At 42.7% G+C, this 56,039-nt stretch overlaps 1 protein-coding gene across 1 annotated transcript; it reads left to right on the plus strand.

Annotated features, from left to right (window-relative positions):
• The first annotated feature begins 5,043 nt into the window (after window positions 1–5,043).
• Window positions 5,044–37,184, plus strand: pprc1 (PPARG related coactivator 1). Its single transcript, XM_029641001.2, is given in 16 exon segments — window positions 5,044–5,124; window positions 9,555–9,692; window positions 9,901–10,053; window positions 13,479–13,559; window positions 13,803–14,535; window positions 14,538–14,812; window positions 14,815–15,880; window positions 16,029–16,082; window positions 21,051–21,111; window positions 21,379–21,446; window positions 21,763–22,480; window positions 28,726–28,920; window positions 29,692–29,770; window positions 30,082–30,203; window positions 33,220–33,371; window positions 35,074–37,184. Coding segments are annotated over 16 exon segments (4,080 nt in total). The 3' UTR covers window positions 35,178–37,184.
• The last annotated feature ends 18,855 nt before the right edge of the window (window positions 37,185–56,039 follow it).

Consider the following 56,039-nt stretch of genomic DNA (forward strand, 5'->3'; position numbering starts at 1 on the left):
TCCGGACCACTGGCAGTCTCTATGGGGGTGCCACAGGGTTCAATTCTCGGGCCGACTCTCTTCTCTGTACACATCAATGATGTTGCTCTCACTGCTGGTGATTCTTTGATCCACCTCTACGCAGACAACACCATTCTGTATACCTCTGGCCCTTCTTTGGACAATGTGTTAACAACCCTCCAGACGAGCTTCAATGCCATACAGCTCTCCTTCCGTGGCCTCCAACTGCTCTTAAATGCAAGTAAAACTAAATGCATGCTCTTCAATCGATCGCTGCTCGCACCTGCCCGCCCGTCCAGCATCACTTCTCTGAATGGTTCTGACTTAGAATATGTGGACAACTACAAATACCTAGGTGTCTGGTTAGACTGTAAACTCTCCTTCCAAACTCAGGTTAAACATCTCCAATCCAAAATTAAATCTAGAATCGGCTTCCTATTTAGCAACAAAACATCCTTCACTCATGCTGCCAAACATACCCTCGTAAAACTGACCATCCTACTGATCCTCGACTTCGGCAATGTCATTTACAAAATAGCCCATCCAACTACCTCATCTCCATACTGTATTTATTTATCTTGCTCCTTTGCACCCCATAATCTCTACTTGCACATTCATCTTCTGCACATATTACCATTCCAGTGTTTAATTGCTTTATTGTAATTACTTCACCACCATTTCCTATCTATTGCCTTACCTCTTATCCTACCTCATTTGCACATGCTGTATATAGATTTGTCTACTGTATTATTGATTGTTTGTTTATTCCATGTGTAACTCTGTGTTGTATGTGTCGAACTGCTTTGCTTAATCTTGGCCAGGTCGCAGTTGCAAATGAGAACTTGTTCTCAACTAGCCTACCTGGTTAAATAAAGGTGAAATGTATTTTTTTAATCAAATAAACTACAAAGACTTTAGATGCATGGTTTCCAGTTTCTTACCAATCAAACCATTTTGAATGACTACAATCAAGACAGGCCTTTAAAATACTATGATGATATATGTTACCTAATCCCTGGCCATTGTTACTCTTTTTTTATCCAGACACTTCAATCTGTCACATGCACCATTATATTCTGACATGTCAGAAAAGATTAAAGGACTTTGTGGCTGGGAACAACGAGCTTGGACCAGAGGCTGTTCGAGCACAATTTAGGACAATGGGAATCCGGGTGCAGAGACGCAGAGTGAGGGACAGCATGCTTCGTGTTAACCCAAGTGCGTCTGCCCTCAGCCATGTCGCAGAGGCTGCATAGAAGGTCATACCGTACATTGTAACATTGTACATTGTCACGTCTCAAATTGTTCATCATCAACTTGTTCATCAACAACTAACAGTTCAGTTTAGCAAGCAATGGCCCTTGATACCATATGTCACTCATGGATAATAATTGTTTTATTGTGGTTCTGCTACTTCTGTGATTGATAGAATATCTGCATCACATTGAGGACATACGGAGGTAAAAACAGTTGGAGAAAAGTATTTGTGCCTAATTGTGAACAACTGGAAAGTCTGTCCTTTTGACTCATCAAGATAAACATGGTTATTTTTCAAATTGAAGTAGATATTGTAATCACACACCTTTTTAATTTATTTTTTACTTTATTTAACTAGGCAAGTCAGTTAAGAACAAATTCTTATTTTCAATGACAGCCTAGGAACAGTGGGTTAACTGCCTGTTCAGGGGCAGAACGACAGATTTGTACCTTGTCAGCTCAGGGGTTTGAACTTGCAACCTTCCGTTTTACTAGTCCAACACTCTAACCACTAGGCTACCCTGCCACCCCATCTACCGCTGCAGGAAACAGTCTTGCACAAACACTTGTTGTAGCATTTAGAGGGCTAACAGAAGTACTTATAGTTGTGATCCGCGGTAGATTGTTCATTAACATTGTTCCACATTTTGGATGTTAATTTAATATTTGGTCTGCTGCTTTGTTATATACTGCAGGAACCTTTTGCAGCATCTAAGCGGTAAAGGAGGATGGTGATGTTTGTATATTTAATGTGTCTTTAATGTGTCTTTACCAGCTTTTGTATCAACCAGTGCTGTATTTTCTGATTTAGGTGGAGGATAGTCATACATGATGGCATTGATGGGTACAGCCGCCTCGTTGTGTTTCTCCGTGCTTCCAGCAACAAACACAGCAGTATTGTAATGGATTGCTTCATGAATGTTGTCTCTAGATATGGCATTCCCTCCAGAGTTAGGATGGACCATGGAGGTCATTAACAAGCAGACAACACTGTCTGCTTGTTCATGAATATTTTCAGAGGCTCTGGGAGAGGCAGTGCTCTGAGAGGAAGGAGCATGCACAATCACCAGATTGAGAGACTATGGGGTGACCTGTGGTTTGGTATGACCAATGTGTACCATGGCCTGTTCAATTTCTTTAAGTGCGAGTGCATTGAGGATGTGGACAATGAAATGCACCTCTGGGCTCTGTATTACGTGTGCCTGCCGAGAATCAATAGAGACTTAACAGAATTCTGCAACCAGTGGAACCATCATGGTTTAAGGACTGAGATGCACCAGTCCCCTCTGCAAATTTTTATTAGGGGTTGCCTTGCACAGCAAAGACTACCAAACACTGCAATGCATGACCTGTTTGCTGCCATACCCTCAGAAGTTGAAGGTTGGTAGATTGTTAATGAACAATCTACCAACACCAACAGGTGCTTCCGGGACAGGAGACGGCAGTGCTTCCGGGACAGGAGACGGCGGTGCTTCCGGGACAGGAGACGGCGGTGCTTCCGGGACAGGAGATTGCGGTGCTTCCGGGACAGGAGACGGCGGTGCTTCCGGGACAGGAGACGGCGGTGCTTCCGGGACAGGAGACGGCGGTGCTTCCGGGACAGGAGACGGCGGTGCTTCCCGGGACAGGAGATGGTGGTGCTTCCGGGACAGGAGACGGCGGTGCTTCTGGGGCAAGAGACCGTTCTACAGCAGAAGAGTCTGTTGTAGCCTGGCCAGAGAGAGTGATTTTACCTCAAAACCCGTTTGTTTAGGACAATGCTCACATGCAACTACTTGTCGAGCAAATTAATTTCCTCCAGAGGCTCTAGAGCAGGCCTAGGTATGGACATTCTTCAAGTCATATCTTTCCTTGGGTCCTCAAATGTTCAATAACTGTTGCGCATGTAAGATGTATTTTGCCTCTTGCTAATGCATACAAAATGCATGTTGAAAATGTCAACGTTGTTTTCTTTTTCCATAACTTTTTTTATGTTTTAATTCAGTCTATGCTCAGTGCAGAAAATGAGTTAGTAACAGTAAAGTGAGCAGTGAAGTCCTATCTAGTATAAAGTACACCCATTCCTTAAGCTAACATTGTATGACAATCATTAATAATCACATTTTCATGAATAGCTGTCTAATGCGGTCTGTATTATCTACGTAACTGAAGCTTTTTATTATTTCACTGAGTATCCGTGTATTCTACAGTCAAGTCTGGCCCCCCAATGGTGGAACAAACTCCCTCACGACGCCAGGACAGCGGAGTCAATCACCACCTTCCGGAGACACCTGAAACCCCACCTCTTTCAGGAATACCTAGGATAGGATAAAGTAATCCTTCTCACCCCCTTAAAAGATTTAGATGCACTATTGTAAAGTGGCTGTTCCACTGGATGTCTTAAGGTGAACGCACCAATTTGTAAGTCGCTCTGGATAAGAGCGTCTGCTAAATGACTTAAATGTAATGTTAAATGTAAAGTCAGATTGACATCTAGTGGACAAATTAATACCTAAACGTTTATTTTGTTTTTACCTTAATACAGATCCCTTCTATCCCACCCCCGCTCGAATCCTGTTAACGGGATTGATTTGACAACACCCAGTGAAATAGCAGCGCGCCAAATTCAAAAAACAGAAATACTCATAATAGTAATTCATAAATCATACAAGTGTTATACATGGGTTTAAAGATGAACTTCTTGTTAATCCAGCCACAGTGTCAGATTTCAAAAAGGCTTTACGGCGAAAGCAAACCATGCTATTATCTGAGGACAGCACCCCAGCAAACATACACATGAATATCATAATTCAACCCGCCAGGCACAACACAAAAGTCAGAAATAACATTTCATGCATGCCTTACCTTTGAAGATATTCTTCTGTTGGCACTCCAATATGTCCATTAAACATCACAAATCGTCCTTTTGTTCGATAAATTCTGTCGTTATATATCCAAAATGTCAATTTATTTGGCACGTATGATTCAGAAAATACACCGGTTCCAACTTGAGCAACATGACTACACATTATCTAATTAGTTACCTGTAAACTTGATCCAAACATTTCAAACAACTTTCCTAATCCAACTTTGGGTATTTGTAAACGTAAATATGTGTGCAGAAGGGCATGAGACAAAGGAATGTGTAGTATTGGGGAAAGTTGTGGAATGTGTTAATTGTAGGGGTGCCCATGGAGCTGGGGATCAGACATGTTCTGTGCGAGAGAGGCAGGTTGAGGTTTCCAGGGTTAGAGTAGTGCAGAAGTTGTCATATGCTGAGGCAGTGAAGAAAGTAGAGGAAGATGGGTTAAGGGGGAGGAGTGGTGAGAGTAGTAGAGATATACCAGTACAGAGGGATAGGCCAAAAAGTGATATAAATTTCAGTAAGATTGGATTTTTAGCATTTATAGCAATGGTTATCAACTGTACTGCAGAGATGGAATGGAAGTCACAGAAAATGTATGTTGTGGTGGCTGCTGCAGAGAGGTATTTGGGTGTACGAGACTTGACATCAGAAGAGTTACAGGGTGTGTTAAGTGGTGATATTCCATCCTTTCAGGTTGATGTCATGGAGGTAGGAATACATACATTGAATTAGTGGAGTAGGGTGGTGTTAATTTTATTTGATAAAATTTGGAAATGAGTGAGTGTAGTGTTAGATGGTAGGGTATTTATTAAGTACATTTGTATTTTTCAAGAAAAGTGCAAGGGAGTTGTAGGTGGCGGTAATGCAACAAATTGGATGCCAACCACGGTTAAACCTCATAGAAGAAGAATTTTCACAGCGCAAGAGTGTTGTAAACTAAAATGGCGGCGCGGTGAGGAGCAGGCGATGAGATTTTAGCTTCCTGCAGCATGGAATTTTTCTCTACAAATACACTAGACGAGGTAAAGTACATTGATACTGTTGTAGAGTTGGAATCATGCGTGTATTTGTGCTGTATGGGAATGTCTCGTGTGCTGGGAATGATGCGCTGGAAAAGTGACACGTGGATACAGCCACTGTCCAGAACAATCATGGCATGGTTGATTATTAGCAGTCGGTTGGAGAATACCGATTACATCTAATCCCTTGATAAGTAGATCGATATTTGTGTTTTCATGGGTGTTTGTTTTAACTGCTATAGTGACTCGGTAGCATCCAAACCGTATGTGAAGTTGCCGGCTGGCTAACTAATGCATTGCTAGCCCGGTTGTGTAGTTAGCTAACAGTTAGACGTGCTTTTTGGCTTTAAATGTGTTGAACTCAATCTTTTGGATTTCATTGTTTACCAACGGCCTCAGTCAAACGAAAGTGAATGATTTATATAGTGTAGTTAGTTATCCAATGGCCGTTCTTTACTGTACAAATATAGCAAACGTAAAACTACTTAGACGAGTAACGTTCGCTAGCTACTGTAACGTTAGCTTTAAGTTGGGAGATGTCCAGTTTGTTCGTCCGAGATGAGGCCATTGCCAGCTAGTTGGAAGTCTGTAAAACATCGTGAAAATCAATGTCTGGCAATGACATGATTGAACCAAATGTGCTGATTTGAATGAACCTTTAATATCTTTCTCTATGCCTCATGTTGGATGTTTTTTTAGCCTGTGCCTCTTCAAATTCAGTCTCGAGTCGGAGTCATTTACACGTGGTTCTAAATGCATGCTGTCGTAAAACGCTAAATTAGACTGCGTTCTCGTTATTAGAAGTATTGTTAATAGCTAGTTACAATATGTAATGTACAAAATTGTCACTACCGGTTACGTTATTTTACAGTTGGCTGCAGGTAACTCGAGCTTGACGTGTTGAAATGAACGAAATCCCCAGCTAACTTACACTGATTTGAAAACATGCAGGAATTTTTGTTTAAATAAATATGTTGGCACCACATTGGGTGATTGGCAACACATCTCTTCTTGCCTGAAGTTGTATATGATTATAATAGTTTGTAAAAAAAAAAATCCTCTGCCATGCTTATTTATGAGAAACACGTGGTGGGGAATGCATCACATGTTGACGGATTCAAACAGCTATACATTTACTTATTCAACTCAGAAACCCGCATACCAGTCATTGTGTACATTTCAGACCACAAAAATATATTTGCGGTATTATGAGCACAAGTGTGTTTACAATACTGCCTGTCTAGATTCCACGAGGTATCTTGCTTCTCCTGCGATAGCGGAGCCCGGTTTGTTGCAGTGCAAAACGTGATAATTAGGAAGGAGGATCTCTTGGCGTAAGGTGAGTGGTAGCAACATTTCCTTCTGGGCAGGGTCCAGTTCAATGGTGCACATAATGACACGTGGGTTACATAGATGTTGGATGCTTGTGTAACGGATGTGAAAAAGCTAGCTTAGTTAGCCGTGGTGCGCGCTAGATAGCGTTTCAATCGGTGACGTCACTTGCTCTGAGACCGGGCAGCGGCTTTTGTGGAGCGATGGGTAACGATGCTTCGAGGGGTGACTGTTGTTTTCAATCGGTGACGTCACTTGCTCTGAGACCGGGCAGCGGCTTTTGTGGAGCGATGGGTAACGATGCTTCGAGGGGTGACTGTTGTTGATGTGTGCAGAGGGTCCCTGGTTCGCGCCCGGTTATGGGCGAGGGGACGGTATAAAGTTATACTGTTACATTGATGCTGTTGACTATACTAAGCCTACTGTTAATTAATTATATTTATTATGCCACTCTAATTTGTTACCTGACCTGCTAACACTGACTGTTTACCCTTAGCTTCTTTGCTGGTTAGATGGCAGGCTAGCAAGATAAATTCATCTGGATCTACTTCGATTGTCTTAGAAATGTCGCGTGACTACTTCCAGCCTTTGCTTATCCCTGAACGATCTATGTATAAATTCATTGTTGTTGGCTTGCCCATATGTCATTTCAACAAGTTTATCACGAGTCAGAATGCGCATCGGCTGGTCATCTCATCCCGCGTGTTAGATATTATGCACTTGGATAGCTTGCTAGGCTATCAAACGTCCTTGCCATTTTATGTATCGTAGTAGCAGACTAACAGGAGGCAACAGCAATCTAACTGCTCAGACTGGAACATGAGAGAAAGTGATCAGGTGGAATTATAACGCGACAGGTGTGGATGGAGTAATACAGCTTTGCTCCATCCAAATCAGAGCAGCAGGATCAACGTACAGCGAGCGCACTTATCTTTACAGGCAGGCAAGCTATCTATTTAATTTATTTAGATCCCGTACCACATCGCACTTGATTAAAAGATGTGTGCGGGCACCTGAGAATTGTATTTTTTCCGATCGTGGATAATTACGATTAACATCAGAGTACTTTTTGTACCAGGAATATTGGCCATACCGGTTATGAAACTCGTTGTCCGACAACTCTGCGCGCGCACACAGATGTGGAAATCACCTGGCCTCATCAGAAGGTTGCAGGAAATACGAAACACTGATCCATTCTATTAATGTCGTATGATAAACTTGGGCTAATTATTTGTCAATACATTAAGTTGATTCCCTACGAAGTTAGCATATGGTTGTCTGGATTCCCCGTTAACGGCGGTGTTCTCCGCATCCCAGATTTTATAGCCGCCCCCTCGCACACCATCTGGATTTCGCTGTCATTATTTTGTGTACCTTTACTTCACGTTCTGTGGGCAGTTGGTAATTTGCGTCCGAATGCTCCTCTCATGGCTCATTTTCATATTTGTTGAGGGGTGGAGTTTGTTTGTCCTGGCCTGCACCCATCGATTCAGCCTAATTTTGGTAAATTTTGCTGCGGAAATTCTAAGGGGTCGACAAACAGTCACATTTTTGCCATATGGTAAAAAAAAAAAACGTGACCAACATAAAATACTGTGCAAGTAACTTATATTTTTCATTAAGAGCTTAATGAAAACAGGCTTGCTATTGTTGCATATTGTTGTACAGTCAAAAGGCTATAGCCCATTATTGGACATGCAACTGCTCTAATGAAGCAGCCTTTTCCAAAATGCTTTTCGCAGGAAAATACTTATAAACAACGCATCTAATGCCAGCGGTACATACATGTGACCGATATGAAGATCTCTTTTAAACATTTAGAGGGGGGAGTCTTGGTAGAAACAACAAGGATGTGTTGCTAATATGACAAGGATTGTGCCTTTGGGCTTCTGGACAAAGAAAGTTTATGAAAACCAATGCAACAGGAGAGAAATGCTGGTTATTCCTCGAGTCAATTTCCACTGCCCCACAATTTTAATTACTATAATAAAAAAAATCCTAATTAAAAAAAGTTGTTTTCATTATTTTTTTTATACATTGGTTGGGTCAGTCTGTCAATATTGGCCTTCTGCATCTGCAGTGAAAGGTGGCAGAGCAACAGCGGTCTTTCAGACCATGAGACATCCCTAAAATCTGTCTTCTCATGAAAATATCTAGCGTCTGAACTGTTTGTCCTACAAACTATTATGAAGGTGAGATTCAGAAACATGTACAGTAACAGTCAAGTTTGGATGTTTACTCAGTCCAGTTTTTTTTAATATTTACATTTTTACTAGATTCTACATTGTAGAATAATAAAGACATCATCAACACTATGAAATAACACATGGAATCATGTACTAACCAAAAAAGGGTTAAACAAATCAATATATTTTAGATTTTTCAAAGTAGCCACCATTTACCTTGACAGCTTTGCACACGCTTGGCATTCTCTCAACGAGCTTCATCTGTAATGCATTTCCAATTCCCTTGAAGGAGTTCCCACATATGCTGAGCACTTGTTGGCTGCTTTTCCTTCACTCTGCGTTTCTATGGTCTAATGGCAGTAACAGTAAGGCCCCTATTTTAATGTTTAATCAAATAATTATTTTACCATTACATTCCAGTATCAGCTTTTTGAGGAGCTGCTCTCACGCTGTCTGACAGGTGATGGGCCATTTTCTTCTGCAAACTAGGCTCTGTGTGCTATGCATGTGTGACAACTAACAAAAATACATGGGTCAATTTAAATTCCACAAAATTATGCAAATTGACCTATAGACTGATAAGAATGACCGGTAAAATGTATTTTCGGCAGCTAACCAATTTCAAAGGTTAACAGCTAACATCCCTATTTCAGCCCTAACTGACTTCATCATCTGCTGGTGTGTAGGTAGGCCCTCTCTCCATGTGTAGGTTTGAGAGGAATGGAGCATGGTTAAAGTAAAAACAGTGAAAAATAAATACCACCCAGCCTGTCAAATGGCAAGATGAAGCTATCAATAACTTCTGGATATACTTCAAATATGACTAAGACACGACTTGCTTGGGGGGCGATTTTTGGATTGTTTGACTGTCCCCGGGCTTACTGACCCAATCCCCCCCCCCCCCCCCCCAATCAGGTGGTGGATCTCCATGGGGGCCTGTCCAGTGAAAGCCTGGCCAGACTGGAGCTGGATACAGGAGAGGCCCTGGAGGCCCTCCACTGCTGTTTGGACCCCTCCATTCTGTCCATCTTTGAGGACACACCCTCAGGAGAGGTAAGGCCCCAAGGACAAAGGTCAAACCACGCCCTGTTTCCAATATAGTACACTACTTTACTTCAAACCAGAGACACATTTCTGTAGTAATTTTACTTTTTGGTAATTGTACAATAGTTCTAACTTTTAACAAACTTGTCTGCTACTTAGCTGAATTGTAATTGAAATGTACCCCCCCCCCCCCCCCCCAATTTGATTTTTCTCGCAGAATAAATTTGGACTTGATGAGGTGAACCAGGCTACGCTGCTCACAGCTTTGACGGAGATCCTGGATAACGTGGACAATGAGAACATATCACACTTTGACACACTGTCAGACTCCGACCTACTGTCTGGCCAGAAACATCGGGAAAACTCTCCGGTGAGTCCTAATGCACACCATACACATAGGAACTGTGACCGTATCCCTGTTTGACATACTGCCCGACTCTGAACTATTATCAGTTCAGGGAACACACCCCGTGAGTTCCCAGCTGGTCCTGGCCAACGTGCAAGCACAGCTTGCACTAGGCTTGGGCGGTGTACTGGGGTATATGGAAATAGCCCCATTATGGTTTTTCAATACGGTTGAAACTATTTCTTTGAACTTTTTCTATATTTTAATATTTGTAGCTACTTAATCTTTCTAGCGTAAGCGTTCCGCTAGCGGAACCCCTCGACAACATTCCGCTGAAAAGGCAGCGCGGGAAATTCAAAAATATCTTTTGAAATATGTAACTTTCACACATTAACATGTCCAATACAGAAAATGAAAGATAAACATCTCGTTAATCTCCCCATCATGTCCGATTTTTTTTTTTTTTATAAAAAAAATGCTTCACAGCGAAAGCACAACATATGAGTATGTTAGGTCATAGCCAAGTCAAAAAAACACACAGCTGTTTTTCCAGCCAAAGATAGGAGTCACAAAAAGCAGAAATATAGATAAAATTAATCACTAACCTTTGATCTTCATCAGATGACACTCATAGGACATCATGTTACACAATACGTGTATGTTTTGTTCGATAATGTGCACATTTATATCCAAATATCTCAGTTTACATTGGCGCGTTACGTGCAGTAATGTTTTGATTCCAAAACATCCGGTGATTTTGCAGAAATACTCATAAACATTGATAAAAGATACTAGTGTTATTCACAGAATTAAAGATGGACTTCTCCTTAATGCAACCGCTGTGTCAGATTTTTAAAAACTTGATGGAAAAAGCATTTTGGAGTCAACAGAATGTAGAAATAACACTATAAATATTCACTTACCTTTGATCTTCATCAGAAGACACTCCCAGGAATCCCAGTTCGACAATAAATGACTAATTTGTTCCATAAAGTACCATCATTTATGTCCAAATAGTTACTTGTTGTTAGCGTGTTCAGCCCAGTAATCCATCTTCATGAGGCGTGAGCACTTCGTCCTGACAAAAACTCAAAGTTCCGTTACAGGTCGTAGAAACAAGTCAAACGATGTATTGAATCAATCTTTAGGATGTTTTTAACATAAAACATCAATGTCCCAACTGGAGAATTCCTATGAAGAAAAGCACTGGAACGAGAGGTTACTCTGTCGGGGGCTCTCGTCACGAGCCTGAGACACTCTGCCAGACCACTGACTCAAACAGGCCTCATGAGCCCCTCCTTTATAGTAGAATCCTCATTCACGTTTCTAAAGACGGTTGACATCTAGTGGAAGCCGTAGGAAGTGCAACTTTATCCATATCCCATTGTGTATTCGGTAGGCCAAGCTTTGAAAAACTACAAACCTCCGATATCCCACTTCCTGGTTGGATTTTTCTCAGGTTTTCACCTGCCACATGAGTTCTGTTATTCTCACAGACATCATTCAAACAGTTTTATAAACTTCAGTGTTTTCTATCCAATACTACTAATACTAATATGCATATATTCGCATCTGGGACAGAGTAGGAGGCAGTTACCTCTGGACACGCTATTCATCCAAAAGTGAAAATGCTGCCCTCTTATCACAAAGGTTTTAACTTCTTGACGCTACCCAATTGTCATCAGCAACCGCTGAATAACATAGGGCCTCAGTCAAATAATATTACAAAATATTATATCATGAAATCACAAGTGCAATATTGCAAAACACAGTTTAGCCTTCTGTTAATCCACCTGTCGTCTCATATTTTGAAATTATGCTTTACAGCGAAAGCAATCCAAGCATTTGTAAGTTTATCGATCGCATGACAAAACATTAAGTACACTTAGCATCAGGTAGCCTCCTTTTGTTTGGCGCATTGTGTTCAGAAATCCACAGGAAAGAGTGGCAACGACAACGCAGACAAATTCCAAATAGTTTCCATAATGTCCACAGAAACATGTCAAACATTTTTTATAATCAATCCTCAGGTTGTTTCTGAAATATATAATTGCTAATATACCAACTGCAAATGTATTTCACAGTAGGAGAGGGAAAAGCAATACCTATCCAAACTCTTTTGCGTGAGCAAAACTCATGTGACCACTTGACGCAATGTTATCGTTCTGGCTCATTTTTCAAAACAATGGAATGGAAGGGAGGGATGCAATGGAATGCAATGGGAGGCTATGGAACATGGCCTCCCATTGTTTTCAAAATAGAAGCCACTTCCTGTTTTGATTTTCCTCTGGGTTTCGCCTCTAATTTCAGTTCTGTTATACTCACAGACAATATTTTGACAGATTAGAAAACACTAAAGTTTCCGATCCTAATCTGTCAATTATTTGCATATTTTAGCATCTGGTCCTGAGAAATAGGCCGTTTACTTTGGGAATGTTATTTTTCCAAACATAAAAATAGTGCCCCCTGGCTTCAAAACGTTAAGTAAATACCTGCAGTCAACTTGTGCAATATATTAGAAGATAACGCAGACTGTGATCTTCATTTAACCTGTCACATTATGAAGCTTTCCAATCTTCCCCTGTAACAGCTGAGACAGTACACGTGTTTTACACGCTTCAGCACTAGGCAGTCCCGTTCTGTGAGCTCGTGTGGCCTACCACTTTGCTGCGGAACCGTTGTTGCTCTTAGTTGTTCCACTTAACAATAACATTTACAGTTGACCAGGGCAGAAATTTGACTAAATTACTTGTTTGGACAGTAGCAAGGTACAGTGTTCAAAGTTACTTAGTTCTAAAGTACGGCCGTTCTACTGCCAATGCTTGTCTATGGAGATTGCATGGCTTTTTGCACCTGTCAGCAACGGGTGTGGCTGAAATAGCCAAATACACTAATTTGATGGCGTGTCCACATACTTTTGTGCATACATAGTGTATTTTTTATGCTTTTATCTTATTTTCCTGCGTGGAAAAATATGTTTAACTTGCTAGTTACCTAAGTGGCTGAATTAATAAGGTGATTGGGCATCCTATTGTGTTGGCTTTCTGCCATGTTTGAGAAGTCAAAGCCCATTCGATGAGTTATCTGTACAGCTACCACTGCTGTTTATTTATTTCTTTGCATTTTTTCTCCTGACATCTTTGCTGCAGTTCTCTTTTTCAAAACAAGATAATTAGCTCACTGAGGACTAGCATTTCTTTATGCTTTATAATTTGGATATGACATGTAGTAGTGCATATGTCTTAGTCACTTGGTTGCAGAAGATTGAATGGACACTGAGTATAATCTAGTGGAGGATAAGATGGACCCAGCTTTAAGAAGCAAGGCTGTCTAAACGAATAGGCAACTGTAATTAATGACAACGTTTTATGCTTCAACTGTGTTGTGTTGATTCACTGTTGAGGTTGTCCTATGTGTGATTGTAATGTTTGTTTCTTCTCATATTGCAGCTGAAGAGAATGCTGTGCTTGTCCTGCTCGCCCCCAGAGAGAGAGACACTTTGCAACACACGACAGTTCTCCACAGGAAAGGTAGTTCATCTGCTTTCATTACATCCCAGTTGTAAATGCATTAGACTGTATCACTTTAGTTACTTTGGTATTTTCATATTGACACATGCATATGAAGTTCATGCAAATCATAATTATTGCTAGACATAACAAATAGTGTAGCTGATGAGAAAGTCTGCATATACAGGTGGTCCAGGCATTTTAAACCTCCAAGCTGAACGGAGAAAGCCCCAGACGTTGACCTGATGTTTCCCCTCTATCTAGAGTCTCCCCAGGACACAGAAGTCTGTCCAGAGGAGTGACGGAGAGGAGGAAGAGGATGGAGAGCAAGAGTTCCTGAACTGGGATGGCCTGAACCTGCCTCTCCCACTGGCTCTGGAGCAGCACATGGAGGAAGAAGGCGAGGATGGAGAAAGCATGTCAGTGAGTCTAGGAGAGCTGGTCCGACATATGCACCCTTGCTGCATGGCTGTGTGCATGGAGAATGGAGAAGGGGAAGAACAGATGCTGGCAGAGAAAAGGATACTGCTGGACGTGGTGGACCAGGGAGCACATCGAGAATCTATATTTGCCCTCCCAGATATGGGCCTCTCCCTCTGTCATCCCTCTTTCTCCTTGTCTGGAGTAGAAGACTCGTCCGAAGCAGAGCAGAGGGTTCCAGATGAAGTTTTGGAGGCCGCCATTTTGGAGACGCCAGAGTCTGCGAATGATGATGTCGTAGTTGAGGATGACCCAGCAGAGGTGACCGGCCCTTCTGACCCCGCGGTGACCCTGAGGTCAGAGACAAGCGGTGAGAAGGTCATCAACAGGAGACCAAAGGAGGAGACTGCAGAGAGATGTCCGTCTCGTAGGAAAAGGAAACGGAAAAACAAAATGGAGAATTCACCTCCTGAAGTCACACCTGAACCTGACCAGGCAGAGGGGAGGGTCCTGAGGAGAGTAGCCCAGGAATCCTCGCCCCTCGAGCCTGTCAAGGAGACAACCAAACCAAAGAAAAGGACAAGAACATGTCATTAACTTCCTCCATTTCTACGGCCGCCCCCGAAGCCCCAAAACACAAGACGAGTGCGACACATGCCGCCGAAACACAACGGCAGAGCCATGTGGAAGTCACCACCCTAGTACCACCCACACAACTCAGCATTAAGGTCATCCCCGCCTCTGACCTGTTGCCAATGACTATGACCCCTGAGAAGGTCACCCAACCAACCACAGCCTGCAGGAAGCCTCAAGGCCCCCCAGCTTCTACAGCTAACCCAACTGCCCACCAGATGATGGAAGCCCCCAGGAAATGACAATTAAAGCTCCCAGTGCCAGCCCTGTATCAGTGGCCCCTCAGCCAATGATGCAGCTCAACGTTGCCCCTCTAGTGGCCCCCCAGGCAATCCCACAGCCCATTGAGGCCGCTCAGGCTATTGAACCCAAACCCAAGCCCCTGTCCCTCCAGCAGTACCGGCTGCTGCGCCAGCAGAAGAAACTTGCCCCCCTAGAGAGACTGGTGGACCAGAGCGTCAAGTGGCCCATCCTCCTTGAGTCCCCTACAGAGCTGCCCCCCATCCCCATCCCCTGCCTCCCCACCCCCTCCTCCAGAGGCCCCCACCCCTCCCTGGGGAAGAATGATATGGAGGAAGTGAAAGCAGCCTGGCAGCCCATGGGGCCAGGAGCACCTCCTACACCTGAAGCCCTGCTGGTGCATCCTACTTACATGCAGTCCCCCAAATCATATTCCTCTAGCAAAGTTGCTAGTGCAAACGCCACCCCTCCCCAGCAAGCGGCTGTTCCTACTCCACAGTCATCTAAAGCTAGCCAACTCCAGCCCCTAATCTCTGCTATGCCTGCATCCAGTACTGTGAAGGTGATACCACCCCAGACCCTTTCTGTGAAGTGTTGTATACCCCAGGCCCCCCAGCCTGCACTCTCAAACCCCCTGCTCCAGGCTCAGTTACCCTCCTTGAAGCCCGTGGCCCTTATTAAAGGAGCCTTTTCTAAAACCACTACAGATGCCCACAGGTCCACCTTAATTGCTCCTATACCCCAAAAACCCACCCCCGTCGCTACTACTGTACCCAAGAGAACTTTAAACCCCAATGCTGCTGCTGTTTGTGTACAGAAACCTACCCCTGCTGCTCCTCTGAAGGTGGCTACTAATCTCCAGAAGGGAGTAGTTGCTCTGCCCCAGCCTAGGGTGCCTGAGCTACCTACCATCACTCCTGTGTCTACCCCAGCCAAGCCCTTCAAAACTCCAGTCTTCAAACCTCCAGTGAGGTATTCTCCAGCCCAGGAGGCCCCCAAAGCCAAGAGTCCTACTCAGGAGCTGATGGAGGCCTTCACCATTGAAATCGGTGAGAGGATATACTGAATTTATTACTGAGCCTCTGGTTGCTTGGATGCCACATCCGTAGAGCAATTACAAGCATGTAAAGCGTTTTCTCCTGGCTGTAGTTGTTGTGGTTTATTGGTATAGTAGTGAGTGGTTGTTCTCTCTCACAGGTATTGAAGCTGCAGACCTCACCAGCCTGCTGGAGCAGTTTGAAGAGACACAAGGTGAGTGATATGGACTCTGAGCTATTGACACGAGTTCTCTCTGGCTGTAGGGGAAACCGTTAAAAACAATAACTGCCAAATTTATTCAGTAGTTGGCGTTTCTTTTACATTTTCATGTTTCTTTGGCATTGCTGATATTTCATATATGACAAAGTACTGAAAAATAGCATTTCTGTTAGAAAACAGCCAGGAATTCTGCTTAAAATGGCTGACTGTTTCCCACTGAAGTAAATTCCATGTAACCCTTCAATGGCATACTAGTGGCTTAATGGTCTTAGCGTTGGCTAACATCTGTGCCGATTTTTATTTTTTATATTTTTTTATGGAATAATGACAATTACAACAATACTGAATGAACACTTATTTTAACTTAATATAATACATCAATAAAATCAATTTAGCCTCAAAAAAATAATGAAACATGTTCAATGTGGTTTAAATAATGCAAAAACAAAGTTTTGGAGGAGAAAGTAAAAGTGCAATATGTGCTATGTAAGAAAGCAAACGTTTCACTTCCTTGCTCAGAACATGAGAACATATGAAAGCTGGTGGTTCCTTTTAACATGAGTCTTCAATATTCCCAGGTAAGAGGTTTTAGGTTGTAGTTATTATAGGACTATTTCCCTCTACCATTTGTATTTCATTAACATTTGACTATTGGATGTTCTTATAGGCACTTTAGTATTGCCAGTGTAACAGTATAGCTTCCGTCCCTCTCCTCACTCCTCCCTGGGCTTGAACCAGCAACACAACGATAACAGCCACCATCGAAGCAGCGTTACCCATGCAGAGCAAGGGAAACAACCACCCCAAGGCTCAGAGCAAGTGAAGTTTGAAACGCTATTAGCGCGCGCTAACTAGCTAGCCATTTCACTTCGGTTACACCAGCCCCATCACAGCTTGACGCACAACGAAGAGCTGCTGGCAAAATGCACGGAAGTGCTGTTTGAATGAATGTTTACGTGCCTGCTTCTGCCTACCACTGCTCAGTCAGATACTTAGATACTTGTATGCCTGTATGCTCAGTCACATTATATGCTAGATAATCTCTAGTAATATCATCAACCATGTGTAGTTAACTAGTGATTATGATTGATTGTTTTTTATAAGAAAAGTTTAATGCTAGCTAGCAACTTACCTTGGCTTACTGCATTCGCGTAACAGTCAGTGTGGAGTGCAACGAGAGAGAGGCAGGTTATTGCATTGGACTAGTAAACTGTAAGGTTGCAAGATTGGATCCCCCGAGCTGACAAGGTGAAAATCTGTCTTTCTGCCCCTGAACGAGGCAGTTAACTCACCGTTCCTAGGCCGTCATTGAAAATAAGAATGTGTTCTTAACTGACTTGCCTAGTTAAATAAAGGTATAATTATTTTTTTAAATCAGCAAATCGGTGCCCAAAAATACCAATTTCTGATTGTTATGAAAACGTGAAATCCGCCCTAATTAATCGACCATTCCGATTAACCGGTCGACCTCTAGTCTCCAGGATCACTTTCACTGGATTGTGTGATGGAAAAGCGGGGTGAAGGGTTGCAGGGCTACCTCTGGCCTTAATTGACTGATGAGGTGTTTGGAGGAATTTAGTGCCAAGACTCTTCTGGTCCTTAAGAATTTAACCCAAGCATTTGGCTTTGCAGGTCGATCTGGAACGTGATCATTGTCTTAGGTGTTTTGGTGTAGGTTAGGAGCTTGAGAAGCAGTGCTAGACGTTGTCTTTATTATTCATGGGTTATCTAGAGGGGCGTTCATACTTTGGTTTTGAGAACCACATTTTCCTTTGGTTAGTGAGGATGCTGGTTAAGTCTTGTCATGTAGAAACATCCCATTATCAACTGTTCACATGTAAGGAGCATTTTCAGTAGGTTATCAGTATGTCCTTCCTGGATGCCTTTCTGTGTTTTAGCCTGGTTTTTCCATTCCAGCACACTAAGGCAATTGAGTTCATTGTTGGTTACTTCATATACTGTTTTATGCTAGTGTATATTCTACACATGAACATGGTGGTGACATTATCTAATCTAGCTACGTGACACCTCTGGCATTTTAGAAAGCATTGGTTTTCAGGTCCAAACATTGAGGTGACAGTTGGAAACATGGGATATGGCTGTTTCAGGAGATGGATTTTGAGAACACTATGCTTTTTAGTAACCTGTTCCCATGTAATTATCCCCAAGGAGGAAATTGGTTTAACATTTTCTACCATTACTACTTTAATGTGTGAAGGTGCTGCGCAGTGAAATCAAATTGTATTCGTCAACAACAGGGTGTAGACTAACAGTGAAATGCTTATTTACGGGCCCTTCCCAACAATGCAGAGAATGAAAATAAAGAAATAATAGGGAAATTATAATGCGTAATAATAAATACACAATGAGTAAAAATAATGTGGCTATATACACAGAGTACCAGTACAGAGTCGATGTTCAGGGCTACAGGGTCATTTTGGTAGATACAGTTGAAGTCGGAAGTTTACATACTTTCGCCAAATACATTTACACTCAGTTTTTCACAATTCCTGACGATTAATCCTAGTAAAGATTCCCTGTCTTAGGTCAGTTAGGATCAACACTTTATTTTAAGAATGTGGAATGTGAGAATAATAGTAGAAGATTATTTATATCAGCTTTTATTTCTTTCATCACATTCCCAGTGGGTCAGAAGTTTACATGCACTCAATTAATATTTCAAAGCAAAGTATTCAGTGCACGCGACAAATAAACAACAGGTGAAATGCTTACTTACAGGCTCTAACCAATAGTGCAAAAAAGGTGTTAGGTGAATAATAGGTAGGTAAAGAAATTTAAACAACAGTAAAAAGACTATATACAGTAGCGAGGCAACATATATGATGAACAGAGAGTAGCAGTAGCGTAAAAGAGGGGGTGGTGGGTGGCAGGGCGCAATGCAGATAGCCCGGTTAGCCAATGTGCAGGAGCACTGGTTGGTCGGCCCAATTGAGGTAGTATGTACATGAATGTATAGTTAAAGTGGCTATGCAAATATGAGTAAGAGAGATTAGCAGCAGCTTAATAAGAGGGTTTGGGGGGGGCACACTGCAAATAGTCCGGGTAACCATTTGATTACCTGTTCAGGAGTCATATGGCTTGGGGGTAAAAGCTGTTGAAGCTTTTTTGTCCTAGACATGGCACTCCGGTACCGCTTGCCATGCGGTAGTAGAGAGAACAGTCTATGGCTGGGGTCTTTGACCATTTTTAGGGCCTTCCTCTGATACTGCCTGGTGTAGAGGTCCTGGATGGCAGGCGGCTTATCCCCAGTGATGTACTGGGCCGTACGCACTACCCTCTGTAGTGCCTTGAGATCAGATCCCAAGCAGTTGCCACACCAAGTCAGTCAAGATACTCTCAATTGTGCAGCTGTAGGACATTTTGAGGATCTGAGGGCCCATGCCAAGTCTTTTTAGCCTCTTGAGTGGATGAGGCATTGTCATTGCCACGATTGATCCTTCGTGATGTCGACACTGAGGTACTTGAAGCTCTCGACCTGCTCCACTACAGACCTGTAATGTGAATGGTGGCGTCCTCGGCCCCTCAATTCTTGTAGTCCACGATCAGCTCATTTTATCTTTCTGGCGTTAAGGGGGAGGTTGTTGTCTTGAGACCACACTGCCAGGTCTCTGACCAACTCCCTATTGGCTGTCTCATAGTTGTCGGTGATCAGGCCTTCCACCGTCGTGTCTTCAGCAAAGACATTGTGCTGCAATGCCGTCGTTGGTGAACTGGAAGTACAGGAGAGGACTAAGCATGCACCCCTGTAAGGCCCCTGTGTTGAGGGTCAGCGTGGCAGATCTGTTGTTGCCTACCCTCACCACCTGATGGTGGCCCGTCAGGAATTCCAGTATCCAGCTACAGAGGGAGGTGTCCCAGGGTCCTTAGCTTAGTGATGAGCTTGAAGGACACTATGGTGTTTAACGCTGAGCTGTAGTCAATTAACAGTTTCTCACTTAGGTGTTCCTCTTGTCCAGGTGGTAGTGCAATTAAGATTGCGTCATCTGTGGATCTGTTGGGGCAGTATACGAATTGGAGTGGATACAGGGTGTCTGGGATGATGGTGTTGTGAGTCATGACCAGAATTTTGCAGCATTTTATGGCTACAGGCAGTCATTTAGACAGGTTACCTTGGTGTTCTTTGGCACATGGACTATGGTGGTCTGCTTGAAACGGGGAGCGTTTAAAAATGTCAGTGAAGACAATTGCAAACTGGTCAGCTCATGGTAATCCATCTGGCCCTGTGAATGTTAACCAGTTTGCCTTGCTCGCATAGGCTATGGCGAGCGTGTTCACACAGGTGTCTGGAACAGCTGGTGCTTTCATGTGTGTTTGTCCTGTATTGAGGCTTTGCCTGTTTGATGGCTCGTCATGGTGGGATTTCTTATAAGCGTCTGGATTAGTGTCCTGCTCCTTGAAAGCGGCAGCTCTAGCCTTTAGCATAGTCCAAATGTTGCCTGTAATCCATTGCTTCTGGTACGTTCACTCTGTGGTCGACGCACTTATTAATGAAGCCGGTGACAGATCTGCTAAACACCTCAATGCAATTGGATGAATCCCGGAACATATTCCAGTCTGTGCTAGCAAAACAGTCCTGTTGCTTAGTCAGGGCAGCTGGTATGTGGTCATGTCGGCTGAGCTGCTGGAATTCTGCCCTGTCCACAATTCCATTTAACTGGCACACCGCTGCCTTTCTCTGGCTGGAAGTACAGGCCCCAGCTAGAACAAGGAGCCAGGTGTGTTTGTGTCAGCCCCTACATTGGCGCGTGTGTAATGACTCCACAACTGACTAGTCCAGGCCTAGCAAAATGGCTGAAACCTCCATGTAGATGTCCCGAAATCTAAATTATATAATGGAAACAAGTCCTTATGAATGTTTTGTCGGTGGAGAATGGTTACTGTGCTCCCCTATCCCCTTCCTCCATCCCTTGCTTTTATTCATGCTTTCTCTCCCCCCTCCAGCAAAAGAGGAGGACTGTGTTCCGGAGGTCTCTGGTAGAGCAGCCGCTGTAGGAAACTCTAGGTGAGTTACCCTACAGCCCCATGCTGCTCTGGGTATGTGTGTGTGTGTGTGTGTGTGTATGGAGAGCCTTCGCCAAGACCTACCGCAAACCGAAGACCTTGACTTCTGACCCCACAATGGGCTCAACCATTTTCTATTTGTTTCTGTTCAGCAGTTCGAAAATGTTCTACTGTCTTAGTCTGTGTGGTTTCTGGGCTAAGCCATAGGCTCCTCTTAGAATGTACATGTTCAATAAAGCACTGTGTTGAAGGTTTGTTTCTATCACAGTGTGGCGCCGCCATGTGATAGGACCCCTGTGGAGAGAGTCAGAGCGCACGACCTGACAGGCACTGCAGGTACGAACTATTGTACACACACTGGTCACCCTGTTAGCTGCTAATGGTAATTTTATAGTGCAAATGCTAATCACAAACCAATCACCCTGTACATTGTTAATAATACACTGCTAACAGACTAAAAAACAAGGAAGAAGTTTACACCACTAACCTAAATCGCACTGTCACTCAATGGAGTAAATTAAAAGTTACCTGTTTCTCTTGGTAAAATGCTTAATATCCATTTGTCTTATGAAATCTACCTTCAAATGGCTGCCAGAGGTATTCTGCTTCAGATGGAACAGTAGCTGACTACTCTGTTCCCATCTCTTACCAGGTCTGACTCCTCCAGCTACCCCTCCTCACCAGATGTGGATGCCCCTGGTCCCAGTTGCCCTCCTTGGTAAGAGTCGAGCCACTGAGGCCCCCAAATCATCGCCCTCCAAGGCAATCCAGATTGACGCATGGCCCCTGCCTTCCAACAAGCTTCAGAGCAAGCCCCCCAGCCCCTCTATAACTCCCACACCCAATCCAGTGTCTCTCACCCTGGCCTTCTCAGACCACGACTACTCCCTCCTTCAGAAGGAACCTATGGCTATTGCAAGAGAGCCAGGCAGGCGCTGGAATGTCAAACAGCAAGCAGCCATCACCATCGAGCCACTTGGCAGCAACACTACCTGGGTACCCCAGAGGATCCCTGCCCCCTCCCTCCAAACCCTCACAACTGCCCTAGGTATGAAGAACCATCAGGCTCCCCTAGGTCCCCAGCCCCTGGATGTAAAGACTGACAGGACTAGCTCTGTGCTGGAGACCCCCGATGCCTCTCCCACCAGGCTGATGGACCAGACTGGTCCCCTGGAGAGGAGTCCCAAGGCAGGGAGGTCTTACCGGGGCTACAATAATACCTTCTCCCCCAGGCCTAGCCCAAGCCCCAGGGAAGGAAAGCGAGGAAGGAGGAGGAAAAGGAGAAACCACCGTTCCTCCAGCCCTGGCTTTACTGACTCTGAGTCAGACTCCTCTTCTCAGTCTAGATCTCACTCTCTACCCAGGAAGAGGTGAGATGCTCATCCCCTCTTTTATTTCTGTCTTTATAGCTATTTGTCCCCCCTGTCACTGGGCAAGGCGGTGTCCTCTAATGGCACAGAGTCTTATATCTGGCTGGGGAAAAGAGAATGTCATTATTCATCCCAGTCATCTCTATTCAGTGAGGAAAAAGGCTGGTTCATGGGCACAGATTAGAGGTCAACCGATCATGAATTTTTAACGCCGATACCGATTATTGGTGGACCAAGAGAGCCGATACCGATTTAATCGGGCGTTTTTCAAAAATATATCTATCTGTAATAATGACAATTACAACAATACTGAATGAACAATGAACCCTTTTATTTTAACTTAATATAATACATAAATAACATCTATTTAGTCTCAAATAAATAATGAAACATGTTCAATTTGGTTTAAATAATGCAAAAACAGTGGTGGAGAAGGAAGTGCAATATGTGCTATGTAAAAAAAAAAAAAAAAAATTTTTTAAACTAACATTTAAGTTCCTTGCTCAGAACATTATAACATATGAATGCTGGTGGTTCAATATTCCCAGCTAAGAAGTTTTTGGTTGTAGTTACTATAGGAATTATGACACGTTGAATATTTCTATCTATATAATTTGTACGCTGCTCAAAAAAATAAAAGGAACACTTAAACAACACAATGTAACTCCAAATCAATCACACTTCTGTGAAATCAAACTGTCCACTTAGGAAGCAACACTGATTGACAATACATTTCACATGCTGTTGTGCAAATGGAATAGGCAACAGGTGGAAATTATAGGCATTAGCAAGACACCCACAATAAAGGAGTGGTTCTGCAGGTGGTGACCACAGACCACTTCTCAGTTCCTATGCTTCCTGGCTGATGTTTTGGTCACTTTTTTGAATGCTGGCGGTGCTTTCACTCTAGTGGTAGCATGAGACGGAGTCTCCAACCCACACAAGTGGCTCAGGTAGTGCAGCTCATCCAGGATGGTACATCAATGCGAGCTGTGGCAAGAAGGTTTGCTGTGTCTGTCAGCGTAGTGTCCAGAGCATGGAGGCGCTACAGGAGACAGGCCAGTACACCAGGAGACGTGGAGGAGGCCGTAGGAGGGCAACAACCCAGCAGCAGGACTGCTACCTCCGCCTTTGTGCAAGGAGGAGCAGTACGAGCACTGCCAGAGCCCTGTAAAATGATCTCCAGCAGGCCACAAATGTGCATGTGTCTGCTCAAACGGTCAGAAACAGACTTCAGGAGGGTGGTATGAGGGCCCGACGTCCACAGGTGGGGGTTGTGCTTACAGCCCAACACCGTGCAGGACGTTTGGCATTTGCCAGAGATCACCAAGATTGGCAAATTCGCCACTGGCGCCCTGTGCTCTTAACAGATGAAAGCAGGTTCACACTGAGCACATGTGACAGTCTGGAGACGCCGTGGAGAACGTTCTGCTGCCTGCAACATCCTCCAGCATGACCAGTTTGGTGGTGGGTCAGTCATGGTGTGGGGTGGCATTTCTTTGGGGGGCCGCACAGCCCTCCATGTGCTTGCCAGAGGTAGCCTGACTGCCATTAGGTACCGAGATGAGATCCTCAAACCCCTTGTGAGACCATATGCTGGTGCGGTTGGCCCTGGGTTCCTCCTAATGCTAGACCTCATGTGGCTGGAGTGTGTCAGCAGTTCCTGCGAGAGGAAGGCATTGATGCTATGGACTGGCCCGCCCGTTCCCCAGACCTGAATCCAATTGAGCACATCTGGGACATCATGTCTCGCTCCATCCACCAACGTGGCGTTGCACCACAGACTGTCCAGGAGTTGGCGAATGCTTTAGTCCAGGTCTGGGAGGAGATCCCTCAGGAGACCATCTGCCACCTCATCAGAAGCATGCCCAGGTGTTGTAGGGAGGTCAAACAGGCACGTGGAGGCCACACACACTACTGAGCCTCATTTTGACTTGTTTTAAAGACATTACATCAAAGTTGGATCAGCCTGTAGTGTGGTTTTCCACTTTAATTTTGAGTGTGACTCCAAATCCAGACCTCCATGGGTTGATACATTTGATTTCCATTGATAATTTGTATGATTTTGTTGTCAGCACATTCAACTATGTAAAGAAAAAAGTATTTAATAAGAATATTTAATTCATTCAGATCTAGGATGTTATTTTAGTGTTCCCTTTTATTTTTTTGAGCAGTGTATTTTATATACATTTGACTATTGGATGTTCTTATAGGCACTTTAGTATTGCCAGCCTAATCTCGGGAGTTGATAGGCTTGAAGTCATAAACAGCGCTGTGCTTCAAGGTTTGCTAAGCGCTGCTCGAATGAATGAATGCTTACGAGCCTGCTGCTGCCTACCACTGCTCAGACTGCTCTATCAAATATCAAATCATAGACTTAATTATAATAAACACACAGAAATACGAGCCTTTGGTCATTAATATGGTCAAATCCGGAAAATATCATTTAAAAAAACAAAACGATTATTCTTTCAGTGAAATACGGAACCGTTCCGTATTTTGAAGAACGGGTGGCAACCCTAAGTCTAAATATTGCTGTTACATTGCACAACCTTAAATTTTATGTAAAATTCTAGCAATTAATATGGTCTTTGTTAGGAAGAAACACAGTTCGCAATGAGCCAGGCAGCCCAAACTGTTGCATAAACCCTGACTCTGCTTGCACTGAACGCAAGAGAAGTGACACAATTTCACTAGTTAATATTGCCTGCTAACATGAATTCCTTAACCTTAGCGGAACCCCTCGACAACATTCCGCTGAAAAGGCAGCGCTCGAAATTCAAAAATATTTTTGTAACTTGTAACTTTCACACATTAACAAGTCCAATACAGAAAATGAAAGATAATCATCTTGTTAATCTGCCCATCGTGTCCTAATTAGCATAACGCAACGGACATAAACCTTCCTAGAAAATATTCCTATTCATGAAAATCACAATTGAAATATATTGGAACACAGCTTAGCCTTTTGTTAATCACCCTGTCATCTCAGATGTTCAAAATATGCTTTACAGCCAAAGCTAGACAAGCATTTGTGTAAGTTTATCGATAGCCTAGCATATCATTATGCCTTGCTAGCAGCAGGCAACCTTGTCACGAAAATCAGAAAAGCAATCAAATTAAATAGTTTACCTTTGAACTTCGGATGTTTTCACTCCCAGGTAGATAGCCAAAGTTCATTTTTTCCCCCAAAAGATTATTTTTGTAGGCGAAATAGCTCCGTTTGTTCTTCACGTTTGGCTGAGAAGTCGACCGGAAATTGCGGTCACGACAATACCGGAAAATATTCCAAATTAGCTCTATAATATCGACAGAAACATGGCAAACGTTGTTTAGAATCAATCCTCAAGGTGTTTTTCAAATTTCTATTCGATAATATATTCACCGGGACAATTGGTTTCTCAGTAGACGCGATTGGAATAATGGCTACCTCTGTACTTTACGTGAGATTTTCTCTCCGGGAGCATCATGTGACCACTTGCGCAATGTAGCCCCCTACGGGTATTCTTCAACATAAATGCGTAAAACTACGTCACAATGCTGTAGACACCTTGGGGAATACGTAGAAAGCGTAAGCTGGTTCATAGCACATTCACAGGTCAATGGGGACTCATTGGCATGCAGCGCTTTCAAAACCTGGGGCACTTCCGGATTGGATTTTTCTCAGGCTTTCGCCTGCAATATCAGTTCTGTTATACTCACAGACTATCTTTACAGTTTTGGAAACGTTAGTGTTTTCTATCCAAACCTGTCAATTATATGCATATTCTAGCATCTTGTCCTGACAAAATATCCCATTTAAAACGGGAACTTTTTTTTCCCAAAAATGAAAATACTGCCCCTAGAGTCTCAACAGGTTAATGAAACCGCTGTGTCAGATTTCAAAAAAACTTTATGGAAAAAGCATAATCTGAGAACGGTGCTCAGAACCCACAACACCCAGAGAAATATCTGCCATGTTGGAGTCAACAGAAGTTAGAAATTACACCATAAATATTCACTTACCTTTGATCTTCATCAGAAGGCACTCCCAGGAAACCCAGTTCGACATAAATGACTTTGTTCCATAAAGTTCCATCATTTATGTCCAAATAGCCACTTGTTGTTAGCGTATTCAGCCCAGTAATCCATCTTCATGAGGCGCAGGCACTTCATCCAGACAAAAACTCTAAAAGTTCCGTTAGTCCTTTTAGAAACATGTCAAACGATGTATGGAATCAATCTTTAGTATGTTATTAACATAAAACAGCAATAATGTTCCAACCGGAGAATTCCATTGTCTTCAGAAAAGCACTGGAACGAGAGGTAACTCTGTCGGGGGCTCTCGTCACGAGCCTGAGACACTCTGCCAGACCACTGACTCAAACAGGCCGGTTTAGACGGTTGACATCCAGTGGACGCTGTAGGAAGTGCAACATTATCCTTATCTCAATGTGTATTCGGTAGGCCAAGCTTTGAAAAACTACAAACCTCAGATGTCCCACTTCCTGGTTGGATTTTTCTCAGGTTTTCACCTGCCACATGAGTTCTGTTATACTCACAGACATCATTCTAACAGTTTTTTTCCCTATTTTTTTCCCCTATCCAATACTACTAATAATAATATGCATATATTAGCATCTGGGACAGAGTAGGAGACAGTTCACTCTGGGCACGCTATTCATCCAAAAGTGAAAATGCTGCCCCCCATCCCAAAAAGGTTAACTAAATATGCAGGTTTAAAAATATATATACTTCTGTGTATTGATTTTAAGAAAGGCATTGATGTTTATGGTTAGGTACATATGTGCAGCTAACATGCTTTTTTCACAAATGTGCTTCTGTTAAATCATCACCCGTTTGGCAAAGTTGAAGTAGGCTGTGATTTGATGATAAATTAACAGGCACCACGTTGATTATATGCAACGCAGGACAAGCTAGTTAACTGCAGATGGTTGATATTACTAGGTTATCTAGTGATTATGTGAAGATTGATTGTTTTTTAAGGTAAGTTTAATGTTAGCTAGCAAATGACCATGGCTCATTGCAGCCACAGGGTCCTTTTGACGCTGGACTCACGTGATAGGTGGTCAGCCTGCCACGCAGTTTCCTCATGGATTGTAATGTAATCTGTGTCCAAAAAGGCCGATAACCGATTGTTATGAAAACTTTAAATTGGCCCTAATTAATTGCCATGGCGACTAATCGGTCGACCTCTAGCACAGATGAATTTGTATCTGTTTTGAACAAATACAGTACCAGTCAGTCTTTAATTTTTACAATTTTCTACATTGTACAATAATAGTGAAGACATCAAAACTATGAAATAACACATATGGAATAATTTAGTAACCAAAAGTGTTTTAAAAATCTAAATATATTTGAGATTCTTCAAAGTAGCCACCCTTTGCCTTGATGACAGCTTTACAAACTCTTGGCATTCTCTCAATCAGCTCAATGAGGTAGTCACCTGGAATGCATTTCAATTAACAGGTGTGCATTGTTAAAAATTCATTTATGGAATTTATTTCCTCAATGCGTTTGAGCCAATCAGTTGTGTTGTGACAAGGTAGGGGTGGTATAGCCCAAGTATAAGACCAAGTCCATATTATGGCAAGAACAGCTCAAATAAGCAAAGCGAAATGACAGTCCATCATTACTTTAAGACAAGAAGGTCAGCCAATCTGGAAAATGTCAAGGACTTTAACATTTTCTTCAAGTGCAGTTGCAAAAACCATCAAGTGCTATGATGGAACTGGCTCTCATGAGGACCGCCACAGAAAAAGGAAGACCCAAAGTCCTCTGCAGCAGAGTTAACAAGTTAATTAGTTACCAGCCTCAAATAGCAGCCCAGATAAATGCTTCAGAGTTCAAGTAACAGACACATCTCAACATCAACAGAGGAGACTGTGTGAACTAAGCATTCATTGTCGAATTGCTGCAAAGAAACCACTAATAAAGCACACAATAAGAAGAGGAGACTTGCTTGGGGCAAGAAACACAATCAATGGACATTAGAGTGGTGGAAATCGGTCCTTTTGGTCTGAGTCCAAATTTGAGATTTTTGGTTACAAGCGCCGTGTCTTTATTTTAATTTGTTTAACAAATTAATTCTGTCCCCCCCTCCATCTGCTACCAATGTAGCAATCAAAAAGGTGATGTCATTGGCTTAAACCAATATGACTAATGGCGATATCCAGTCCATCCTAATCTGACATTACTGACAGATTCCCTTCTCCTTCCCGTTCATTTTATCTCTCCTCCAGGTACAGGCCCCGTCACTCTGATAGCAGCTTCAGTGCCTCATCTTGCTCCTCTTCTCGTTCCTCCTCTCCTTCCCTGGACTGCTTTCCAAGGCGGCGGCGATATTCCTACTCCTCTTCCCGATCAAGATCATGGAGTAGGTCCCGTTCCCGCTCTCCCCACAGACGGGCGTGGGGTAGATGCAGCAGACAACGCAGGTAATTTAAGCACTTTCCTCATAAACAACCATGAGGTTCATTTTTTTCTATGGTATTGGTCAGTTCAAATTAACCAAAAATGCATGCAGTGCAGTCAGATCAGTGTATGTTTTCCTGACTACTTGGGATAGGATAACATAATTTACAGTGCATTCGTAAAGTATTCAGAACACTTGACTTTTTCCACATTTTGTTACGTTACAGCCTTATTCTAAAATTGATCAAGTTGTTTTTCCCATACCCCATAATGACAAAGCAAAAACTGTTTTTTTAGAAATGTTTGCAAAATTATAAAAAATTAAATATAAAATGTACGTAAGTATTAAGACCTTTTACTCATTGTTTTGTAAAGCACCTTTGGCAGCGATTACAGCCTTGAGTCTTCTTGGGTATGAAGCTACAAGCTTGGGACACCTGTATTTGGGGAGTTTCTCCCAGTCTTCTCTGCAGATCCTCAAGGTCTGTCAGGTTGGATGGGGAGCGTCACTGCACAGCTATTTTCAGGTCTCTCCAGAGATGTTTGATTGGGTTCAAGTCCTGACTCTGGCTGGTGAACTCAGGGACATTCAGAGTCTTGTCCCGAAGCCACTCCTGCATTGTCTTGGCTGTGTGTTTAGGGTCATTGTCCTGTTGGAAGGTGAACCTTCGTCCCAGTCTGAAGTCCTGAGCATGTTTTCATGCTTTCGAATGCACTGTACCTAGCTTCATGGATACAGATTTTTTTCAATTGTATAACATTGACCACGTCTCATATTCCCTTTCTTTCCACAGCCCTTTTTTCAGACCAGGCTACCGGCCTGAATCTAGAGAAAACAGTGAGGTGGTGAAGAGACTCAAAGATAAAGCCATTGTGAGTACATACTTTTCTATTAAAGTGAAGTTGGCCAGTGATGATACGATGATAAGTCGGAACAGGACAGTCTGTCTCTGGAGGTCACTGAGTCAAGGTCACGTTCTGTCTCTGGGTTCAGAGACGTTCTGTCTCTGGGTTCAGTTCCCCAGAACAGCGTCTCCTTTTCAGTTGAAGACATAGGCATTTGTCTGAGAAGGGCCCCTTCTCAGACATTGAAGCCAATAGTGTCTTGTCTGATACAGTGTGTGTGTGTGTGTGGTGCAGAGAAATAATTGTCAGCTGACTAATGCCGTGCTCTCTCCCCTCAGGAGGAGCGTAGGGTTGTTTACGTAGGGCGAATCCGAGAGACAATGACTCATAAAGAGTTGAAGGAACGCTTCTCTCTGTACGGAGAGATTGAGGAGTGCACTTTACATTTAAGAGGCCATGGGTAAGTACTCTGAAACACCAATCATGTTTTGTTTCAATAACGAGTAATGCCTGGAACCTGGCTCATGTTCTGTCGGCACGATAATGAAAAGATTTTGAAACTAAAAACGAGTTCTATTGAACAGGTCTGAATCCTACCTAGGGCTGTTACGGTGATCATTTTACCTCCACACCGGCAGTCACGAGTCATGATTGCAGTCAAATTCCACGTGACCGTTGAGTCACGGTAACGAGGCTTCTCCAAAACTGCGCTCTGATGGCAATTAGTAGCCTACCAAACTTGCTAACGGCAAGTCGCTAATGGCCTGGTACTCAATTCTCTATTGTCCCTCTAATCACGTTGACATCAATGTAAATGCAATCGAAAATCAAACATTTCATGAGAGCCCTGGCATTGAGATTGAGTGGAATAGGATCACTTGTTGTGTAGCGAGAGCCAGCTCCTCATAGCTGGTTGATGCATGCAATTAAATAAGTGGTCCTATAAGCCCACGTTGTGCAACATTTCTATAGGCTATGCGGTTGTGTAAGAACAGTTTTTATGGCCTTCATCAGCTTTCTATAGACTAGGCCTATTTTATTTCTCAATTTTCCTAATGTTGATAATATTAAGCACAACTGGAGTAGCCTACCTAGCTGGAATGAAAATTAACCGCGGGAAAACGTCGTCCATTCGCTATTCAAATGTGAATTTGTGTATGTCTTTGTTATGCCCCTGTTCCGACAGGTGCATAATGGCCCATTTTCTAAATCAAATGTGATTTCACACATAATATTTAGTACATGTAAAGACCAGACTAAATTGAATCGTCCGGAGAGCCCCTAGCCTACAGAGCCTAGTGAAATGGGTTCTTATAAGGCTAGTCATTGCGCAATTGCATGTGAAGTGTTTTGACTGCTCACTATATGAGGGTCCCAGCTTTCTCGTCCTGCTATATTTATTGATAAATACCTTAAATTAAGCACATTCATTCACTTTACAACTGGTGAAGCCCACCTGGCATATTAAAAAAACTGCACATATTCGCTACTTGAGTGCAGGCAACAGGTTACTTTTTTTTGTGGCCCATTCTAAATAAGAAATAATTGCACCTGTGGCGATCAGTGCCATTTTAAGAGGACGCTTTGTTTCTCATGAGACTGGCCTTATTTCTATTAACAACCTATTGGGTGACTGTTACTCAAATTCCATTCACCAAGTTCAATGTAACAGCGATAGGTTTAGGGTACTCAAATTTTCCCTGTACCCATCAGGTTGCTACAACAAATTTGATGTGACCGACAGTAACACATGGACAGACGGTGTCATTCAATACCACCTTGCACACTCTTGCCTACATCTAGCTGATATAGGCTGTATTCATTAGTCCAACAGTTGCAAATGAGCGTTTCTGTTGGACAAATTCCGGTGTTTATCCCTGTTGTTCCGTTTGCTTCCGTTTAAGTAACATTTTAACAGAATCAGTGGAATGAATACACCCCTGATCACGTGAAAGCACAGTGAACTTTTATAGCAGCCACATAGTATTCCTTCTCGCATTTATGCACTTTACCTCTTCCCTTTGCTTGTGGACTTCAATACACAACACATCAGCTGTGTGTCACAAGCCAAACCGCTACACACAGCCTACATCATTGTCACCATATTTGCTAAAGTAACCACATAGCTAATAGAACTAATGCGTTACTAAACCCGCTACAATCATGCAGTAATGTTGGTAAGCAGTTACACCAGCTGGCCTCAGTGGCAATACATTTGTAAAACCAAAAGCTTACCTTGATATGGAAGAGTTCCAGTGTTGCGTTGGATAGTCATAGCCAGCAAGCTAACATAACAATCCCTCTGTTTCAGCAGGGTGTTTGAGTAGGTGACAATAGCTAGCTAAGTGAAACTGGGGAGGGGACACTTTCTCACTAATCCATTTTTGAATAAATTAATTTGTTCAAACTGTTCAACTATAATCTTTCTCTCAACTACTCACTACATTTTAATGCACCGTAGTTCTAGCTAGCTGTAGCTTATGCTTTCTATACTAGATTCATTCTCTGATTCTTTGGACAACATGTCAGTTCATGCTGCAAGAACTCTGATAGGTTGGAGGACCTCTCTGGAAGCTGTCATAATTACTATGTAATTCTATGGAAGGGGGTGAGAACCATGCGCCTCAATGTACCCAGAGGAGCCAAGTCAATGTACCCAGAGGAGGACGGAAGCTAGCTGTCCTCCGGCTGCACCATGGTGCTACCCTACAGTCCTGTTGAGGCTACTAGTAGACCTTCTTTGAATTTTTAATTTAAATTTTTAATTTGACCCCTTTTTTTCTCCCCAATTTCGTTGTATCCAATTGTTGCTACAACTCCTGTACGGGCTCGGGAGAGACAAAGGTTGAAAGTCATGCGTCCTCTGATACACAACCCAACCAGCCGTACTGCTTCTTAAGCTTCTTAACACAGCGCGCATCTAACCCGGAATCCAGCCGCACCAATGTGTCGGAGGGTACACCGTGCACCTGGCAACCTTGGTTAGCGCGCACTGCGCCCGGCCCGTCACAGGAGTCGCTGGTGCGCGATGAGACAAGGACATCCCTACCGACCAAGCCCTCCCTAACCCGGACGACGCTAGGCCAATTGTGCGTTACGACAGAGCCTGGGCGTGAACCCAGGGACTCTGATGGCACAGCTGGCGCTAAACATTTTGTGCTTGCTGAACACATCTTGAAGACTAATTTTTTTCCCAGAACACCAACCCTTGCTTGACCCTTTCCGTGGTCTCTCAGGCCAAACTACAGCTGCTACAGCAACAACCAGGCTAAACCACCAGTGGCTCTTAAGAACTCACACCTCAACACGATCTAGTAGTGTTCATGTCACCAAGCAGCAGAAAACCAACCAACAGGGAGGGACTACCCAACATTGTCCACTAATTAATGCAAATGTTTGTCTTTTTGAATTTTAAAATGTCTTCCAACCCTCTGTCTCCTGCATGTTTAATATTTGCTATTCAATCTCTGTGACAGGGATAACTATGGGTTTGTGACCTACTACGATACGAAGGATGCATTCACGGCCATCGAGAACGGCAGCAAGCTCCGTAAGCCTGACGAACTCCCCTTTGACCTTTGCTTCGGAGGAAGGAGACAGTTCTGCAAGACGAGCTATGCTGATCTAGGTAAAACATGGCTTATAGAAATAATTTGTGTAAATATGAATGCCATTTTTTTGGTTGTCAACACTGGTACTAGTTGTAAGTATTACGATAAAATTATCATATTGTACTGTCACCTTTCTTGGTATACACCTACATCTGATTGCAGTGATGCAAGGAGAGCTAGCAAAGATTGTTCCCTCAAAAATCCTGCAGGTGATGCTAATTAGGGTTGGACAGTATCCAGATTTCCATACCTACTGTTCCTGTACCATACCAGGGTATACGGTATTACCGGAAATGCACACACGGGGTGCTATTTCTTAACCAAAAAATGCAATCAAATGCTAACAAAGTACTAGCAAATTCCCATAGTGGATGCTAGCTAAATGCTAACAAGCAAATTCCATGGACAGACAACCATGCTCCTAGTTGTGTAACTATCTCATTTTGATGCTCTGCTCGAACCAAGATGCTTGATCTTGCAAGCTATATAGGTGGCTAGCTGGCACATTAACAAACCAAATGCATAGTTATTTACAAGCTTCCTCAGACCACTCATAGAACAGCTGCGTCATTTAGGTCTGTTTTTTTTGTTCATTACTTTATACATGTTTCCGCTAACGCAGAACTTTATTTTTGTATATATATTTTTTTTACCTTTATTTAACTAGGCAAGTCAGTTAAGAACAAATTCTTATTTTCAATGACGGACTAGGAGCAGTGGGTTAACTGCCAGGGGTAGAACGACAGATTTGTACCTAGTCAGCTCGGGGTTTGAACTTGCAACGTTCCGGTTACTAGTCCAACTCTCTAACCACTAGGCTACCCTGCCCCACTTCACAACAAAGTTGCCAATGTCTTTGTAGTTGTTACGAACAAGGAGGTTTGAAATAATGTCACTATTCGAATAGTATGATTCTTTACTTTTTACACATTTTGTTGCTACAGCCTAAATGTAAATATTAATTCAATTGAGATTTTGTGTCAATGGCCAACACACAATACCCCATAATGTCAAAGTGGAATTATATTTTCAGAAATGTTTTAATGTTTATCAATTTAAAGCTGACATCTTGAGTCAAGTATTCAACCTCTTTGTTATGGCAAGCCTAAATAAGTTCAGGAGTAAACATTTGCTTAAGTTACATGGACTCACACTTTGTTCAATAATAGTGTTTATTATGATTTGTAAGTTGTCTCAGTCGAGCAGTGAATTTCAGACCCAACGACATAGACCGGGGAGGTTTTCCAATGCCTTGCAAAGAAGAGCACCTATTTGTAGATGGGTAAAATGAAGACATTTTAATATCCATTTGAGCATTGGGATGGTATTAATTACACTTTGGATTTTCTAACTTTCTAAGATTTTTTAAAAATTGCGTCCAACGCAAGAATGGGGAATAAGTCGAAGGGTATGAATACTTTCTGAAGGAACTTAAACTTGTTAACTTGAGCACTGCTGCGCTGTATTGCTACAGATGGGCCAGTTTGTAACATACAGTTGAAGTCGGAAGTTTACATATACACTCGGTTGGAGTAATTAAAACTCGTTTTTAAACCACTCCGCAAATTTCTTGTTAACAAACATGCCATCTGACTTGCTCAAATTGAATACTGACTTAAAATAAAAAATACAAATTATGGCATTAAATCATAGTGGGTATTTCAAAATACCCCGGTATACCGCCTAATACTAATCTTCTTTCTCTCTTCACTCCTCCAGATTCTAACCGCGAGTATGACCCGTCGGCCCCCGTGACTGGCAAGTTTGATGCCCTTGACTTTGACACTTTACTGAAGCAGGCCCAGAAGAGTCTGAAGAGGTAACAGAGGTCAGCCCACTGGGGGCGCCACACTAAGACTTACCTCAGAGCCGTTGGCAGGCTCCTCCCACTATCATCGTTGGCTTCGCCTTGACTGAGGGGTGGACCACAACGCACGGCCGATACATTAGCCAGCTAACATTAATTTACATGCAGAGAGGGCTCTTCTGGGTCATACAAGACAGTTTTAAAGCTGCAATCAGAAATTATTAATAAGTAATAGAACCTTTACATCTTGGTTTAAGGCATTGTACGAAGCTAATAAGGCATAGTTCTATACAAGAATCAAATGTAATCAATGTCATTGATTGAAGCAATATATCAGAATCATTATTTGGAAACTGTTTGAATTGAGGAAGTCTGCCTTTTTAATATGGGTTGTTTAAGTGTGAAATCATTCATGCCATGTTCATTTCAAGCCTGTCTATCTTTGAACTCTGAAATGCTATTTCTGAATGTTTCCACATGTTAGCTGTATAACACATTTTCCTGCTTTGTGATATACAGTGCATTCAGAAAGTATTCAGACCCTTTGACTTTCCACATTTTGTTACCTTACAACCTTATTCTAAAATGGGTTAATAAAACTTCTCCCCCTCATCAATCTACACACAATACCCCATAATGACAAAGCAAAAACCAATTAGAAATTTTTGCAAATGTATTAACAATAGACTAAAGTATTCAGACCTTTTACTCAGTACTTTGTTTAAGCACATTTGGCAGTGATTACAGCCTCGAGTCTAATTGGGTATGACTCTGTAAGCTTGGTACACCTGTATTTGGGGAGTTTCTCCCATTCTTCTCTGCAGATCCGGACTCTGACTGGGCCACTCAGGGACATTCAGAGACTTGTCCTGAAGCCACTCCATTGTGTGCTTAGGGCCGTTGTCCTTTTGGAAGGTGAAACTTCGTTCCAGTCTGAGGTCCTGAGCTCCATGGAGCAGATTTTCATCAATGATCTCTGTACTTTGCTCCGTTCATCTTTCCCTCAATCCTGACTAGTCTCCCAGTCCAAAACATCCTCACAGCATGATGCTGCCACCATTCTTCACCTTAGGGATGGTGCCAGGTTTCCTCCAGACATGACTCTTGTCATTCTGGCCAAAGATCTTAGTTTCATCAGATCAGAGAATCTTGTTTCTCATGATCTGAGAGTCCCGTAGGTGCCTTTTTGCAAACGCCAAGCGGGCTGTCATGCCTTTTACTAAGGAGTGGCTTCCGTCTGGCCACTTTACCATAAAGGCCTGTTTGGTGAAGTGCTGCGGAGATGGTTGTCCATCTGGAAGGTTTTGCTATCCACAGAGGAACACTTGAGCTCTGGTTCTTGGTCTCCTCCCTGACCATGGCCCTTCTGCCCCGATTGCTCAGTTTGGCCGGGCGGTTCCAAACTTCTTCCATTTAACAATGATGGTGGCCACTGTGTTCTTGGGGGCCTTGAATAGTGCAGACTTTTTTTGGTACACTTCCCCAGATCTGTGCCCCAGCTCTACGGACAATTCCTTTGACCTCATGGCTTGGTTTTTGCTCTGACATGCACGGTCAACTGTGGGACCTTTTATATAGGGGTGTGTGTGCGCGCCTTTCCAAATCCTGTCCAATCAATTTAATTTACCACATGTGGACTCCAATCCCAGTTGTAGAAACAGCTCAAGGAAGATCAATGAAAACAGGATGCACCTGAGCTCAATTGAGTCTCATAGCAAAGGGTCTGAATACTTATGTAATTATGGTATCTGTTAATACTTTGGCAAAAAGTCTAAACCTGTTTTGTTTTGTCATTATGGGCTGTTGTGTTGATTTGATGATAAAATAATTGAACCATTTTATAAAAGTCTAATGTGGAAAAAGTCAAGTGGTCTGAATAGTTTCCGAATGCACTGTAGCTACCAGTCTTTGTTTTGGTTGTTTCTTTTGTTTTTGCAAGCTTACACCTTCTATTGAAGTGAAGATTTGTATGAAAAGATTAAAAGCAATAAAAAAAAGAAATAAAGGAAATGAGAAACTATGATTAACATTAGATTTGTCCTTTTTAGATAACTACTAAATATTTTCATGTCACAATAATTGATATCAAACACTGTTTTTAGAAGGTCTACAGTAGCATCAACAGCACTCAGAAGGGTAGCGCCATAATTGAGCCGAAGGCCAGCTAGTTTCTGTCCTCAGCATACGTTGACTTGGATACAAAACCTAGGAGGCTAATGGTTCTCGCCCCCTTCCATAGACTTAGAGTAATTATGACAACTTCCGGAGGACATCCTCCAACCAATCAGAGCTCTTGCAGCATGATCTGACACCCAATAAAAAGATCAGAGAATGGATCTATACTGAATTAAAATATAAATGCAAATATATCAAAGATGTTATAGTTCATAAGGAAATCAGTCAATTGAAATCAATTCATTAGGCCCTAATCTATGGATTTTACCTGACTGGGGAATACAGATATGAGTCTGTTGGTCACAGATACCTATATATATATTTTTGAAGGTAAGTGTGGATCAGAAACCAAGTCAGTATCTGGTGTGACCATTTGCCTCATGCAGCGCGATTATGGGGTCAATTTCACGCCATTATGTATTGAATTCAAAATAAAATAAATAGTGAACATGAAAAATAAAGTTGTGTAACATTCTCAAGGACAGGTGAAGTAATGAATGTTGATATCAAAAACCAAACAATTGAAAGCAAAATGTATATAATTGTAAACGAATAAGACCTCAAAAGCAAAACGTCTAAGCAAGTAATTTTAAAGCTAGAGCAAAATGATAAAATATATTTGAAAATAAATGCAAAACTTTCCCAGCGACCAATCCTATTGAATACATTTTGCCTACGCTCTTGCCTGCATGTACTACCTTTTGGTTACGCCACTCGTATCTTTTGCTTTCACTGCCATTCTTTTCGATTGCGAGTTTTGGCATTATTTTTCTGTGAAGGGCGAGGTTTAGAGGGAGGCGTAGACAATGAGTCTTCATTGGTCCGCTAGTTTTGGAGAGACGGTTCGTTTTAACCCAATCAATGAACATGATTGTACATTATAATCAGGAAGTATTCAGACTCCTTTTTCCACATTTTGTAAGGTTAAAGCCTTATTGATAAAACATTTATTAGATTATGTAGATTGAGAGAAATAAACCACCATACCCCATAACCACAGAGCAAAAACAGTTTTTTAGAAATGTTTGCTAATTTATACAAATAAAGCATTTACAAAAGTATTCAGACGCTTTACTTTGTACTTTGTTGAGGCACCTTTTGCAGCGATTACAGCCTCGAGTCTTTGGTATGACGCTACAAGCTTTGCACACCTGTATTTGGGGAATTTCTCCCATTTTATTTTCTGCAGATCCTCTCAAGCTCTGTCAGGTTGGATGGGGAGCGTTGCTGCACAGCTATTTTCAGGGTCTCCAGAGATGTACGATTGGGTTCAAGTCCGGGCTCTGGCTGGGCTACTCAAGGTCATTGAGACTTGTCCCGAAGCCACTCCTGGGTTGTCTTGGCTGGGTGCTTAGGGTCGTTGTCCTGTTGGAAGGTACACTTTTCACCCCAGTCTGAGGTCCTGAGCGATCTGGAGCAGGTTTTCATCAAGGATATCTCTGTACTTTGCTCCGTTCATCTTTCCCTCGATCCTAACTAGTCTCCCAGTCCCTGCCGCTGAATAACATCCCCACAGCATGATGATGCCACCACCATGCTTCACAGTAGGGGTGGTGGCAGGTTTTATCCAGATGTGATGCTTGGCATACAGGCCAAAGAGTTCAATCTTGGTTTCATTAGACCAGAGAATCTTGTTTCTCATGGTCTCTGAGTCCTTTAGTCAAATTCCAAGCGGTCTGTCATGTGCCTTTTTACTGAGGGGCTGCCGTCTGGCCACTCTATCATAAAGCAATGATTGGTGGAGTGCTGCAGAGATGGTTGTCCTTCTGGAAGGTTCTCCCAATGCCACAGAGGAGCTCTGTCAGAGTGACCATCGGGTTCTTGGTCACCTCCCTGACCAAGGCCCTGCTCCCCCGATTGCTCAGTTTGGCCACGTTGCCAGCTCTAGGAAGAGTCTTGGTGGTTACAAACTTCTTACATTTAACAATGATGGAGGCCACTGTGTCCTTGGGGACCTTCAATGTTGCAGACATTTTTTGGGACCCTTCCCCAGATCTATGTCTCAACACAATCCTGTCTCTGAGCTCTACGGACAATTCCTTCGACCTCATGGCTTGGTTTTTGTTTGACATGCACTGTCAACTGTGGGATCTTATATAGAGAGGTGTGTGCCTTTCCAAAAATCATGTCCAATTTACCACAGGTAAAACAACATCCAATCAAGGATGCTCAATGGAAACAGGATGCACCTGAGCTCAATTTTGAGTCTCATAGTGAAGGGTCTGAATACTTAAAGGTATGTCGTGACTTTCATTAATGTGATGACTTATTTATTCAATCCACTATGTTTAATTGTTACCTGATTAAATTAATGTAACAACTAACTCATTAGGAATTTGAGGCACAACGGAAGTTGTTTAACGAGATACCATCTCCCGATTTAAACTATAGAAGAGATAACAATATATTGATAAATAACTTATTAATCATTACCTCATATCAGTTCTCATTCTGAACAGTCATGACCTTGCATCCGCAAGAACCCAAACTTTTGCTGATTATTCAGTACTACACATTGGTTTCATCATTTATTTACTAACTAAATAATAACACAGAATACACATACACACTTTCATGAGACAAGTCCCCTAGTGGACTGACAAGATATGACTGCTTGTTAAACATATGGAGAGGGTTGGGAAAGAGATAGTGAAAGGGGACCTTTATTGTGGATACATTCTAGGACTGTCCTCACATTAATCGCACATGAACTTCTGCCCGTTTGGGGATAAGAAATTAATTTACGTGTTGAATGTTGTTCCCCTTTCTCTGTCAGAACGAAGCTCTCTGGGAAAGTTGTTTCGGTGAGAGTTTCCTGTAGGCCACTTGTACATGCTCTGATTGTCCACCAGAAGTCACAATGTCCTTCTTAGTTGTCCCATCTCCAATTGTGATGAGCGTAGTAGGATAGTCGTTTAAATTAGCTGCCTTACATTAGATATTTCGAGAAAAGCTAATCAGCTGTACCAGGGATCGTCTGAGGTGAGATTCTCACCTATTTTCATCCTCGGGTAGATAGTCAAAGTTCCACACCACTTTACACCTTGCAGCTGCAGACTGACTGTTTCTGGTCTGGTAGAGCTGCAGCTGCAGACTGATGGTGTTTCTGGTCTGGTAGGTGAGGTTATTTTCTTCAACTCGTGTTGAGGCTAGGTTCTAACCATTTCCCACATGTAGCTGATGCTCCACACTTTCCTGGTCTCGTGTGAATTTCCGTACCAAGGCTTTTTATGCCCTCTGGGTAAAAAGGGGCATTCCATCATGCTGACACAATCTCTGATCTCACTCGGGGCATGGCTAGTCACTGTGCATAGTTTATATGAAAAACAATTGTCATTAGACACTAAAATCATATTCCTATCTTAACAAAAATAGTTTAATCCATTTTCATATTACATAGACAACGTATTGGAAGGGAACTTGATATAAAATGGGTACACTTTGAGTTACAGTATTTTCTTGATACCATTCTTAATGACATCACAAAATAATAAACAATGTGACATGATTATTCCCTAATGACCATTCCTAACATTCTCATCTTAGAAATATTGTTCCAATATTCACTTTTTGGGTGTTACAGTTTTGGCGGCAAAAGTCTTCTGGGGGACAAAGGCATTACTTTCACTGATAATGAAAAGCAGGAGGGAGATTCCCCTCCCTAATTTGAGAGGGGTCTGGTCATCGTCTGCAATTTGCCAAGCTGATCTGAGTCCTTGGATCCTCACCCAGGAGAGGTATGACCGGTATTTCTGTTTTTCAGCGACAGGGACTGGGAGACTAGTCAGGGTTGAGGGAAAAATGAACAGAGCAAAGTACAGAGATCCTTGATGAAAACTTGCTCCAGAGTGCTGAGGTCCTCAGCACTCAGACTGGGGCGAGGGTTCACCTTCCAACAGGACAACGACCCTAAGCACCCAGCCAAGCAGGAGTGGCTTCGGGACAAGTCTCTGAATGTCCTTGAGTGGCCCAAACATCTCTAGAGACACCTGAAAATAGCTGTGCAGCGACGCTCCCCATCCAACCTGACAGAGCTTGGGAGGATCTGTGGAGAAGACTGTGAGAAACTCTCCAAATACAGGTGTGCCAAGCTTCATACCCAAGAAGAACCGAGGCTATAATCACTGCCAAAGGTGCTTCAACAAAGTATTGAGTGAAGGGTCTGAATACTTATGGAAATGTGATTATTCAGTGTTTTTTATTTGCCAACATTTCTAAAAACCTGTTTTGCTTTGTCATTATGGGGTATTGTGTGTAGATTGATGAGGAAAAGGCTGTAGCTAGTGATGCACCGATATGACATTTTTGGCCGATATCCGATATTTTCCTTGCCAAAAAAAGAATACTGATAACCTTCTAAGCATTCTAGTACAGTTAAATAATTAACACACACACATCGACGCAGCGGTCTAAGGCATTGCATCTCAGTACAGGAGGCGTGACTACAGTCCCTGGTTCGAATCCAGGCTATATCACATCCGGCCGTGATTGGGAGTCCCATATTGGGCGGCGCACAATTGGCCCAACGTTGACCGGGGTAGGCAGTCATTGTAAATAACAATTTGTTCTTAACTGACTTCCCTAGTTAAATAAAGGTTTCTTACACCACACTGAACAAAAAGTTATTTTGTTGGCATTTACGTATGTCCCCATTACCAGTAAAACAATCAAAACCTATTTCTTTCACTTACTTGCTGTGCTGTTTTGTTCATTTGTTCAGTCGTTTCATTCTCAAACAGGATTTCTATGGAACACCGTTTGGGTCTTTGACGTGTCAAATAAGCTTATTGACCAATCAGGACCTGAATATGACTGCACGTCACATAATAATTTAACGCTTTCATACATGTTTTACATAGTTATTAAACATTGATTACACTCACTCGTATTTCATATGTCACAGCGATTCATCCATACATATGCTGTGATGCTGGTAAAGTTGTCTCGCGCACCTACAGTGCTGGTCATAAAAAAAGCTAGCTAGCTCATGGATGCAAACAATGTTCTTCCCCAAAAACGCAGCAAAACGTCAATCTGTTTCAGTAGCTATAGTTAGCGAGCTAACTAAACTCAGCAAAAAGAAACGTCCTTTTTCAAAACCCTGTCTTTCAAAGATAATTTGTAAAAATCCAAATAACTTCACAGATCTTCATTGTAAAGGGTTTAAACACTGTTTCCCAAGCTTGTTCAATTAATCATAAAAATGTTATGAACCTGTGGAACGGTCATTAAGACACTAACAGCTTACAGACGGTAGGCAATTAAGGTCACAGTTATGAAAACTTAGGACACTAAAGAGGCCTTTCTACTGACTCTGGAAAAACACCAATAGCTAGGTGTCATCTAAAATAACCCAAATTGTATAAGACCTTTCTTATTTATTCTCACGTCACCCCGCTCCTCCGCTCTCTCCACTGGCTTCCAGTTGAAGCTCGCATCCGCTACAAGACCATGGTGCTTGCCTACGGAGCTGTGAGGGGAACGGCACCTCAGTACCTCCAGGCTCTGATCAGGCCCTACACCCAAACAAGGGCACTGCGTTCATCCACCTCTGGCCTGCTCGCCTCCCTACCACTGAGGAAGTACAGTTCCCGCGCAGCCCAGTCAAAACTGTTCGCTGCTCTGGCCCCCCAATGGTGGAACAAACTCCCTCACGACGCCAGGACAGCGGAGTCAATCACCACCTTCCGGAGACACCTGAAACCCCACCTCTTTCAGGAATACCTAGGATAGGATAAAGTAATCCTTCTCACCCCCCTTAAAAGATTTAGATGCACTATTGTAAAGTGGCTGTTCCACTGGATGTCTTAAGGTGAATGCACCAATTTGTAAGTCGCTCTGGATAAGAGCGTCTGCTAAATGACTTAAATGTAAATGTAAATGTAAATTTGATTAATGGTGATCGGACCCATCTATGTGAAGCTAGTCACAATAAGGATTAGCCACAATAGTGGACTTTGCGGTTAGCCATCAACATAAAAGTATGGCATAGTTCTACTATTTGTATTCATTTGCATCACTGTCAATTTCATACTTTTATTTTGAAAGCAACCTGCAAATTCCACTATTGTGCCTAATCCTTATCGTGTCTAGCTTCACAACACATAACCCAGTCCGGTCGAGCCTTACTAGCCAGATGAAGCTAGCTGGCTGCTTATAACATTAGCTTTGGGAAACAGGGTTAAGTAACTGGCTAGCTATTTATTTTCATGAACTTAAATTCAATTTCAATAGGCGAACAAGTGGCAACCTAGCTAATACTTACAAGGATTCCTAAATCATTGCTAAGAATAATGATAATGATTGCAGTTTCTACTAGAAACAGGCTTTCAGGCTGGCTAAAGCTAGCTACCCCAGAAGTTGCGGTCGAACAAATGATGCTTTATTACCAACGCAGTATTGTAAACACATTCGTGGCCGGTGATTGCTGACTTTTTTGTACAGCTTTGACAGTGTTACTGTATATTTTTTGACACGCAAAGACCCAAATGGCATTCCATAATATGTATGTCGTGAAGCTAATAGCAGGGACGCTATTACTGTGTTACTCCGGTAGGGCAACATCGGAAAAATAGCGCACTTGGTAGTGTTAACCGGTACTCGACCAGTCGGCGAAAGCCAACATCACCCACGCGACAGAGAACAGTTAATTGTCAAGGGCAATGAATTCCGTCATGTACCTTCATTATATAGGTATGCACGTCAGCTTTGACATCGATTTTGCACATTGAGCATTAAACTAGACATTGGCCGACACGGATGTTGGCATTTTTCGCTAACATCAGCCGATTCCGATATGTTCACCGATTTATCGCGCATCCCTAGCTGTAACATAACAAAATGTGGAAAAAGGTTAGGGGTCTGAATACTTTCCGAATGCACGGTAACTAACGAGATTACAGTGAACGAAAATGTACACTTAATCCAGTATAAATTAATGTATATAATTTATTATACAAGAAACAACATTCACAAATTCTACAGCACAATGGCAGAGTCATGTCTGAAGTGTAAAACTAATAATGACTCAATAATCCAAGCCTAGGGCTATTATGGTGACCATATTACTGCCACACCAGTGGTTATGAGTCATGACCATAGTCAAATCCAACGTGACCATTCAGAAAATGGAAACTAGGCTTCTCCAAGCTCTGATGCTGCTGATGGTCATTAGTAGTCTACCAAACTTGCTAACTGCCTGCTACTCAGCACTCTATTGTCCCTATAATAACTCCGTCATTGAAGGCCGTCATTGAAAATAAGAATTTGTTCTTAACTGATTTGCCTAGTTAAATAGTTTAAATAGTTAAATAAAGGTCAAATAAAATAGCCTACCTGGCTGGCATGAAAATTAACCAAGGGAAAAGCGTCCTCCATTCGGTATTTAAGTGCATAGATGACATGTATTTTTTCCCCCTGCTCCGAGACAGGTGCATGATAATGGTCCATTAATTTTTAATATATGTAAAGACAAGATTAAATAAAGAATAGTCTGATAGGCGACAATATTAGCATATCACTTGTGTATGATATATTATCACTTGTGAATGATGGCCTATGTACAGTAAGGAAAGAAACAGCACGCCTTTTTTTGCTACTTTTTCAAATCGTAGTCGCACACCTCCTGTTCCCTAGCCCATAGGCCTCTAAGGTTTGTATCACAACTAAAGTGGCCAAATAACTAAATTAATAACATTTATCTGCTTTACAACGGGTGTAGAGCCTAACTTGCATACATACGCAGCCGTGAGTTTCAAGTTTTGGGAAGATCATTTTCACCATAAAAATGCACCTTTAAAATAAAGCATTACATGCATAATCGCATTTGCGGTAGCTTTTAAGAATGTTTTTTTCCCGCTAATTGATTGCATTCTGAAACATTCATGCTTATAGCCTACTGCTGTGAGAGAGAATACAGTAGACGGCACACGTCAAACGTGTGATTTATGACCCTTTGTCATGGGTCATGTGTATGCCCATATATGGGCATCCTGTCAGGACATCCTTGCTGGAAGTTATCACGTGCTCTAGGGAGTGCCTATAAGAAGAAGAAGAAGCACAAACATAAACACAAACACAAACATGAGAGTATATGGACATCCTGTCATTCCTGTTCTCATGCTTTAGAGTGAGTGTTAATTTGTGCATATATTTCATCTGTTCCTTTAAAGCTGTCATGATGTTTGATGTGTAGTGACCTTGTTGTGATCAGCGACACACGTGAAGACCGTAACATCGGAAGCAGGACATCGGTTGAAACATAGAGAAAGGTCTTGAGTATAAAGCATCAATATACGATGCGCCAAACAAGCAGTTTCTAAATATGTATAGAACCCAAATACCGCCCGCAACGGCGCTGAAAGATCAAGTGATGATGTCTAATGGACAGCAATGGGGTTATCTGTTTGATTACCCGGCCTGTAGAGTGAAACTCTATACCGTAGCCGAAGGAGAAGAATATACAGACCAGACTTTAGGAGTGGACTACAGGCTTGAAGACTGGCAGGTTTTTCGCAAGGTGGCTTGTTCACGGGCTACGAGACCCGTTGGGAAGGTGCCCCTGACTCCTCAGGAAGAATATTTCATAGGGTGAAAATACAAAGAAAGAATGGACTTCCATGTGGGGGCGTGGAGTTCTATATCAGCAACGAGGAAATCCGCAACGGCAACAACAGGGATGGTGGCCTGACTAGGGATTTTAGGTTGCGTATCCTTCCTTTTAAAAGTTGGGATCTAATGGAATTGAAAATGTGAGTTGGTGGATGCTCTTTTTGTACAGAGCCAACAATGGCAGAGCATTGTTTGGCTAAGGAAGTGCATGATTAAAAGGAACCCCAAGAAGGGTCATCCTCAGAAGGTTCAGCCCCCGAAGAACTAAGTACTACTGCTACGTTAACCACGCCCTGATACCAAAGGACTGGTTCAACAATAAAAAGAGTGCCCATAAAGCCTCCAGTTCTTCATTTCAGCATATACCATGGATATTCATATACCAGGACTCCAATACGTCATGGGTACCAGACCCTAAGGACTCTATGCCTCACAGCCCTCCATTCTACTCCCCTCAGGCAAGACCCCCAACACCACCTAGATGTACACCGCCTGAGGATGTGTTTGATGGGGTGGTCAGTACTATTTTGGTGGACGCCATCAAGGCCTCTGTAGCCGCACTTTTAGACATGGTGATTGAAGAGTATATAAGAGAAAAATGCATCGGTTGTGAGCTCAAACACCCCAGCCAACGATGACATCCATGTTTATACGACCCCCCATGGTACTACTTCTTCAACCATTTTGAGAAGCTGGTGAAAAGACTGTGGTCCAGCCGGTTTATACCTTCGGCGGTCAGAGCCCTGGAGTCTATGGGTCTTGTGCCGTCTATTCCCAGAGTTTACGGGGTAACCGAGGCTTTCCTACATGAACTGAAGGAGGCGATCTACATCCACGAGGAACTCAAAGAAATCCGGCACACCCTGGTGGACGACAACAAATACAAGGAAGCTTTGGTGGCTGGTGTGGTGACTTTCTGGCTCAATAAACTACAAGAGACCGAGTAACAATACATATTTTTTATTTAGATGTAAAGCAATGGGTATATGCATACGATGTTAGAGAGAATAAATAAATAAAATATTTTGAGAGAACTTACAAATGTTATGCAGCAAATTATTGAAAATAAAGTGAACAATGCATCGTTTTACACAACCCACAATACATGGGCTAATGCAGAGCGTGTGCTAAAAATGGAGCAAATCATGAATCATGTACGACATGCGGGCAAGAGTCTACAATGGACACAACTGGTATCCCGTCTTGTGGATGATTCTGAAGAACTAGAAACAACCTTGTCTAAGATTTTACTTTATTTGTTTGAAACACCGTTAAATTGTAACATGTATCATATTTGTTGTTTATATACTTATATAATATTTAAAAATTCATCGACACAAGCCTGTAAATATAAACCAAATATACAAGGTGTTTGCATGCCTGGATCGTTGAGAAAACGGAGACTAGTATCCTGCTACGTATCCTGAATTGTCTGTATACATCATAAATTCAAAATGAAAATTAAATGTTCTCGTTATTTGAAAGGAGCTCATTAACGTTGTACATCAGAGAGGCAAGAAGAATGGCGGAGCAGATGTTGAAAAACATTTATTATACCCCCTCTAACCCAGGGTCTTAGGAGGGTAAGGAGCAGGAAGCAGGTAGCAGGTTAGGCACTGCTCAAGTGAATGAATGAGCAGAGCAGGATGCTTACACTGCATAAACCCATTCTCTACCCATTCCTTGTCCCAGTTTCAGGCGGATCTATGTGACATGCAGGCCCTTGCAGATAAAAATGATGGAAATCGCTACATGTTAACGGTTATAGATACAGTATATGAATAACCAAAGTTAGAATTATACAACCAATTTTCCAAAGCCTATAGAGTTATCAGAGGCCTGGGAAGTAGGTCTCAGCGAGATAACATACCCCCATAGTTGGTATAATATCAAGGATAAGGACCGTGATATTTATTGCAAAAGGATATTGCAACCCCCGAAACTTATAAAGGTTAAAAAAAGGGTTCTGTAGAACCGTCGACAGGATTATCTCAGAGTTGAACGAACACCTAACCCTGAACAATATGGAAATACTCTTGAACTACAACCCTTTTCATAAACGTATACAAATCTCAGTGGCTGCTGATGGGGGTATAAAGACCGGCGGTAATTTAGCCTACATGTTGGGGATGAGTTCAAATAAATGGACGTATGTGAGAGATAGATTATTCCCATTCCCTGCGGATATACATGCTGGGTTTTACGACATATTTGTGTATACCGACATCATATCCTATCAAAGGGTAGGAGACAGATATGTGCCCCTCCTGAGAACAGTGCATATAGAGGGAAAGGATGGTTATGGAGTCACTGTTAACTATGACAAGCCATACTATGTACCTGTAAGCAAGAAATATATTGAAAACATTCTGGTTGATGTTAAAACGGATCAGAATGAAAACATCGAATTTACATATCGTAAAACTCCACTTTAGACCCACCAACACCTCTCTACATATCTAATATATTATTAGTATTATATATATATTTTTTATAAACATAATACAAATAAATTCAAATGGTTATGGAACACAACCACCATCTCGACCCTAACCGCTATGTCTCATACTATGTTGATCAAGTGGGTAATGGATTACCCGGCTATCACGGATCCCCGACCATGTACGGTTCGGGGATAGGAGACATTTCGTAACCTCTTTAGGATGGTTTTACCGTTTATAAAGAGAGGCCTCAATATAGCCAAACCACATATAAAATCAGCTGCTAAAAATATTGTGAGGTTGTAGCCAATGCTATGACCAGAAAGGCGTCATTAGATGCCGAGCATCAAGAAGGCTCGGGGCTTATGCTGTTGCCTCGAAGACCAAAAAAGAGACCTCTGGGTATAAGGCGCAGGCCAGCCCCTAAAAAGCGGAGGTTAACCGTTAAATGAAACTCAGTAAGTCAAAGACGTGGTAAAGTGAGGAGGTCTGGACCAAAAACGTCAAAAAGAATACTCAGAAGTATTTTCTAAAAGAACAAGCAACATGGCTCTTTTACACCGCATGTCCTCTGAAGCTATAAACATTTACATTACATTTAAGTAATTTAGCAGACGCTCTTATCCAGAGCGACTTACAAATTGGTGCGTTCACCTTAAGACATCCAGTGGAACAGCCACTTTACAATAGTGCATCTAAATCTTTTAAGGGGGGTGAGAAGGATTACTTTATCCTATCCTAGATATTCCTGAAAGAGGTGGGGTTTCAGGTGTCTCCGGAAGGTGGTGATTGACTCCGCTGTCCTGGCGTCGTGAGGGAGTTTGTTCCACCATTGGGGGGCCAGAGCAGCGAACAGTTTTGACTGGGCTGCGCGGGAACTGTACTTCCTCAGTGGTAGGGAGGCGAGCAGGCCAGAGGTGGATGAACGCAGTGCCCTTGTTTGGGTGTAGGGCCTGATCAGAGCCTGGAGGTACTGAGGTGCCGTTCCCCTCACAGCTCCGTAGGCAAGCACCATGGTCTTGTAGCGGATGCGAGCTTCAACTGGAAGCCAGTGGAGAGAGCGGAGGAGCGGGGTGACGTGAGAGAACTTGGGAAGGTTGAACACCAGACGGGCTGCGGCGTTCTGGATGAGTTGTAGGGGTTTAATGGCACAGGCAGGGAGCCCAGCCAACAGCGAGTTGCAGTAATCCAGACGGGAGATGACAAGTGCCTGGATTAGGACCTGCGCTGCTTCCTGTGTGAGGCAGGGTCGTACTCTGCGGATGTTGTAGAGCATGAACCTACAAGAACGGGCCACCGCCTTGATGTTAGTTGAGAACGACAGGGTGTTGTCCAGGATCACGCCAAGGTTCTTAGCGCTCTGGGAGGAGGACACAATGGAGTTGTCAACCGTGATGGCGAGATCATGGAATGGGCAGTCCTTCCCGGGAGGAAGAGCAGCTCCGTCTTGCCGAGGTTCAGCTTGAGGTGGTGATCCGTCATCCACACTGATATGTCTGCCAGACATGCAGAGATGCGATTCGCCACCTGGTCATCAGAAGGGGGAAAGGAGAAGATTAATTGTGTGTCGTCTGCATAGCAATGATAGGAGAGACCATGTGAGGTTATGACAGAGCCAAGTGACTTGGTGTATAGCGAGAATAGGAGAGGGCCTAGAACAGAGCCCTGGGGACGCCAGTGGTGAGAGCGCGTGGTGAGGAGACAGATTCTCGCCACGCCACCTGGTAGGAGCGACCTGTCAGGTAGGACGCAATCCAAGCGTGGGCCGCGCCGGAGATGCCCAACTCGGAGAGGATGGAGAGGAGGATCTGATGGTTCACAGTATCGAAGGCAGCCGATAGGTCTAGAAGGATGAGAGCAGAGGAGAGAGAGTTAGCTTTAGCAGTGCGGAGGGCCTCCGTGATACAGAGAAGAGCAGTCTCAGTTGAATGACTAGTCTTGAAACCTGACTGATTTGGATCAAGAAGGTCATTCTGAGAGAGATAGCGAGAGAGCTGGCCCAGGACGGCACGTTCAAGAGTTTTGGAGAGAAAAGAAAGAAGGGATACTGGTCTGTAGTTGTTGACATCGGAGGGATAAAGACAGAGCTCGATCTTTTCACGGCCCCCTTAACCCAATTTTCAATAGATAGGTCCTGTTATGTGGAGATAGCCCCACTCTCTGCCATTACAGACAATGGTCATTTAGAATTTTTCATACCAGGCCACGGTGACAACTACCTGAACCTCAACAACACCTTATTGCATTTACGTCTCAAAGTGACCAAAAGAGATGGTACTAATATTGCAAATGATGCCAAAGTGAGTCTTATTAATTACCCCTTGGCGACCATCTTCTCCCAAGTGGATGTGACTTTGGGTGAACGCCTAATCAGTCAAAGCAGTGCCCAATACCCTTATAGGGCCATCATGGAATGTTTACTAAAATTCTCCGAAGACACTCTCAAGACACAATTCAGTGCCGGGCTGTTTAGCAAGGATACTGCAGGATTCTCTATGGAATCTACAGACCCTTCCACCGGTGCAAACAAAGGACTGGCTGCACGTGCTTGCTACTGTGCCGAAAATTGAGAGTTTCATCCGCTAGGGCCTATACACTCTGACATTTTCCTTCAAGAACGTTTACTCTTAAACTTGATTGATTTAAGGCTAAAATTAACCAGGGCCAAGGATGAGTTTTCTCTGATGTCTGCCCAAGACGGTGACTTTAGTTTAAAAGTGTTGGGGGCAACGCTTTTTATAAATAAAGTGTCTGTATCTCCGGCCGTTCGTCTGGGTCATTCACAGGCTTTGATGAAAGGAAATGTCCTTTACCCTCGCCAAAGAATTACCATTTAAACCTTTGGCATACCGGTGGGCAGTAGATCTGTAGTCAAGAAAACCTTTTTTCTAGGCCCTTTACCCCGCTTCATGGTTATGGGTTTGGTTGATCACACCTCTAATACAGACAGCTTACATAATTTTTATTTTTATTTTCAACACTTCAATGCAGAGTATGTAGCTCTCTGTCAGGACGGACGTCAGGTCCCTGCTAAGGCTTTCCAACCGCAATTTAATAACAACATGTCACGTTCTGACCCTAGTTCTTGTGTTATTTGTTTGTTTTAGTTGGTCAGGACGTGAGTTGGGTGGGCATTCTATGTTTTGTGTTTCTAGGTTGGTTTTCTGTGTTCGGCCTAGTATGGTTCTCAATCAGAGGCAGGTGTCGTTAGTTGTCTCTGATTGAGAATCTTACTTAGGTAGCCTGGGTTTCACTGTTGTTTTGTGGGTGATTGTTTCCGTGTCTGTGTTTGTTCGCCACACGGTACTGTTTCGGTTTTTGTTCACAATTATTGTTTTGTAGTCATTGAGTGTTCAGTTTATGTTTTAAAATGAACAACCATGGAGACTTACCACGCCGCTTCTTGGTCCGATCCTCTTCAGACGAAGAGGAGGAAAACCCTTACACAACATATCTGTGTGAGAATTTTACAATCTATTCCTGGTTACCGGGAGGCATCTAAAAGCTCTCTCTTAACCTATTGACAGAAATGATTTTGCAGAGGGTTACACCCTCTGTATGCTTTCAATTTATCACCTGATGATGACACCTCAGGAAATCTCTCTGTGGTGTCCCAAGGTACCCTCAGGCTGGAAATGTGTTTCCGTACATCTTTAGCCTGTACAGTTAGCATGATTGTTTATGCATGCTCTGATTCAATCTTGGAAGTGAATGCCCGAAGACAAGTCTTAGTGGATTTTTATTAAGGACCGTTGAGCAAAGACATCAATACCCAAGAGCTAGAAGTTCTCATGAGCCGCTTGATTGGAAAACTATTTTGTGGAGTGTGGGCTTGTGATGAATTACCTATTGAGAAATGGCTGGAGTGACCGGCCATGTTTCTTGTCAATACCCATCCTAAACACATGCCGGGTGAACATTGGCTAGCTGTGAAATTAGAAGACGGAGGGGAAAAAATCTTTTTTTTTTTTATTCCTACGGCTTCCCCCCCGGATTTTCACATTTCCTCAAATCTATTAAACAATTTTTGACCAAAAATTGATCAAAGATCTACTACAGCATCAAACAAGTACAAGATAACCTTTCCACTACATGTGGTCAACACTGTGTATTCTACCTATGCCAAAGAGCCCGTCGAGTTTCTTTTGAAGATGTTATGTCTCTTTATAATGATGATTTAAGAAGTAATGATAGCGTTGTAGATTGTTTTGTTTGAAAATATCAAAAGTGTTAAAGTATGTGTCCTTTAAGACCCTGTAATCAAGGCGTATGCTCACGTCAAATGTTTCAAGAATGTTAAATTGTATAATATTTCAAATAAAATTTATTGAATTTAATCAGAGTCATTCAGAAGTCTAACCACCCTGAGAGATTAGGAAAAGGTCCGGAGACGTTCAGGGGTGTAAATGAGTTATCATCAGTCCTTTCAAAGGGGGGAGGGGTTGTTAGAACATCTTTAGGGGTGCTGTAGCTCATTGAAGGTTTTTGTTTTAAGTTTGAATCTGTTGACGAAGCTCATAGTTTGGTACACCTGAGAGAGTGGAATGTTGATTGCCAGCGCCTTAAGAAACTGACACCACCCGAGAGGTCGTCTGTCATAAGCAATCTTGCAGGCTGCCGTGGTACTTTTAAGCAAGTCCATCATATGAGAACCCTTTTTTACTTTATTTTTTATTTGACCTTTATTTTACTAGGCAAGTCAGTTAAGAACAAATTCTTATTTTCAATGACGGCCTAGGAGCAATGGGTTAACTGCCTGTTCAGGGGCAGAACAACAGATTTATACCTTGTCAGCTCGGGGATTCGAACTTGCAACCTTTCGGTTACTAGTCCAACGCTCTAACTAGGCTACCCTGCCGCCCCTTGACAACAGCGCCCTGAAAGATAAACTCTCCTTTGTCATTCCGAGTAGCGGCCCCCTTTGAGTCTTTTGGTTGGTCTCTCTCTCACCTTGTTTTACCAAGGCCAAATACCTTTGCAAAAGTTGTGTATTTTTGGACATTACCATAGGGGTTCAATCCTTTTTGGTTCAAAATATCCTTCATGGCCGTATCGAAATCATTTCCCGCTGTTTCTCTGATATTTTCAGGACCCTGTAATTGCTGTTTAAGTCTATCCAACTCTTGTTGAGGCACCAAGTACATTTTATTTGCCATCACACATGGTGTTCAACCCCCACGTCTGGCAGCAATAAGGCTGGTGATGAAGGGCACGGTGATACTTAGTAAAGGTAGAAGAAAACCCCCAGACTGTTGTATGCTATGTCTTTGCTTGTGAAGGCTGGCCCTTTTATTGGCAAAGCGTTTGATCGCGGTCTTTCTTGGGTCAGGGTAAGTGGAATGCGGCCTTTGAGAAGATTCAAAGCAATCTCACATAGGGATAATATGAGATCTGAAGAACAGTGACCCACGATGGCATTCTGTTCTTTAGCGGTAGCCCCAACTAGGCTTCTCAAGAGCGGCAGGTTTCTTTTTAAACGCAGAGACATAGCGGTTACTTTTTAGGAATGTTAGCCGCCAGCCACTCCCATGGGAACAAGCCGGTTCGGCGCCTCAGGTGTTCTGGAGTATTTGATTTTAAATCCATGATGAAATAAGAAAATGGCACTTTGGTAGCGTCCTCATAGCTCTCCACAAAGTAGGATTTCCTTCCTGGGTACATCTGCTGAGCTAGAGTGTTTATTTGTAGTTTGTCTCTAGGGTTATTGAACAAAACCATGTAATTGGCGTTTAAACTAATGGTACGGCTATTTTTACCTTGGTGAAACACATTCTGCACCAAGTAAATCACGGACAGGTTTCTATGATGAGCATATTGGGTAAAAGCTTGTGCAATTTCAGGATGTTCGCTACCTACAAACAGCATATCGTCCAAATCCAGCAGATTGTTTTTATGAGGAGGTAAAAGTTCATCATCAGACAGGCATCATGCAGGTACTCCTTCAACAAACTTGATTTTTTATTTTCTTCAACAGCTCATCATACAAAGGTTGATAACATGAATAACACCACACAATATTGTCAGGTTTCTGAGATAATACATGTTCAGAATTCACTCAAATACTTTTTACAAAACAAGTTTTACCGCTATTGGATGGGCATGCGATTAAGGCCGAAAATGGTAGTTGCAACCGGAGATCAAAACCTTCTACAGCAGCCATTATATCTTAAGCTTTAAGACACACGGGTCTTGTAACATAAGTCAGTAGCCAAAGGGCAAGGTGGTCTATGACAAGAGATTGCTTTTAGAGGGGCATTCCTTAGATGGAAGGCCTTTTTATCTCTAATAATCTTTTTGTAGGAGCTCAAAATATCCAAGTCACTATTCCCGTCGTTTATGAACCCCTCGACCAAGCATGTGATTGATTCCAAGTTTACACGCGGGGCATTTTCATAGTTTTGAGTCACGCCTTTGGCTTTCAACACCATGTGATTGTCTTTAGTCCTGTTAAGGCTTTCAATGTTTTATTGACGGATTTCTATGGATTTGCATATGACTGTATGCATATGACATATGATGCCGTAATAGGGAAGAGGAATCTGATCACGCCTATTGGTAATCTTGATCAATTATTGATCCAAAAAGACACACACCTGTTATGGGGTTAATTCCACATCTGTTTGCATTGCTTGGTAGTGTATTAGCATGGTATGAGACAAGATAACTAATACAATTTAAGTAGTATAAAATAAACAGTATTATCCTAAATTGCGAGATGATTAAAAAATATACAGTGGGGCAAAAAAAGTATTTAGCCAGCCACCAATTGTGCAAGTTCTCCCACTTAAAAAGATGAGAGAGGCCTGTAATTTTCATCATAGGTACACTTCAGCTATGACAGACAAAATGAGGAAAAAAATCCAGAAAATCACATTGTAGGGTTTTTAATGAATTTATTTGCAAATTATGGTGGAAAATAAGTATTTGGTCACCTACAAACAAGCCAGATTTCTGGCTCTCACAGACCTGTAACTTCTTCTTTAAGAGGCTCCTCTGTCCTCCACTCGTTACCTGTATTAATGGCACCTGTTTGAACTTGTTATCAGTATAAAAGACACCTGTCCACAACCTCAAACAGTCACACTCCAAACTCCACTATGGCCAAGACCAAAGAGCTGTCAAAGGACACCAGAAACAAATTTGTAGACCTGCACCAGGCTGGGAAGACTGAGTCTGCAATAGGTAAGCAGCTTGGTTTGAAGAAATAAACTGTGGGAGCAATTATTAGGAAATGGAAGACATACAAGACCACTGATAATCTCCCTCGATCTGGGGCTCCACGCAAGATCTCACCCCGTGGGTTCAAAATGATCACAAGAACGGTGAGCAAAAAACACCCAGAACCACACGGGGGAACCTAGTGAATGACCTGCAGAGAGCTGGGACCAAAGTAACAAAGCCTACCATCAGTAACACACTACGCCGCCAGGGACTAAAATCCTGCAGTGCCAGACGTGTCCCGCCGCTTAAGCCAGTACATGTCCAGGCCCGTCTGAAGTTTGCTAGAGAGCATTTGGATGATCCAGAAGAAGATTGGGAGAATGTCATATGGTCAGATGAAACCAAAATATAACTTTTTGGAGGGAGTTGAAAGTCCGTGTTGCCCAGCAACAGCCCCAAAACATCACTCCTCTAGAGGAGATCCGCATGGA

This window comes from Oncorhynchus nerka, linkage group LG28 (genome assembly GCF_034236695.1).
Source record: "Oncorhynchus nerka isolate Pitt River linkage group LG28, Oner_Uvic_2.0, whole genome shotgun sequence".
Classification (NCBI taxonomy): Eukaryota; Metazoa; Chordata; class Actinopteri; order Salmoniformes; family Salmonidae; genus Oncorhynchus; species Oncorhynchus nerka.